This window comes from Thermobia domestica, chromosome 10, assembly GCF_964235325.1.
Source record: "Thermobia domestica chromosome 10, izTheDome1.hap1.1, whole genome shotgun sequence".
NCBI classification, from domain to species: domain Eukaryota; kingdom Metazoa; phylum Arthropoda; class Insecta; order Zygentoma; family Lepismatidae; genus Thermobia; species Thermobia domestica.
The window spans coordinates 208,571,472-208,632,419 of NC_137463.1; the positions used below are offsets into that span (position 1 = coordinate 208,571,472).

Below are 60,948 nucleotides of genomic sequence, written 5' to 3' on the forward strand. Positions count from 1 at the left end.
TACACTTCGCGTTCTTTGTATAACTTCCTGCTCTCGTTGACTTGAGGTCAGATTATTCGAATTCCTCATCGATACTCTCTGACTATGTGGTCTGAGGTATGGGCTAATATCTCCGCTCCGGTATTACCTTCATATATACAGGTTATTCAAGTGGTGCATCAGTTGGTTTCTACGCGCGCTCGTTTATTTGAGCTGAATCGTGTTCCTGACCTTGGTTTGATCCCAGCTCGCGCGAAATGAGCTTTGTGGTGGACAAACACCATGTGCTTGGATTTTCTCGGAGTTCTCCTGTTTACTCCCACTTTCTTCATTCCACCATATAATCCATTTCTCAACCGTCCCCTTTAGCCTAATTAGCATAACCGTGGGACATAAAAACTTAAAGATTTCGAAAGATGATGAAGACAAAACAATATGAGTGAATTTTTACTTATAAATTTCAAGAATATGGTAGTTCAGTTGCAAGTAATTTTTACAGGATGTATCGTTCAAAGTAATCTAACGTACTTTCAGATTCAAGCCGATAAATTTACAGGTGCTGCACCTTCAAATTATCATGTTACCATTTGGGATAGTGCAACCTTAATTCATTCCCTGTTTCTATATTATGTTCAATTAACATTTGAAATCTAATTTAACCTTTCTGCATGATTTTTTTTTCTTTTAGCGAAAAAAAATAATCAGTATTGGAAATTCTCATATGGGAACTTGAAAAATGAATTAAAACTTGAATTTCAGATTTTTCACCTAACTCCGACGAGAAATAAGTAAGTGCCATATATGACACACTTATAACTCACAACGAACATGCCAGATGACACCAAAATCTCTTATTCATACACTTTAATATCTCACACAGCAGACAAAACAGTCATTTGGTGCCTTTGATAAATCACAAAAAATCTAAAGTTAAAAAAGGGTATGTGCCATATACGGCATGGTATGCGGTAAGGGGTTAATATATTTTTGGAGGCAATTTAAGGTTGAACTGACGAGATAGGGAATTATATAAAATGTTGTCTGGGGCTTTTACTATGAAATTTTCATAGAAACCAAGACACTGCAACACCGGGATTCTGGAATGAGACAGAGGTTCAATTGTGGGGTTTCCCAAGTATTGGTCAATGTTTTTGTGTCAATCTCAAATTAAACAAAATATTCTGGTACTGTAATTAACGAATCTATTTCAAACCTTGAAAATGTACACTCATGCCCAAAATTATTGTCGCATGTCTATAAATATGTTGTTGTACTAATATAATTTGATAACGAATTCGCCCGGTATTTCTTACAATGTTAGTATGTGTTTAATCGGCAAATTTCATGTTAAAAGAGCAGTAAATAAGAAAATAAAACGAAAATAAAATTTTCTTGTCCATTTAGCGACATTTTGTTTTACTCATTCTAATTTTCGTATTTAGAATTATTTTCCTTTGAAATTTACTACAAATATATATTTTCCGATTATACACATAGTATTAAAAGTACCCTGCAAAATCATTATTAAATTATACTCTTCCAAGAAGATAGTTATAGATATGCAACAATCATTTTAGACATAGGTGTACATAGGGATCTGTATGTAATCTCAGAAGTTACCGTTTGCCATGGTGGACCAGCAAATAAAATTACAGGAAGGTGGGACTATGAAGAAACTGATACCAGGATAGTGTTACATGTGCTGCATTCATTAAAAGAAGAGGTAAGAAGAATACCAGCACCAATCATATACTTTAACATCTTAAACGTTATAGAAGACTGTCAACTATTGGTATTTCGAAACAGAAAATAGGAGAAAAGTAATTGACGTAAAGAAAATCATAGGAGCACTGATACCACATGGAAATTATACCTTGTCACTATAGTATGCTCTCACTGGACACGACTCAGACTCCTCAATAAGAGAAAAATCTAAAAGTTGGGTTTCCAAAGCACAACAGATCAAAAAGAACATTGAATCACTGTTAAACCTGAACGATAAATCTTTCATTGTCCTTGATTTAGATGAGCTCGAATTAAAGGGTATTGAACTGTTTTTAATTAATCTGTATAAATGTCTTGAAGAAGACACCATCAACAGTTTCAGAAAAAAAAAAAGAATATGCTACAAAATCAAGATATAGAAAAATTACCTTCTATACAGATTACTCTCCCACATCGCAACAGGCGTTCTATTAATCAAACAAGTATTTGCGCATCTACAAACAAGAATAAAATCACTCATCCATTCCTTGCAAATAAACACCTGGTAATATGGGTCAACAATTTTAATGATGCTAACATCTGACAGGAGATGTTAAGTCTAGATACAAGAAAAAATGTTGAAATTTATATCAAATCATTGAATTATATTTCACCGTACAAGTGTTTATGTATAATTGAATGATTTGCCTTATTTACAATCAAATTTTTAAGTACCTATGCGCAGTTATAAAATGTAAGATTTAATTACTTACTGAGATTTTGAGGTAGGTAAATAGATTTTCTAAATAACCACGTAACAATTACCTTTGAGGAAATGCTTTTTCCTCAGACTCGTGCAAACACTAAAGTGGCCTTATTCTGATGTAAGTTTTCCTTTAACACAAAAATGTATCTATAACAGATAAAGAATATGTTTATTGGAAATATTATTATCCCAAAAATGACTCAACCTAATATTATTAACCTACATAACCAAATAAGTAAATACAAATAACTCAATACGTCGAGGTAAAGAAATTTTAACATTTACGATAACACTCACTTAATGATACTTGTGTAACATAACTATAAATTACAGCTACAAAACACCATATCATCTCTTACATAAAGTCACATAACCTCCACATAATAAATCACAGAGAAAATATTGATTAATAGAATATAGTAAGATTAACATGGCTTAGTATTACAATATTTCCATAACTCTTCATAATTGTTCTGCTATTTTAATTTAAAATTTGAAACGATTGTCAATAAATAGCGTTTCTCAAGTTTGGTTTTATGAATCTTAATTTTCAATGTGTATTTAAACTACAATTAATTTTGATAAGTTGCTTAATTTGCTTTACTTTCGAACAAAAATTATGGTTTCCCCTAAAGTTTTTTGGAAGCTGTATCCTTCCAGAAATTCTACTTAAAATTCTGCAGGTAGCAATATCAATGATATCACAACGCCAGGTCAACTTGATTGTCAGTTTACCGCCCCATCTATTGTTAGTGTACAGTGGATCACAGAAATTCTTGATATCCAAAGTCCGTGAGTTAGGCAATCCAACTAACGCCCGCTCCAAGATTAGTTACTCCTGGTAGAGTAGCTAGAACTGTAGCATGAAGTATGCAACACTTGTTAAAAGAACAAATCATAAAGAGTGTTTTTCTGCAAGAGTGAGGAGAAACACTGGCTGAAGAAATGACAAAAGGGAGTCTTTGGATACTTGCACTCAGAGTAAACAGCACAATACCAGAAAAAAACATACGGACACCAGAGACGCCGATTAGGAGATAACAGTCAGGGGAGTTAAATAATCTTATAACTAACTCAAACAAGGGATTATATACAAGCTAACTAATTCAAATGACTATACTTATATGCGTATCAAATAATATACGGATAAATTACGCAATATATGTAGTAGGTCATTTTTTTTAAATAAACACAAAGCCTTGTGCTGAGTTTTGAAATATTAACAGTAGTCCTACCTGCAAATCAATTCAAGTATGGATCGATCATTCGAGAGAAGAGCCCAGCCTCCAATGAAAATTTTGGGGGTTTAACATTGCATGAGCTCCTTGGTTCCGGCGCCACTGATTGATACGTAATACTTTGAAAGAAGTTATCCGGTTTCATTATTCGTTAAATGACTTTTAAGAATGCTAAATATTGGTATGCAGTAATTTATTTGTAAATATTAAAAATGCAAAATTCGATAAAACTCATACGAGTTGGAGAACTTATCCGTACTAAGCGAATTTCCCCTTAGGTTGCAAATACAACTGATGGTTCCTCATTTGTATAGTATTTCTGAAAATTTACACATTGAGACACAAGGAGAAAAGGGGATAGTATAGTGTAAATTAACAACATGTTAAAAATGCACGAAATTAACGGATATCAAATATAGAACCATTAACAGAATTAACTCTGTAACTCGTTTTCTCCATTCATTTTTTCCTTTATTTTCAGGATTACATCATCACTGGAGATTATCTTAGTTTAGCAGCATCCAACTGGAGCTTAGCCTTGTAAATGAAACATAGGAAAAAGTCTAAAGGGAGAGGGCGCGAATCGAACCCCGATTGGAAAATTAGAAAATCTCCACGTTGCCCATTCACCTAAAGCGTTACCTACTCTGAGTCGCCTAAATAAAGAGCCCTTTCTTGTCGCTCAAAACAGTAGCTTGTTTATAGTCAAATAGATTGACAAAACACAGGAATATGTAATTGAGTACTCGCAGGGCATTATATCAGTGTATTCACTAAATAATCAACATTGCAGATTTTTAGAAAAAAAATACAAAACTCCTTTACTTTGAATCAAATACGGCGCATATATTATGCAAGTAAACAGACTAAAGACGAATCACTTAATGCGTAGTAATCGTGGTTCAGTGGTCAAAGCGCTCGATCACTAATCTGAAGGTGCGGGAAGTTTTTTCAATATATAGAAACATTTTCTTAAATATAAAGTTCTGTTTTGAAGTGTTCGAAAAAATAAAAATCAACTCGTTTCGTCACATTTCAAACCTCAGTCACATTTATTCACAATGTCCATCATTTATATACGAAGACGCTAAAATGAGGTACGTTAACATTGTTTTAATGGCAACTGATTTCTGATTTGAATACCAACCTTAAACCACACGTACAAATGAAAAATATTTATGTTTCTGATACCTACTGCAATATATAAGTGTATGTGTAGAGAAAGAGAGATACTGTGTGTGTGAGAGACGGAGTGGGGTGGAAAGAGAGACAGAGATAGAGTATGTGAAGGAGATAAAAACAATATATGCTTGTATTTTTACTTACAATGTAGAAAGTTTTTATAATTCATAATTTTGAATTTTTATAAAGCGATTTGAACGCTTGAAGCGACTTAATGTTCATAAAGCTTCTTTTTCTTAAAGCTTTTATAGTTAATGTCGCAAATAGTCCGATGCTTTGTAATATGTGCCAAAGAAATAAATGCATGGTTTTTGCAAGATAGTATCGTCTACCCCTTGCTTCTATTGATGGTATAAAACTAACGTTGAGATGATGTTGAGTTTAACGTTCTTTTCAGCAGCGAGGCTATATAAGACGTTTGCCACTGATTAGCGTGGAATCCGAACCACACAAGCTCACACCGGGAATCGAACCGGGTCTCTTACGTCAAAGGTGCATACGCTAACCGCGTAACCAGGAAGGAACTCGGTATAAAAATAGAATACCATATATTACCCCATATTACTTCACCGACAGATATCTGTTTTATGATCAGTTAAAATAGTATTTATGGACATCGTAGCGAAAAATGTTTTTTCTTATTTCATGCGATATACGAAACATACAAAGAATAAGCCCAAAAACGAAACTAGGACAAGGATTCAATGTAAAATTCTTTGCTTCCCTCGAATAAATTGCTCAATGTATTACAAGTGCATATCTCGAGCATTTCCGTAGAACTACTAAAACGCGCTGGCCTTATAACTTTCCTGTGTGGTTTAGTGGTTAGCACGTGCGTCTGTTGTGTACGTGGTCCCGGGTTCGATATCCGATGGGAGAACTTTTGGAATTTTACATGTTCTCGATGTGTCTTTGTTCGTGTCCCTGTCGTTTAAGGTTACTGGAAATAACTGTAGAACGCGTATAACCGAGTAGGAACACAAGTTACTGACAAGGGGAAAGCAAACTTTGCTAAATGAACTTCCACGCTGCCTTTCGCGAGGTAGGAGTGCACATTTAGAGTGCCAATATTACAAACTGCAATAGCCAGGAAACCCGTATTAAAGTTTCTGACTCTCTGCATAAAGATACAACGCATTAAGTTGTCAAGTGGCAAAGAGAGGAATATCTGTACCTTATGCGCAAAAGATCCCTCGAGTCATTTTTCTTGTTGTAACTATTAAAGTAGCCATTTGTAACTACAAGTAAAATATTTATTCATCATATGTTTATAATGCATACAACAATAAAAATGTTCAAATCAATTGTATCCGTAAATATATTGAAAGTGGCGTAATTAGAGGGGTGGCTATCAGGCTCAAGCCCTCGAAATAAATTTCCTAAATACACAATTTCATTAAAATTTGTCGGCACCCAACTGGAAAAACGTAAGTGCTAATTCACGTGTTGTACATGGCCCCTCCACGAAACAAAATCCACCACCGTTTAAAATCCAAAATACGCCACCGTTTAAGATCCGAAGCGCCAAAAACATCTTTTACACAACGACTGTGGTAACCATAATATACCTTGTGATATCAATATACAGTGGCGTGTTTAGGATTTTGTTTCGGGGACGGGCTATGCACAACACATAAATAAGCACTTACATAAACAAAGAAGGGAACCAAAAAACTATGAAAATGTTGGTTGACAGGTCCGTGCTGTGTAGTCATACTGTTAGCGTATTGGCCTGCGGAATCAAAGATCCTAATTTCAATCGCTCGCAAAGTAACAATTTTATGTGTACTTTTTTACTCAAAAATAAGTTCATACATTTTAACTTCGATAAAAATAACGTATTTATCCGTAATTTATTGATTTGCAAGAAAATATAAATTGCAACAAAAATGGTTTGCTTTTGTTGTAAATAACCCTATGACCTCTAATCATAATAACCCTATTACTAAGCACCACTTCATAAAGCTAGTTTGAAAAACAATTATCGAAATTTGTATTGGTGTAACTTGAATAAAGTATTAATTGAAGTTAAAATGTATAAAATTTCTACTTGAAAAACAAATAAAGAGATTGCCTTGCGAGGGAATAGAACTCAAGACCTCCAAAGCAGAACTTCAGTACGCTAATCATCTGACCATAGACTACGGGACTAATAACATTTATTTTCATAACGTTTTCTTGCTTGCTTCTTTTGTGTGTCAATTCAAGAAAGGAATATATTTTATTGGGAATTTTCTAGAGGAGGAAGACCAATTGACTTACATGTAACACTTCCGAAGTGTAACACTCCGATTTTGATAAAATTTAACAGGTAGATACTACAAATAAAGGAATACTTTTTTACTTTCTATGGAGCAACGGTTTTAGGGAGCAAAAGTCCCCGCCCACCATGTCCATAAATACTATTTTAACAGATCATAAAACAGAAATCTGTCGGTGAAGTAATATGGGGTAATATGTGGTATTTTATTTTTATACCGAGTTAATTCGTGGCTAAGCGGTTAGGGTACGCACCTTTGACGTAAGAGACCCGGTTCAATTCCCGGTGTGAGCTCGTGTGGTTCGGATTCCACGCTAATCATAGGTAAGCGTCTCATATAGCCTCGCTGCTGAAAAGAACGTTAAACTCAACATCAACTCAACGTTAGTTTTATACCATCAATAGAAGCAAGGGGTAGACGATACTATCTTGCAAAAACCATGCATTTATTTCTTTGGCACATATTACAAAGCATCGGACTATTTGCGACATTAATTATAAAAGCTTTAAGAAAAAGAAGCTTTATGAACATTAATTCACTTCAAGCGTTCAAATCGCTTTATAAAAATTCAAAATTATGAATTATAAAAACTTTCTACATTATAAAAACATCATAAAAACTACTATCGTCGAACCGCAAGGGACGAATCGGTTCTACTCCCTTACCTCCAAAGTCTGTGAAGAAAACTTTGTGTAATTCTCTAGTTTAATGATCAACAAGCCCAGACTCAAATATTAACATTACATGTGAGTTTAAAATCTGAGCAAGAGGTGAATTTAAATTTAATATAAAAGAACCGTATATACTGACTGCATTTTCCCTCATAACATGTATTTATCTCTTTTTCTCTTACAAAGTTGTTGCTTCATCTATCGCATGCCGTATCCAGACAACCTGAAAAATATTGAATCAGTCCTTTGAGAAACACCTCATGTCCAATTTTGGCCAAAATTGAGTTAGACATATTTAATTGTTGGTGAAGGCTAGACAAATCCAATACGCATAGAACAACTCATCTCCACTTAGTAACCATGGTGATGGCGCATTAGAAAATATCCATTCCTTTGAGAAACACCTCATCTCCTGGAAATGTGTTGTTTCTCAAATGACAAATGCTCCAGGGAACGCTAAACCAGGTCATATCATAAAGACTATTAACGACCACATAGCCTCTTTTCCCCAGAAAGGAGCCCATTACACCAGCAGGTCTTACAAATACTTGAACGCTAGCCTTAATGTAAGAATTATGTGGCAACTTTTCAAAGGAAAACATCCAGACTTGAGTGTTGATTACAAGTTTTATTTGAAAATATTTCATGAGCATTTTGTCCTAACTTTTGGGAGGCCTCAGATTGATTCTTGTTGTAAATGTGAGGAACTGTCTGTCAAAATAAGAAGTCCATTTTTAAATGATGTAGCTAAAAGAGTTTATGTTGCGGAACTCCTTATGCATAAAAGGAGGTCAAACAAGTTTTTCAAAGCCATTGAAAATATTAGACAAAAGTGTTTAACGGATGAAAAAGTAGGTGGGATCTGCATGGACTTTATGCAAAACCTTCAACTTCCTCAAATACCAGTTCAAGAAATATTTTACTTACAGCAGTTGACAGTGAATGTTTTTAATATTCATAATGATGCAACCTAATAAAGCCAAGTTTTATGTATATCATGAGGGCTTAGCTAAGAAGGGGCCGAACGAAATTTGTTCATTTTTAGTTGATTATATCAATGAAGTTCTTGATGCTGGTGTTAGGCATCTTCATGTTTTTTCCGATGGTGCACCTGGACAAAACAAAAACACCGTGGTTGTGCGGTTTTTCTTGCCCTAATAGAAACTGGCCAATTAGACAGTATTCATCACTATTTTCCTATTCGAGCTCATTCGTACCTTCCGTGTGACCGCGACTTTAGTGGAATCAAACGAAAAATTAAAACTGACAGTTTTTACACAGCAAAACAGTATGCTGAACTTATGCTGCACTGTGCTACTATTCAGGACAAGTTCCTGGTCGAAATAATAGAAAGTGAAAAGTAAAGGATTTTAAATCATGGTGTGGTAAATTTTATAAAAAAAATGTTGTATCTACGGAGACTCAAGCAAGGAACATCCCAAAGGAAAACAAAATAAAATTCAACATTTCAACTTTTATGGAGTTTCATTGCTCTAATAAACATGTAGGCCAAGTTAAAGTAAAAACTTTATTGGTGGACTCAATGAACAAATTTTGACTTGAGTAAACCGGGAACTGGTTTACCAGAGCTTTCAAAAATCAGTGCCTACCCGCAAAAATGTGTACCTATCAGTATCAACAAAATCAATGACCTCAAGAAAGTCGAAACCTATATACCTGCAGATATTGTTGGTGAATTTTATTCAAAAATTTATGACTGGCCAACTATCGATATGGATGACATTGAACTGTTTTAAGAAACAATGTTTGGAAAATGTGTATATATTATTTGAAAAATAAAATACTGATTTTTATTAATAATTTGAATTGTTTTACCTTTATTTCATATCTGATAACATATCGTTTAGTCAGTCATTTGAGAAACAACACATCTCCAACAACATTTATAATTTTTTTTTAAATATCAAAGGGTCATTTCACATCACCTCATCCATACCCCTGCACCCGACCATCTCAGAATTGAATGAAAATTGGTAGACTAATAGATTGTTGGATCCTGATTCCAACGAGCCCAACCGTTTTGAAATCTGTCCACTGGTTCAAAAGTTATTAGCTTTTGAAATATAAGCTTAAACTGCAAAAAAGCAGTCGCGAATCGCGTTTTTTGCTTCAAGGTCATAGAGGAAAATGGGTATAACTTCCTTTGTAATAAAGATAAAGCCATGATTTTTTTTATTTTGAACTCATGTAATTTACTTTCAGGTAAAAAAAAAGATTGAGTTGTAATTCCTTCAATGGAATTTATTATGAGTGCTAATGCACAAGAAAAGGAGAGTTGAAAAAGACTAACGTTTTTTAATCTTTAAGTTCCCATAACTCATGAGCCCCACTTCCAATTTTTATGATTTTTTTTAAAGATAGCTGACAACATGTACAATAATCTCAATGAAAAAAATTGATGGGATCTCTAAAGAAACACACAGAAAAAAATAAAAACTGAAAATTCCTTATTTTTTATAATGAGATGAATATAGGCCTAGTTAATTAACGTAAAATAGGCCTAAATACCACATTCCTTGTTAATAATGCATTAAAAATAGTACTAAATGTTCTTAGCAATGTCCACTACTTACACATCACACTGCAAGAAACTTGTAACAGAAACACATAAATATTGCTAATAAAAAACATGTTTAAAGTGTAGGCTACTTACACTCTAATGCCTTTGCACATATTCTGCCCATTTTTTGATGGGATCTCTAAAGGAACACACAGAAAAAAATAAAATTCTCTAAATTCAGAATTCCAATCAGAGAAAAGCCAATAGCATACAAAATCCTTACAATTTTTGCTACCAAAACAGTATGTTTGCAATGTGTGTGAAGAAAATGTTAGAAGATGTCTTAAAGAGGTTCCATTAGGAGAACTGTTCTCCAGGAATAGGTCCCAAATAAAGAAATATAGTGTTAGAAATTAAGCTAATGGGATGTAAATCAGTGCTACACCACCAGTATTATTAATTCATTATTTAAAGCACAACTATTTTAAAAATTCATATTCAGTAAATTCATCATCATCATCATAGGTATTCTGCCTTTATTACCGCAGCTGTGAAGCTTCCATGCTCCACGGTCCTCCGCTAACCTCTTCGTCTTCGCGTATGATCTTTCGGTTTTAATATCATCCATTAATTGTAGTCTCCTTCGCCCCCTCCCTCTCTTTCCCGCCACCATACCTTCTAGGACGTCCCTCATAATACAATCTCTTCTTAGGCAATGTCCCATCCAGTTTCTCTTCCTCTTCCTAATACTATCTAAAAGTGTTCTTTTCTCACCCACCCTCTCATTCGTTTTCCGCTCGATCCAACTAATTCTTTCCATTCTTCTCCACACCCACATTTCGAAGGCTTCCAGTCGATTTTCGTCACTACGTAATGTCCACGTTTCCGCCCCATACAGTACAACACTCCACACGAAGCACTTTATGAGTCTTTTTCTCAACTCTTTATTCAAGGTCCCACAAAACAGACTTTTCTTTCTTTTAAAGGCTTCTTTCGCCATTCCTATCCTTGCTTTTATTTCACGTTCGCGCTTCATGTTATTACTAAGAATACTACCCAGATATCGAAAACTATTCACTTGTTCTATTTTCTTCCCTCCTACTTTTGTATTTGACACAGACCCCTTCGTTCCAATCACCATGGTTTTTGTCTTTCTAACATTTATTTTCATCCCATATTACGCTACACACTCTACACACATGCGTTACTTATTACAAAGAAGACGAAAGTCTCAAACACAAGAATATCTCCATTCTCAGCGATGATTTGGAACATGATGTTCCAATGGTCTTCGAGACACAACGGCTACTCTCAGTGTATATCAGAAACGAACTTCCAAAAGTGGTGGAAGTTGAGTAGTATTTCACAGACGGTTGTGCGGGTCAGTAGAAGAACTGCAAATCGTCTTGAATCTGTGCCATCATGAGGAAGACTTTAATTTGAAAGCAAAGTGGTCATTCTTCGCAACAAGCCATGGCAAATCGCCTTGCAATGGCATTGGAGGAACTATCAAGTGCTCTGTCACAAAAGCAAGTCTACAAAGGACTGTAAGTGGACATATCATGAATACAGCAGCCATGTATGAATACTGTCGAGATCACATAAAAGGTGTTCTGTTTTATTACGTAGCAAAAGAAGATATGCCTCCCATTCGAGAAAAAATGAAGAAGAGATTCACGGCAGCATGAACAATTCCTGGCACTAGAAGTCTGCACTATTTTCAACACATTTCAGAGATGAAGATAGGTGCTAAAATGTTAAACAGTGATGAGAATTTCAGTGTTACATCCAGTTTTACATTGTCAGTAGACCTTCCTATGCCAACAGTGTCAGTGAATAGCTATTGCGCATGTGTTTATATGGGTAATTGGTTTATTGGAATCATAACAAAAGTTCAGGAAGCTGATGGAAATGATGATGTCCTGTTCATGCACCCTCATGGGCCATCTCCTTCTTTTTAGTGGCCATCAAATACGGACGCATGGCCTGTACCTTTCACCAACATATTAACACCTGTGGATATCACTACCATTACAGGAAGAACATATAAGCTGTCAGATACTTCCAGTAAATTAGTGGCAAAAAATGGGCAGAATATGTGCAAAGGCATTTGAGTGTAAGTAGCCTACACTTTAAACATTTTTTTTAACAATATTTGTGTGTTTCTGTTATACGTTTCTTGCAGTGTGATGTGTAAGTAGTGGACATTGCTAAGAACATTTAGTACTATTTTTAATGCATTATTAACAAGGAATGTGGTATTTAGGCCTATTTTACGTTAATTAACTAGGCCTATATTCATCTCATTATAAAAAAATAAGGAATTTTCAGTTTTTATTTTTTTCTGTGTGTTTCTTTAGAGATCCCATCAATTTTTTTCATTGAGATTATTGTACATGTTGTCAGCTATCTTTTAAAAAAAATTCATAAAAATTGGAAGTGAGGCTCATGAGTTATGGGAACTTAAAGATTAAAAAACGTTAGTCTTTTTCAACTCTCCTTTTCTTGTGCATTAGCACTCATAATAAATTCCATTGGAGGAATTACAACTCAATCTTTTTTTTTTTACCTGAAAGTAAATTATATGAGTTCAAAATAAAAAAAATCATGGCTCTATCTTTATTACAAAGGAAGTTATACCCATTTTCCTCTATGACCTTGAAGCAAAAAACGCGATTCGCGACTGCTTTTTTGCAGTTTAAGCTTAAATTTCAAAAGCTAATAACTTTTGATCCAGTGGACGGATTTCAAAACCGTTGGGCTCGTTGGAATCAGCATCCAACAATGTATCAGTCTACCAATTTTCACTCAATTCTGAGATGGTCGGGTGCAGAATGCCTGTTTCTGTAGATGATTTGATATGGAATGACCCCAAAATAAAAATAATAAAATTTTATTTTGTTAGAATTAGCTTACCAAACCCCTGTAGAAACATATAAAAATATTCAAAAAATATATGATGTTAAGTTATGTAAAAACTTTTTTTTTTTTTTAGATTTCCCGAAAGTTTACTTTTTTGGATATGGGGTGTTTCTCAAATGACCGATTCTGTTGTTTCGTAACTAATACTATGAGACAGATAACTGAAAAATGTAACCAAAACAAACTTATACGATATTTCGTATTAACAAATTGCCAGAACACGTCATAAAATGCAGTAGACTTGTGATGATCCGGAATGTTCGGGATTAGGAATTAGGATTTAGATTTCTGGGCTATCGGTATCTATAGCCATTTAGCCCGAGACGTATGAGGGAAGACTCCCTCGGTGAGCACATCTGGGGAAAGGGAAGGAAGGAAAGAAGCGGCCTGGGACCTATAAATTAGGGACCACCCCAGCATTTGCTTGGTGTGATGTGGAAAACTTAGGAAAACCTCATTCAGGATGACCTGAAAAACTTTGTACACTTTTTCGACCGAGTGCCCTCACCGGGAAACGAATCCGGGACTGCTCGCAACGAAGACGAGAGCGATAGCGTAGGCGTAGGAGAAAAGTTAAATAGACGGCATGAACACATACGAGCCGGACTTGAGGTGATTAGCATAGTAATATATCATGGATATGGTCAAGTACGTTGGTGGAGAGTAGAAAGCCAAGGGGCAACGGCCCCACACCTTCCTGAACGGATCTTTCAATGCATAGTTTTGTACTGGACTTGCTCTGCCTTGGTCCCCGCACTGTCAGCATTCAAATGCAGTCCGTCATTCCTGCACTGTACAATCAAATCACCAGCACTAATCAATTGTCATACAAATAGAATAAATCAAAACGATAGTCAACCTAGGAGATGATACTTTCTTATTAGTCGTTATCACAGCTATGTACAAGTGCACAGTTGTGATATTTATCTGCAAAGTAGTGTGCTTTTTTAATGCTTTGCAGTGCATTCATACAGAGGCGTATATTTTTGTCTTACTTTTATGTCATCATAATCATAATCAACCGTTGTCGATCCACACCTGGATGTGTGTCTCTGCAATAATTCTCAACATCCGTCTATCATGGGCAGTACATTATGTTGCACTACATTTCTTTCTCGATCATTCTCATTCATGTTCAATTTATACTTCCAACCAGGCACGTCGCAAGTCAGGAGTTTAGGAGGAGGGAGGATCCTAGCAATGTTAAAGGGATACACAGACATTATCTCGTGCGACAAACATGAAAATTAATGCCTACATGTATACAACAGTCTATACTAGGGATGGGCAAACCGGTTTTAATAAAAACCGGAAACTGATTTCTAGAAAAACCGAAATCCGAAATCAAATTCGGTTTTGGAGAAAATCGGTTTGGTGTTCCCCCGAAACCGAGTTCGGTTTTCTCCAAAACCGGTTCTTTTTTCCACCGAAACCGGTTCTTTTTCACCAAAACCGGTTTCTGTTTTCTCCAAAAACCAATTCGTTTTTCACCAAAACCGGTTTCTGTTTTCTCCAAAAACCAATTCGTTTTTCACCGAAACCGGTTCCGGTTTTCTTCAAAAGCTGTTCGGTTTTCACCGAACTGATTTCGATGAAAACTTTTGTAGAACACACGAAACTATTTCTGTGGAAACGGAATCGGTTTCCAGACAACCTCGAAACACTATTCTGGTCAGAAATAGAAGACATTTTGAAAAAACGGAACCGGTTTTTAAGAAAACCGAATCGCTTTTGAAGAAAACCGATAACCGGCTTCGTTGAAAACCGAACAGGCTTTGAAGAAACCAAAATCGATTTTGGAGAAAACCGAAACCGGTTTCGGTGAAAAACCGGACCGGTTTTCCTAAAAAACGAAAACCGGTTTTTGTGCCCACCACTAGTGTATACACATCGGACGTTACGAGGGCAGGAGGTCCGAACCCTACAGACAATCCCTTCCATAGCTCTCTTTCTTCCATTTCTGCTTCACGGTGTCGACTAGAGGCTGTCTATAGTTTGTAATTGATTACTTGACCATGCATTATTGCTGTACTATTCCCCTGACGTCTTGCTTCTCCGTTTTCCTCAATTATATTACTTGCGTTTACCCTTACAATTACAATTTTTACTTGCGCTTACCCTTACCCTCCTCTGTCGTTACATGCTACGCCTCTGCACTCAGTTGTCAGAGTATTATGTACAGCACATGTATAGCTGTAATAACGACTAATAAGAAAGTATCGTCTGCTAGGCTGACTATCGTTTTGATTTATTCTATTTGTATGACTTAATTGATTAGTGCTGGCGATTTGATGCTCAATATCTTACATATTCTACAGTACTACTAGATTAAAAGTAACGTAAAGTTATAAAAACTTGTGTTTTGTAATGACGGGACGACACAACAATTTCAATTCTAATTCTACGTGGTAATATCAATTATATAAATTAAACAAAAAAAGGGATGGTCAATTCCGGGATTCATACTTCCACATTTTTTATAGAGGTGTTGGTGAGTACTTAAAATTATATGCACGTAACCAAACTTCCTCTATAAAAAATGTTGCGTAAGTACCTTAAGATTCTGAAACATGTACTTATGGATAGTGTACATATTAGTGCCCAAGTGAAGTCTTCACCCGACTACGGTAGATCCCATTGTTTTGGAGCTATGGGCCTTTAAAGTTCTTTTTTTTTTCTTACGTTTTCGGCAGCCTATAACTCCGAAAGGAAGCATTTGTGCACCTAGGTTGGTCTATACTTTTTGCCTTATCTTGGTATCAGAATCAGAAATCCCCTCCCAAATGTTTCAGTGTTGTTTTTGAAACACCCTGTATATATCAACCTCGTTAATTCTCTTCTACCTTCAAGCTAACAATTGTGGTACCTTTCACTCCATAAATTGACTAAATGTTTAAGGTCAATTTTGGATACTCTTTCAAATGTCAAGAGTAGGATTTCGTTATTATTATCTCAGAAATCAATTCAGTTTTCATTTTGAAACTTACCAGACTTCGTAGACAAATAAAAACAATCAGAAAAAACACTAAATTTTTTCTCCATATTTATTTAGATTTCCAGACTGTAGAAAAGAAATATGTTGGTGCTCGCTAAAACGTATGTTTGCTCTTACTGATAATATTATGGCGTCAATTACGTCCTTTTGTCACCTGAAAAATTGTTATTTTTTTATTGCGTACCCGTTGTTATGCTTATCGTAGATCATCAAAGCGATCTGGAAAATATTGTTTTGCAAAATAATACAGTCAAGAATATAAGACGAACAAAGCATATCGAGTAGTACGTACTCATTCATTGGTTGCAACACACCAGAATTATCAGATAAAAAAATACAGAGTAAATAATAACAACAAAAAACTTCAAACAAAATCATTAAGTTCGAAAACAATTACCTAACTTAACAAGGTAGTAAGAGCAGAAAAATAACATGCAGTGTTGCCAGACACGAGAAGCAAAATTACACACACCTTCCGTGCAAATTGCACAATTTTACACACAAGCTGTAAGACAGTGCACACAGCATTACACAATACATAACTACCTATCTATATGTATATTATGTCTAATGACGTACATATCTATACGTACACTCATTTCCAAAATGATTGTCGCATATCTATAAAAGGCTTGTTGAGCGAATATATTTGGATAATGATATCACAGGGTACATTTAACACTCTTACTATGTGTATAATCAGCAGACAGGTATGTGGTAAATTTCATGTCAAAAGATCTGTAAATAAGAACAATATAACGAAAAAAAACTTTTCTTGTCCATTTAGCAACACTTTGATGTACTCATTCTAATTTTCGTATTTATATTTTTTCTATGAAATTTAGCACATATATACATGTCCCGATTATACACATAGTATCAGTACTAGAAGTGCCTTGAGAGTTTATTATCCAATTATATTCGCACAACACGACCGTTATAGATATGCGACAATCATTCAGCGTTTCAGGATTCAGCGTATTATTATTATTATTATTATTATTATTATTATTATTATTATTATTATTATTATTATTATTATTGTAAAACCGTCACCTTCCCGCCCATTGTCACTTTACTTTCAACCATGCGCGCCGACTACGTGGGTGCTCCAGGGCTCCGGAACCCACATAAATAATCTTATGGATGCGGTGCACCCACAAGATTTTTAGCTTGAACCCGGGTTTGAACCAGTTTCTCTTGCGTTTAAATCAGTCTTGTTACCGACTGAGCTAGGGCAGCCCCAATTTATCCTTATAGTACCGATATATTTTACTTTCTCACAACACAGGCCCTTATGACAATGTTCATAAAATATTTTAACTAAAAGTAAATCAATCAAACATCGAGACTTCCCTGAAAACATATAGGCTTATATGAGCCGCCATTGATATGCACCCACATAAATCTTGGAAAGTCTGCGCCTTTGCTTTTAACGTACTTTATGTTTTTAATTGGACATCGGTCCTCTGTCGTTCATCTGTTTGCAAAATGGCATTTTCTTCACAAGTGGTCATGACACCTGCCTCTAAAAAACAAGAAGTGAGGTATCAAGGAAGCAAGATAGGTTTTATCATACTGTAGAGAAAATAACAAGAGATTAACAATAATAACAAATAAGTTGTTATTTTATCTGTGGTTTTATTGCGCTGGCTTGGAGTCAGGCGTTGGAGCTCGTAGTTTTTAGAAGGCAATTTTCAGGAAAAAAAAGGTGGAAATAATGAATATTTGAATGAAAAGAACTTCGTAAAAATCATCAATGATCAAAATTTTTAATTGTGTCAAATTACACACAAAATGCACACAGATTGGCATTACACACAAAATGCACAAACAGGCCAGAATTGCACAATTTTGTGCAATTACACACACATTGGCAACGCTGATAACATGTTTACTGAAAAAATATAAGCAATACTCGTTTGAGAACAATAGTAGGAAAAGATATACCTACTTCCGTTGTAATTAGCCTATATTGATCTATCAAGAGCTGTCATTAATGATTAGTGTTTTGGTTTTAAAATCGAAGATCTCGAGTTCACATCTTGTGTTGTTTATAGATCTTCCAGAGTTTGTCATTATCCATATGTAAATGGTAAATAGTAGTATTTAAATCTATTCCATGTATAATCTTTATCCAGAAACTTCTTATTTTTTCATGATAAATGTTATTTTGCATACGAGGAGCACACTGAAAGTCGTTAGGAACTGCTTTCATAACCGTAATCTTTAGTTCTAAGTGAAACCAAGTATCATTTCAATCTACTGACCTTTGTTTCTTTCTTTCCAGATGTTGAAGCTGTTTGTTGCTAGCATGTGACCAAAGGCAGGATTTCCAAAATGGCGATCAGCGATGTTTCATTTCGACAGCGTGATGTAATTGAATTACTTGATAAAGAGTGCAATTCTGTTTCTGAAATTCATCGCAGACTGCAGCGTGCCTATGGAGATGTGTACATGGGTGCCAGTAGTGTTAGGAGGTAGGTGAAACATTTTAAGGATGGAAACGCGAGCATCGAAGATGAGCCTCGCAGCGAGCGCCCTCGAACTGCCTCCACGGAACACAAGGTAAGGGTTGATGAGCTGATTAGGGGAGATAGGCGGGTGAATGAAATTGCTGCAAAACTTGGTGTGGTGCCAGAAATGATTCACAGCTTAGATTGTGGGAAGGTTGTGCCGTTGGATCCCACGTTTATTAACCGAGGACCACAAACGTCTGAGAGTAACCAATGCCCAAACCCTTCTTCAGAAATATGGACATGAAGGTGATGACTTCTTGACGACTATTGTGACTTGAAATGAAAGCTAGTTCCATCATTAGAAACCTGAAACAAAACGACAAAATATGGAATGGCACCACTTGAATTCGCTACCAAAGAAGAAAGCGTAGATAGTGCAATAGGTAGGGAAAGTTATGGGAAGCGTCTTCTGGGATGCACAGGGTAGCATTCTGGTTGATTTTCTTGAGCCTGGACAAACCATAAATTCTGCCCACTACATCCACACACTATTTGCAGCTCCTTGCGCGATAAACGTCCTGGAAAGAAGATCGTCCTTCAACATGATAATGCGCGTTCGCATATTGTACGTGCCACTATGGAGCAGATCAGGGAATTTGGATGGAAAACACTTCCACATCCTCCGTACAGCCCAGACATGGCACCCATCGAATACCATCATTTCGGTTTTGTGAAGGAACAGATGCAAAGCCATCGCTACGAGATACTGGAGGATATTCGGCAAGCAGTGCGACAGTCTCTACGGGCAGCTGGAACGGAATTCTATCACAAGGAAAAACGATGGGGAAAATGTGTGCGAAAAAACTGAGACTATGTGGAAAAGTGAAAGAAAGATCTGTAGATTGAGAAGATATATTTGGTTTCACTTACAAATCAAGATTACGGTTGTGAAAAAATGTTGCTCACCATGTTCAGTATGCCCCTCGTAATAACATGTAAGATGATTCCACATATCTTGATCTTCGTTGAACGATGAACTCGTATTCCTTTGATAATTTATCTAGATACTTTATGTGTTTCTGCAATTACCAATATATACTATAGTAAAATTGATTGCAGCAAAGAAATATCTTCATAGGATCCTGTTCCTGTCACATCAATCTAGGCAGGATTTATCGTACTTATCTTCCATTCATTGTGACTTACATTACACTTTCAGCTCTTTCGCGGGTACTTAAAAGTATTTTCACCCATGATCTTCTCAACTAGAATTCTATCAACGCTGTTTATTTCTCACGTAAGAACTTGTTACTCCCATATTAGACTCCTCTGCCTTATTGAGCTCCTCCGTGGCTAAGCGGTTAGCGTACGCGCCGTTGGCGCGGGAGACCCAGGTTCGATTCCCGCTGGGAGCTCATGTGGTTCGGATTCCACGTTAATCAGTAGGTCCACGTCTCATATAGCCTCGCTGCTGAACGGGACGATAAACTCAAAATTAACTCAACTCCTCTGCCTTATTGTAAAGTACCCAAAATCTTTACATGTATTTTTAAATTTATTTTTGGTTACTATAAAATAAGGAAGTGGATACATAGTGGATCCGAGCGGGATGTAGCTGGGGGGGGGGCCGCAAGGTGAACAATAGTGCAAGGCTATTAAGACAACAATGTTCCTAACCACTGAAACAAAAGCACTGTATTATCACTCGCCCACCCACTTACATTTTAACAATAAAGTAGCGGAATATATCAGTGTATTATAAACGAAATAATGACACAACATAAGTTTGCAAACGTAGCCAAACGTTTACTATGTATTCCCTTTAAGTTACAAAACAAAGTGTTTGATATGATTCATATGTCACCATTAACCTCTGCCCATCAAGGTCAAACGAGAACATATAACTATGCATTGCATAGAATTTATTTTCCACACATGAAAACGTTCATTAGAAACAAGGTTAGAAGTTGCCCATCCTGTTTATTAAATAAGAGAGTCACTAAACCTCCAAAAATGTTACCACAGACATATGCTCAATCACCGCCTTTTTCTACTATCCAAATCGATCAGGTAGGCCCTTTCCCAATGTCTGAAAAGCATAACAAATACATTCTCATCACATGTGATCTTTGTACTAGGTATATTGTAACAGATGCTTTAATAGACTTAACACCAGAATCAATTGCTGACTCGTTATATCGGAAAGTATTTCTCAAGTATGGTCTGCCAGAGAAAATTTTTTTCGACAGACTTCCCGGACACCGTAGTAAAATAATGGTCGAACATTCAGAAAGGTTGGGAACCACATTGAATTTCATAGCTGTCAATCAGCACGAATCTTTAGGTTTGGTGGAGAAAACAGCAGACACTATTCAGCAAGCGTTACGACACTATGTATCGTCTAAAGGACACACATGGGACTTATTTTTACCAGCACTCACCTTATCGTTAAACATTGTTACAAACGTAATAACAAAATTTAGCAATTTCTTTTTGCTACATGCTTATCAGCCAAGGTCAATGTTGGAAAATGAATTTCAGACTCCAGTGCAAAACATCGAAAATGCAGATCGCATTGAAGTTTTGAAAACGATAAGAGAAGAGGCTTATCAAAATATGATCAAGAATTATCAAAAGCAACTTGAGAAGTTTCTTCAAGAAAACAAACAAACAGAATTCCAGATGGGGGACGTTGTCTTAGTGAAGGACCATCAGAAAAAGAAAGGGATCACAGAAGTGTTCAGTCACAAATATAACAAGAAAGCTACAGTTGTAGGTTTCACTAACAGTGCGAACAAAATCGTCATAGAATATCAAAATAAGAAGAGTAACTCCAAACGTGATGAAGTGGACATCAGATCTTTTAAGAAGATTTCATCAGTAAGAGAAGAAGACGCTGTGACATAAACATCCATTAGCCTGGAAAGTAGGCAATTTGCTTCACAACACATGGGACGAAGAAAATTCTCCAAGATTTACATCTATGGAAACAATTCAACATATACAACTAAGAAACATGATGAATGATGTGATCAGCACCAAAGGACAAGCGAAGACGCTAGATGACACCCATAGACGCCGGTGGACACAGAGACGCCCAAAGAAGAAACAAGTTTCTACTATCAACTTAAGATGTTCCCACGCCGAAACTTTGAGTGTCAACCAGATCTTCAATCAAGGAAAGATGACGACCAATAGAAGCGAAATCAAGAACCATTGGACGAATATCGAGATGGTACATGTGAAAAGAAGAGGATCATATGTTAGTCTAGAATAGGGATATTAGGTCACTCTGGTGAAGGCCTTTCGTATTGATTTCTTTTCTTCACTCAGCAATTGCGAATAGACTGCGCGATAACATTCTCTTTTCTTCGGACACAGTGAGTGTAAGTGCCTTACGGTTTTATTTTTCGAACACAAAGGAATCAATACCCTTATTTTTCTTTCCTGGGACTATTCTATTTCTTTGATAAGCTAGTTAGGCCGAAAACTTTCTTATTTCGCGATATAGGAAGTTAGACAAGTTACTATTTATAGACATTCAACAAACTTAGAGTGACTGCATTTAAACAAATCTTAAAAGAATTTTTTTGAATATTTATTCATATTATTTTTAATTAGTCGTTATTATATATATTAAAGTATACTACGAACATACATTGCTTTAGCCTAAATTTTTTTTCTCCTTTTGCTGCAGGTCCACAAATATGAATTTTCTAATTTTAATAACCATCGTGACAGTACAGCATACACTAGCACAACAAGACCCCTTGACACAGAAATCGCAATTCACCATTGGATAGCATTAGCACAGCGGGGACTTAGCATTCACGTCTCCCAATATATCTATCAACCGTTGCGCATTCACTTTGATTTACAGTTCGACACGGTCAAAAAGAATTCATGCACGCGATTCCACCAATATTTAGAATCTACTAAAGAAACAGATACCGAATTTAGACAAAAGATATTAAATTTAATCCCTTGTCATTTTATTATTTCGGAAAATAATTCTGTTACTTGCCAGTCTAAAAGAAACAAACGATTTTTATTTGCTTCATTACTAGGACTAGGAAGCTTAGCCCTTTCTTCCTATAACGCTTATCAATTACATCGTCTAAATCACGTAGTAGATAACCTTGAACGTCATGACAAAATCATGGAATTCGAACTTCAACAAATGAAAACCAATTTTAATAAAGCTCTTTTAATTCACCATGACGTCATTCTCGCCATTCAAGGATCTTTTGAATCTTTGAAACTGGCAGTGACCACACAATATTGTAATTTTCATACCCACGAAGCAAGTCTAATGGCTTTTATGACTACATACCAGCTTCATGAGGGAATTCTTCAAACTTTTGCAGATGTTTATCAAAATATTCTTTCTTTTCGCATACTACATACGGACCATGCAAAGCAAAATTGAACAGCATAGTCTATTGAAATATACTATTTTCAAACAGGACCTAGCTTTATTGTATTCGACTACTCCTACGACACTTCTAGAATATAATATGGATTTGCAAGTTCTAACAGTACTTTTAAAAATACCCCTTATTTTACCTACGGATGTACGCCCCTTATTCCAGATTTCAAATCTAGGGTATTTACATCAGGACAAACATATTAAATTAGAACTACCAGAAATGGCCTATTTGAATGAAAAACAACTTTATCCTCTTTCTCATGAAAAATGCATTTGGAAAAGCTATTTCTTCCTATGTGATACACCTCAAATATCAACTACACCAGTTTCTAGATGTATAACTGATCTGGTGTATAGAAACACGACGCAATCATGTACCGTAAAAGCATCTCAAACAAACTCCAAATTTACTTATCTATACACCCCAGTAGGTATTTTGTTTTCAGCATTAACAACTGTTCATGTTGTCTCTAGAAATGTCCAAACACCGGTTTATTGAAATTATTCAGACGATCAACACAAAGCTTATTTCTTATCTTACAATGCGTTCGTTTCAGTGATAGCAAATCAAATAATCTTAGATAGTAGACATACCGTAGAAGTTACATATCATCACATAGAGTTACCTATAAATCTTTCATTTTCACAATGGGATGTAGGAAACCAATTTTACTTGGATAAATTACAGAATCTTTCTTCTCAACTATCGAATTTGATAGTGAACCCTACTATTCCAATATGGGCTCACTTTGATACTCAAATTACTTATAGCATTGGGATTATTTTTATACTAGTAGGATTTGTATTACTAATTCTTATTGTAGCTCTAGTTATTAAAATGTACAAACTGAATAAGATAGTAACTGAACTAAATAATCATATTCACAGGTCTGAAAATGATTAAAGAAATAAACAATGAAATCAATTATTAAGTTATTGAAACGTGAGTAGGCTTTGAATACAAATTTTTCGAAGCAAATTTTCAAGTAGAGTCTATTTCACAGCAAGATTAACTAGGCAACAGGTATGCAAAGCATCCTTCAAAGAAACTAGTTAATTTTAAAAAAGAAATAAATAAATATATGGTTATTATTAGAATTATGCTAAGCATATTTCAAATAAGAATAACCGAGTAACAACTTCATTTTCTGAATCTTTTTTTTTTTTCTCTTTTGCCTTTCTAGGTACGCTCCACAATGCAATCATATACTTTCGTCATCCCTATAATTACTATTTTAATAACCATTTTAATAATTTTGTCATTTATAATATACAAATTATTCAAAATTAAATCAACCCTAAATAACGTTTCAAATTCGCATATTCGATCTGTCAAATATGTTTCTTCAGAAACAGATTCACACATAACCCCAGATTGTTCTTCGATACATCTCTATGATGATACATTAAATGAATATCCAACAATTAAGCCTTCTACGCCTACTATAGTTCTTAATGTTAATGGTATGTCAATGATTTCTTCTAACTTCATGTTATTCAAACATTAAAAAGGGACTCATTTCACAACTTCTAAGTAATGGTGCAGACTTAACAGTTGTGCTTGTCCTAATATCTGTAAATAAATGAAGACTACAGGGGAAAAGGGAGGTAAGTCAGTTGTTTATGATTTTACACAATTGACCTTTTTTCCACTGGCTTACCTACTTCTTCCCCTGTAGGCGAAGTCTTTAGCATTAAATTTCTTAGTGACTAATTTTCTTTTTACCGTGAGATTTAGTGCATGCAAACTACACCTTTCAGGCTACATTATTCTGCTGTTAACTAATTTTCGACCATATCTAGACTTACCTCCTTTTTCCCCTGTAGTCTTCAAATGTATTTACTACACGCATAAACAAAAACACTCAATGATCACGAATACACAACAACATATCAAAATCATCAACAAAAGAACAGCAGCAGCAGTAGCAGTTTCCCATAGATGCCTTATCTTCACTGTCAGATATCAACAATGGATCACGTGGACTGAGCCGAAGAACAGGATCCTGAGGAATCTATACTTTCAGAGGATTAAATACTACTACCAGTTATCGAAGTGAGGACTTCAGTGATAATGAAAAATACATATGATAGAATACATACCTCCAAGTAACATGTATTCCGGTATAGCAAGGAACAGATGACGAAAAACACAAACTCACACATAACTAGTGAAATAAACTGAGTGTTTTGTTTCATTCAGAGTGCGAAGTGTTTTGTGACAATGTTTTTTTTCTTTCTTTCTTACAGACAGGATGCAGTGACATTAACCTACATTTATTGTAATATTACCTTGTCAGCAGAATACTCATGTGATACAAACAACATATATTCATATTATTGGTGACGGACAATGCTGGTGGTGGAACTTATATACATACATACGAGTCAAAAGAAAACTTTACATATACAGAGTGTTCGAAGATTAATGGACGAATTTAATTATTATTTTCTTTTCATGCTTATACAGGTGGACAGTAATCCATTTCTTTCTTCTTTTGGCACATAGAATCGTGCTCAAAATTTCGAGGCAGGGGTAATGTAAAGTACTCAAAATCTTTACATGTATTTTTTAATTTATTTTTGTTTACTATAAAATAAGGAAGTGATATTCAAACTGCTTAGAAAAAAATAAAAACAGATAACGTCGGCATCACACCACAATTATAGGAAGTTTTCCTATACGGAAATAAGTAAGTAAGAGATTGCAGAAAGAGACCTGAGCTAAGCTCTTCGCCACAACCAGGAAGCACCTGAATCCCGGAAAGGGGTTGTGCTGGTTGAGGACGGAGTGTACACTCGGGGAGTTGTAATTAGGATTGGATAGTGGAAGGACATCATTTGGAGTTGAACTGAGCTGAACTACCTGTGAGTACTGCATCTATTTGCGATGTTAGATAACCATGATAGTTAAGTTTCTATGCCATTACGATGTAGTAGAATTTCTATAATTCAGACCATTTCGAGTCCTAATAGCTTGTGGTGTGATGTCGAAAATATCCAAAAGTAATTGATTATTTCATTTCTTATCCTTAGGTGATTAGTTAAGTTCATCCTTGAGTTGTCTAAATACACGGTGTTAAAAATTTCAAATGAGCTACGCTCTACCCCCAAGTATAAAAGTTTCTTAAATACTAATTCATTCCAGTTAGAAATTTGTAGCACACGTTATTATTATGGATAGCATATTAACATATGCGTTGCATGTAACATTCTTACTTTTCCTTTCGATCGTTCTTAGCTTATATTTACAACAAATATTTCTCTCAAATTTATTTGTCAATTTATGTTATCAGGTTGGGGATCAACTTTCACATCCGTACAATGCAACAAGGTTTTTTTTTACATTCTTCAATTTAATCAACACGGATTACGTATGATGTTCAGCTTAATACTCCATTTTGCATTAAGACTGTGTAAAATTCTAACTTATTTTATTATATAAAGTAATTAGGTCGTTTACATTAGTTACTGGCATAATGCGAAAAATATAAACATTTAGTTTCTAAACAAAATCTGTCTGATATACAAAACAAATAAAGTTACTAAAGAAGCACAATAATATGAAAAGAGATCTTTGTCTCATATGTTTATCATCTCTCAATTCAAAGTGAGAGGTGATTTTTAATATAATGAAAAAACAAGAAGTACACAACATTCTGTAGGACGCAAAATTCAAGCAACACTTCCAGTGATTGTGTTTATCCATGTTTCATCGTTTTTCACACACGACATCATAAATATGGTTTCAATGTCATTCTGCAATATATTCGCCAGCAAAAAATGTCAAAAATTTGTCTGTATTTATGCTGTATTTAACTTCTCATAAACACAGCCGCTAACGTGTTAAAACAGCGCTCGTCACACGCAATATCAATGGGTGGATACAGTGCAGTCAGCCTATTAAGTCGGAAATCATGAGTGACAGACAAGAACCCACAAGAACCCCAAGAACTTAATGCATCTGCAACTACTTTCGACAAAAGTTTCCATGCATTGTCAAATTATTCTTAAGTTGTGATATTTACTAGCTGAATCTGCGCTGTCTTCTCAGCACATCTTTCTGTTATGACCATAAATCTCCTTCCCACTATGCATGTCTCCTTACTCACACAAATCAATATAATAGGAGACTCACAAAAGAAGTGAATTGCTATGTATAGATGTTTGGACTGAGTTTTAGCAAATTTGTAGAAATAACACGATATGAAGTGGAAATATTTTTCTAATAAATCCATATTCGTCCGAGTACGTCTCATTGCGTCTCTTGAAGTCTTTGAAGTTGCCAGCATGCAATAGGATTGCCATTCAGATTAAAGCAAAGCGCCTGCAATGTCCGTTAACCCGCCATACGTAACTTCTCTACTGGTTGCCTAACACCGTGGTTTTGGCCTGCAACAATGTTAATCTTATGGGCTCAAAACGGTTCCTAAAATATTGAATAGAACAATAAAGACAGTTTTTGAAAGTTTGAAAGAAAACTGGACAATCTACACAAAATTTGGAATCGACCAGTGAAAATGGCACGTTTCTAGTACTTGTGATTTTAAAGATTTCATTGTCGAAAGGATTGCGGACAAACATATAAAGTTAGTATTTTAATATATAGATTGTAAAACATGAAACTAATTATTATTATTGAATTAGTTCTATTTCACACTCTCTCATATCTTAGATTATATTATTGGAATTACGTAATAACTTCTTCATGTATTATTTTCATATTCCATTTAAAAAATAAACATGAACCGAGTTCAAACAAAAACAATGAAACATAAAAATAATAAACTTGTATTAAAACAAAAAATAAGAGCAATAAAGCATTTAAAAGCTAAAAATAGGCCATTACTTGTTTCTGTAATTTTAAAATACGTTCCAAATCAAATTAACATCCCATAAAAATTAGCGTCCAAACTGATTTTATATCTGACATTAAATTGTTTGGCTTAGTGTAGACTTCAAGAAAATAAAGGTAATAATTATAAATCATTATCTTCTTTTTAACCTCTTTTGTATTGTTGTTTTATACGTTATAACATTTTTTAAAGTGCGGGACAAAATTAAACGATCGAAAATGCCATTAAAACTTATGACGATGTTGGTCGTTTATTTTTGTCCCGTACTTTATTAATTTCTGTTTATTAGCACATTTTGCTGAAGTAGATTAATATTAAAAAGAAACGTTCTGTTTCCTTTCTGATTTTTTAGTGAGTTTATAGAGACTGTTGTTTTTCTTTTTACTGTGCATAATTTTTACCTCAGTTTATGACCCCAGTAGTTTAGTTAGATATCCAAACTAAGATAAGGCAATAGCTTCCTATAAAAGTGAGTTGATGTCTAAAACATGTGTGAAAAATTGTATCTTTTAAATCGACCGTTACGGACTTATATATATAAGCCCCACCAGCTGTTGATGAGTTAGATAATCTAGCTCACAGGCTTGTTATCATGACTGATAAAATTTATATAGAAAGTCCAAGAATGTACACTACTAACACTAAAAAAATGAATAGCCAAAATCGATACATTTATGTTGAAATTATGTGTAAACATGCATACAATAAACTTGGATAGTTATGATAATAGCATAACTTTGATGTGTTATTCCCATAAAAGTCGTTTTCTAATACAACGAGTAATATGTAGACAATGGTAGGAGTGTACAATGTTAAGTGTTGTATGAGGATATATAGAAGTAAAAATACTACAAAATTGACTATAAATAATCCGGTGAAGATAAAAAATTGAGTAATAGTAAGATTTTCTATATAAAACGATAGAGTAATTATGAGTTTAATTAAACATACTGTTGTTGAATTAAAAAACTTATGTAAAGAAAAGGGAATCAAAAGATATTCCCGATTAAGAAAAGCAGAACTGATAGACCTTCTTAAACAATATGATGATGAACAGATTAGAAATATATTCCCATTTAAACAAGAAGTAATTGAAGAACCAAGAATCAAAGTTGAATCAATACCAATCGATGTAAAACGTCAGAACATTGCATGAAAATCAAGATGAGAAACATGGAGATTTACAACAGATTATAAGTCACAAGATCCACTTGAACAATATATTACTACAACATCTAAAGCCATATTAAACAGATTACGAATTAGCTTAAGTAAACATAGTTCATTGAAAGCTAATCATTGAAAGCTAGTTGTACATATAAAAAAGGTGAAGAAATTCAAAACTTCTATTTTAACACTGAAAACCAAGAAATATATCAATCAAGTAATTTAAAAGAAGAAATAACTAAGATGAAACAAAGATTAAGAACAAGAATGGATGAGTTCCAAGCTAGAGGTTCTGGCTGGGCTCTTATAAACATTAACTTTTTACAACTAGCAACCGTCAAATATACACCATATAGAGGATCAACATACATAGAATTACCTAAACAAATTCAAAACAAAAAGGCAGTAATTAATGTAAAGAAAGAAGATGAAAAATGTTTCTTATATTCATTATACAGAGCCTTATATCCTACAAATTCACATCCTGAGCGAGTACCAAAAGATAATGAACTTTTGTTAAACTTAGAATCTAAATTTAAAAATATTCATTTTCCTGTAAAACTAAGCGATATTCCAAAAGCTGAAAAATTACTTGATATTTCTATAAATGTTTATGCATATGATAAAGACTATTCAATCTATATACTACATCACACACAAAACAAGCAAGAAAATCATGTCAATTTATTATATATAAAAGAACAAAATGAAGATCAAGTTAAAACACACTATTGTTGGATTAAGGATTTAAGCAGACTAGTATGTGCACAGTTAACTAAATGGAGAGCTCGAAAATATTTATGTGACAGATGTTTGTTATACTTTTACTCACAAGACGCTTTAAATAAACATGAGCAAGATTGTTCGTTAAATGAGCCAGTAAAAATAATAATGCCCGAAGAAGGTAAATGTGTTGAATTTAAAAACTACCAAAACACAATGAAAATGCCATTTGTGATTTATGCTGATTTTGAATGTTTGTTACATAAAGTTATGGGTTGTGAAGAATGTTATCCAGATAATGAATCATATACAAAAAATATCAACAACATAAGCCATCTGGATTGTGTTATTATGTAGTAAACAGCGATGGAAGTAAAACTAACCCTGTTTTATATAGAGGTAAAAACGCTGCTAAGAAATTTATAAAACTGTTAACAAAAGAAGCTAAACACATATCGAACATATACAAACAAAATAACGAATTACCATTAACAAAAAGTCAGAGAAAAGAATTCAATGAATCTGAATGTTGTTATTACTGTAAGCAGGAGTATACTAAAGAAAATTATAAAGTTAAGCATCATGATCATATAACAAGAAAATTTGTGGCATCTCTATGTAATAACTGCAATTTAAAAGTTAAAGTACCAAAGTTTGTACCAGTGATTATACATAACTTGACAGGATATGACTCACACTTGTTTATAAAAGAGCTTGGATGTAATAAAGAAGAAATAGATCTAATACCCAATAATGAAGAAAGATACATATCATTCAGTAAAAGGGTTGGAACTATTAAATTGAAATTTGTAGATTCATTTAGATTTATGGCTTCTAGTTTAGATAAATTGTCATCGAACTTGAAACCTGAGCAAATGATACATATCCAACACTTTTATCCTAATCAAGAACAGTTTCAACTTGTAATAAGAAAAGGTGTTTACCCATATGATTATGTTAACAATTGGGATAGGTTTAGAGAAAAAATTACCGCTAAAGGAAGCATTCTTCAACAAGCTTATGAACACACATATAAGTGATGAAGATTATGAACATGCAAAGAAAGTATGGGAAACATTTGACATTAAGAATCTCGGACAATACCATGATTTATATTTGAAAACAGATGTATTATTGTTAGCAGATGTGTTTGAGAACTTTAGAGAAACATGTCTTAAAGCTTATGATCTTGATCCTGCTTGGTATATGGCGGCACCAGGTTTAGCTTGGGATGCAATGTTAAAGATGACAAATATAAAATTAGAATTGTTGTGGGATTATGATGTTGTATTAGTGGTAGAGAAAGGTATAAGAGGTGGGATTAGTCAATGTTCAAAAAGATATGTAAAAGCAAACAATAAGTATATGGAAGATTACGATAAGAATAAAGAAGATTCTTACTTAATGTATGTAGATGCCAATAACTTGTATGGGTGGGCAATGAGTCAATATTTACCGTATAAGGGATTTAGATGGTTAAGCGAAGATGAGATAAGAGAAATAGATTTTACAAGTATAACTGATAATTCTGATACTGGTTACATATTAGAAGTTGATCTTGAATATCCTAAAGAATTACATGACTATCACAAAGACTATCCACTAGCTCCTCAAAACATATATCCGCCTGGTTCAAAACAATCAAAGCTATTAACAACTTTATACGATAAGGAAAAATATGTAATTCACTATCGAAACCTAAAACAATGTCTTTCACTTGGATTGAAACTTAACAAGATACATCGAGTAATAGAGTTCGAACAATCAGATTGGTTAAATAAATATATTGATTTAAACAAACAAATGAGAACGAAAGCAACAAATGATTTTGAAAAAGACTTCTATAAGCTCATGAATAATTCAGTATTTGGGAAAACTATGGAAAATATTAGAAAGAGAGTTAATATTAAACTTGTAAGTGATGAGAAAAATACGAGAAGCTTGTAGCAAAACCAAATTATAAGAGTACTACAGTTTTTACGGAAAATTTAGTAGCAGTTTACATGAACAAGGTTAAAGTGAAATTTAACAAACCGATTTATGTTGGTATGTCAATTCTAGATTTGTCAAAATATTTAATGTATGATTTTCATTATAATGTGATGAAACCAAAATATCAAGACGAAATAGAAGTATGTTATACAGATACCGATAGTTATATATACCATATTCAAACAGAAGATGTGTACGAGGACATGAAAAATTATATTGATTACTTCGATACGAGCGATTACTCTAAATATAAGATACCACAGGTTAATAAGAAAATACTTGGTAAGATGAAGGATGAGATTAAAGGTACAATCATAGAAGAGTTTGTGGGTTTAAGAAGTAAGATGTACAGTATAAAAGCACCTCAAATAGATTTAACAGATAAAGACTTTAAAGGTAAGTTCGATAAAGAAAAGTGTTGTAAAAAAGCTAAAGGTGTTAAGAAGAGTGTTGTGTATAAAGAACTTACATTTAACGAATATAAGGACTGTTTGATTAGCCAAAGAGAATATTATAAAAAGATGAATTTAATTAGAAGTTATAAACATGATTTGTACAGTATAGAAGTGAATAAGTTAGCTTTAAGTTGTGTAGATGATAAAAGATGTGTTTTAAAGAATGGGATAGATACGCTACCATGGGGGCATTATAAGATAGAAGAAAAATAAAATATATACAATTCATTTATATAATAAATGCCTAAACAAAACATAATAAAATTAGACTACTTTCGATATTATTGCACAACATGTAAATCAATTGCAAAGCAAACTAAAAAAGAATGTACAAGTGACTTCTGTAGCTTTGGAAGATGTAGTAGATGTGTAGATTATGGATATGATTATATTTGTAAATGCGTATAATAACTTAGTTGTACTTTTAGATGTAAGTTTTTAGATGTAAGTTTTTATTGTTTTAAATGTCATAAAAGCCTATGCAATCTCACTTTGGGCTATGCAACTTAGTATAGTTTCTTGGGTCCTTCTGTGTTGACCAAAAATATATATGAAATGTGTTAGTTTGGAGTTTTGGCCCAGAAGTGAGGTTCGCTATCTACTTATATGTACTTCTGATGTTAAGTAATTTCGGTCCTTGTACTTCAAAAACTAATTGTTACTCAGCCTCATCTTTCAGTAGCATAACTCTGGCCCTATTCTTTCCCGTCTTCTAACTGAAATACATCCAAGCTCTATAAAGGTTTTTCCACTACTTTTTTCATTAAAGTAAAATAACTTTTTTTAAACCTGTAGTAGCTTTTGAGAAGCATCCGTCGCCATCGTCAGAAGTTTGTTTCTGAACTTCGCTTTTATCCTCTGTCAATTGCTTCTCCCTGTTAAACGATAATTTACCAGTAGTTTCGCTTGAAGCTGAAGAATGTGGTTTTAATCCACCCAAGCAAAGGTCCCTGTTGCTTTGATTTAAACATTTTAAAGGCAAATTAGGATGCCGACATGCGTACATACAATAGCAACTTAACTAGCAATTACAGCGCACTGTTCGCTGAAGACGCTCTGCCAACACATTCTAAACTTGTTGCCAGAACGCTGTGCACTATTGAGCCTTAAGGTCTCAAAAATAATCCCTAAGTTCTACTTTAAAAAAGTAGAAAACACTGTATGATAGCAAGTAACTTATGACAGACTTAAGAAGTCACTCCAATATACCCAAACATAGGAAACAATAAATATACAAAATAGAAAGGATTATTGTAGGAAATCAGAAAATCGAGGTTAATGTGGGTGCGGTTGCACCCTGTGACGCCGCCTATGATTTCAATTGATAACTTACATCTCGAATTACCATCATCAGTAAATAATAACAATAAGCAATTATCTATATATGATGTGTGGGATAGATTTTTCAAAACAAGCAATTGAATTTACAATCTGTAATAAAGCACAATAGAAAATTTGCAGCAATACCTCTATAAGATGGCATCTAACCAGACACTAATCCCCCAGGAAGAGAAATATTTTCATAAATATTTACTTAAAACAATGTTTAAGCCAAAAACCATTAGCAGTTATCTCTGGGGAACATCTCAACATATAACTGCTAACACAGGAAGATCCCACAAGTTGTCGCTTAAATATGATTGCCACATAGTACATCTGATAGAGCATCATGAGAAATGAAATTGATCAAAATTTAAGGTGCTATGGACTAGAAGGATAGGAGCTACGAATAAAAGTTCAATATACAAAAAATAATATCATGGAATGATGTAGGCCTACGTTTCAAGTAAATATCTTGAACCCTGTTACAGCAACCAAAACAAAAGTTGCACAATATAATGAGAACAAAATGCTCCATCGAAAACCACAAACAGTGTTGCCATAGGTGAAGCAGTGTTGCCAACTCACCATAAAATATTTGTTTGAAATAGCACCATATACAAAAAAAAAACTAACTCTATAACCTATGGAACCCAGAGGTCCAATGCCGCGTTCACAAAGTCTCTCCACTGACTTCTATCCCTAGCCAATTGGATCCAGTTTCTACTTTGTGTTCCTATTTCTGCGAGATCCATCTTAATATTGTCCTCCCATCTGCACCTTGGTCTTCCTAATGGTCGTTTTCCGATAGGTCTTCCAGTCTAGACTAAGAAAGTGTTTCTATTTTCTTCCATTCTAGCTATATGACCTGCCCACCTAAGCCTCCTAGACTTCACGACCCTAACAATGCTTGGTAAACAGTATAAATTAATGTAGTTCGTCGTTATGAAGTTTCCGCCATTCCCCATTTCTGTTCCTCTTGGGTCCGAATGTTCATCTCACGATCTTGTTCTCAAATATTTTCAGTTTATGTTTTTTCCTCAGAGTAAGCGACAATTATTCGCAGCCATACAGAACAACAGGCATGATTATCGTTTTATATATTTTAAGCTTCAAATTCCTGTACAGAATTCGCGATGACAAGAGATTTTGAACCGAATAGTAACACGAATTCCCTGCTTTTAGTCGACATTTAATTTCTTCGTCAATATGATTTTCGTCTCTTAATATTGATTCTAGATATTTTAAACTATTCACTTTATCAAAAGAATTATTTAATACTTTAACGCATCCATAATTTGCCGTGTTATGGTCACGACGCACTTCCATGTATTTAGTTTTCTCTGCATTTACTTCTAAATCCATGTCCCTGCAAGCGTTTAATAAGATCTCTGCATTTCTTTCTATTGTTCTCCTATCATCCCCTATTAAATTTACATCATCAGCATATGCTATAACCTGGTGAATACAGTTCAACTCTAGGTCCTGGTTGCTATCTTTGATTTTCCTTATAGCGTATTCTAGAACAAAGTTAAATATTAATAGAAACAACGCATCTCCTTGTTTCAGGCTATTCTCGACGTGAAAGCTCGTGGACAAAAAGTTTCTTACCCGGACTTTACTTTGGAATTCATTTAAACATATCTTATTTAATATAATTAGCTTTCTCGGTATTCCAAGTTCTGTAAGAACGTTGTATAATGTTTCTCTCCTAACCGAGTCGTACGCCTTTCTAAAAATCAATAAATAGTTGATGTACCGGGGTATTGTATTCCCAATTTTTTTCGAGTATTTGCCGAATGGTAAATATTTGGTCGATAGTTTATCGATTTCGTCTAAATCCGCACCGATAATCTCCAATAATTTCATCTGCGTATGGGGTCAATCTTGCTAATAGAATATTTGGAAGGATTTTATAGGATGTTGACAGAAGAGAAGTACCTTGATAATTATTACAGTCAGTTTTGTCACCTTTCTTGTGAATTGGAACAATGCACCTTGTACAAGTGTGCACAAATTTAAAATACACTATTATTACTAAACATAATAGTGAAGTGTAGTGGTACAGTGAAATATATATATATTCGTAAATGAAAATTTAAGCCTAAAACACACGAAATGGAAAACATATCATCAGCTAGTTGGTGATTAGTTGAAATGAAGTTATGAAAATAAAGTGAAATTTTTGAGTTTTACGTCCCACGTTATGCCGGCTAGGCTAAAGGAGACGGTGATGATGAGAAATGAATGAAATGGTGGAATTAAGAAAATGGGAGGAAACGGGAGAACCCCGAGAAAACCCACGCACTCGGTGTTTGCCGACCACAAAGTTCACTTAGCGGGAGCAAGTTTTGAACCCGGGAATATGAAGTTATGAACTTTGATCTGATCGAAAAACTAACATTATTGGCGACGATTTACGTGCTATTAACATGAAAAATTTTAGCGATAGAATCATATCGATATCTAGATACTCATAGATACGCATCGTGGGTCAAAATTTATGGATGTAATTAAAAATTTTTGTCGCATAATTATTTCTAAAACTTTTAGATAATTTGGCACCTCACCATAATGTATCTCAGCTAGACATAATTTGGGACACTGGAAATGTTCTTAAAATTTCGGATGTTTCGCCTTATTCGAGATACATGATAACCTTATTCATATCAAAATTTTAATTGGGATTACCATAGATTATGAGAAAGTAAAGATGACATCGACAGCATTGTTGGTATATCGGCAGTTTGGATGTGGTCAAGCAAAATGGTGGTGATAGTAACGTCTGTTTGCATGGAGCAAATGATAATTATAGGAATAAGTTAATGACATAGCAGCTATTTTAGAATTTCTGGGACATATTGATTGAGTCTTTCTTCATTGGTCATTCCATTCTTGATTGGAGAATCGGTTGGCATTACTCAAACAACTCCATTTACTCAGTCTGAATTAATATAAGCGTTTTTCAACTGTTGGACGAGGAGAACTTATTCGTTACATAATTCCTATGTCGAAAAGGCTAAAATTATATTGGTTTTCGATAATAATAATATCGAAGGGACTTTAGATTTTACGGTCGCCAGAACTGTATGAGTTCTGGAAGCTATGTGCTATGTGAACCATCAAATTTATCACAATAAACCACTCTGTATCGCTATATTTAAATAAAATGTTTTCCAAAAGATTTATGTAGTTCCTGGGCACATGTAGACAAAAACTCTCAATAATATGGTGCATCGTTTACAGTGTTACTTAGACGCCAAATATTTTTGTTTCATATGCATTTTATGAAGTAATCTCCTTTTTCTTACATTAAAATATGCCTATGTGAAATTTCGTTACAAAACACAATGGTTCCGATCGCTAAAATACGAATAGCTTAAACCCTCTAAAATGAACATCCAATTTGGAGACTTTTAAGACCCTAAGAAACTAGAACGACATCTCTTGTATCTTAGAAACGACGCTCTTGAGTACCAGATGCATGTACGTGGTTTGTCAAAATTTATTTCAATCTGGACGCTGAACTTGCATCGGGATCTCGCTCAGAACGCAAGTGAATGGATTTTTGAGTCGCACTCCATTTCCTGGTGTTTGTAGTTATTTTAATTCTTTTCTTAGAGTTAACGACTGAAAGTAAGTGAATTTCAACTATGTAAATAAAATGCAATAAAATTTGATTCCTAATAAATTATTCGATCACTTATAACAGTTTCCAGTTTAAATTACAAAATTAAAATTTGCAAAACTTAAAAAAAAAAATCTCACGAAATCCCACTCTCAAATGACTTGTTTCGACTTTTTAAAACGTTCTTTATTAATGTAAAACATACAAAAAAGTGCTTCAGGGTTGTTCAATTTTGTTTGCTCCAAATTTTCTGCGCCAATGCAATAATTCGCTTTCAGGTGAGCATTGTATGCTTTGTTTTGGATTATGTAAAACAAGTGAAAATATTCAATAGAAAGTAGTAGAAATTATTTTGTCCTTAGTTTATTTAAAATTCGCAATCAATGATCTCGGAAAACCCTTAATACTAATTTTCGTGAAATAGATTTTTTTTAACTTTTAAAGACCGTTATATTGAATCTGTCCTTTTATTTTTACAAAAAAGTAATAAGAGATTTGAAACGAGCGACTTTGAAACCGTCAGCCAAATAAGTTCTTATTGAAAAATATTTCTTCATACTAAGTATGCCGTATTTGATCCACCATTTTGTTGTTTCAAAATATAATATAAAATTCGAAATCAGCGATCTCCAAAATTCATATAAACTTAATTTTTGAAACACTCCAATCTCATTTCTGGTAATTGGATCCACCATGTGACATCATTACTATTGCACATTCAAGTTATTAAGAAAATGAACGTGTGATACATCCTGTATTATTCGCCAGCTTACTGTCAGTAACAGGTTGAGATTTTAAAACAAGATAATAAAGCACACAATTATAATAGTCACTGTGAAAATTTAATTTTTTATTTATTCATGTCCATTGAAACAAAAGATTTTAAGCTACAGCTTACAAATACTTCATTTGCAAATTTGTTAACCAAATGCGGGATAAGAGCAGTATTGGCTGTCTTTTGTATTATCCTTAATCCATTGCAAGAACATATCAACTCTTGTATAAAGACCTGGAAGGAAGGAAAAATAAGTGTTTAATGGAAAGATTCTTTTGCATAATTTATGAAACTATTTGCAGTATACAACTTAATTTTTAGTAAATGTTGTAACCTTAGATTCCAATAGCTGTTATGGTATTACACGTACAATTACTAACTATATATATACGGTTTAATTTTCTCTATAAGTTTCAGTGTATCTTGATATGGCAACATTGTCTATAAAGTCGTAATCTGTAAGAAACGAGAAAGTTTTTCTTCGATGAACGAACTTATTGGGAAAGGAACGAGAACATATTCGTCGATATTTTTGTCGAAAAACAAGGAAGTGCTTTAGCCTAAATGACTGGCTTACCAAGAAAGAAATAAAAAGTGCTATTAAGGTAAGAAAAGGAAACTATTTGTCAAAATTTGTTTCAAATCTGAGCAAGTGTATCCGTCTAAATCACTGCACTAAGAAAAATCCGTTCTTCGGACAGCGGTATATTGTACAAATATACGGAATCGTCTTTTTTTACTACAGAAATCAGTACGGAGCATACGTTATCCGTACGGTATATAGGCACTGCTCTTAGATGTTACATCATGCCGTTCCAGGATGTCTAATATCTAACAGTCTTCCTTATATTGCATATGTATACTTATGTTATATTCGTCAGCTATACTTTATATACGTCTATTTGTATGTGAGATCCTGACCACCTGTATTGTTTCATACGGAAAGTACGTATAAGTGGAACACTTATACAGAAAGTATTATAAAACATGGTTTTTCAGTTATACATTTGCTGTACGTTAAGTCCCAAAACTACAGGAATTACAAATATAACATACAATTTTACATACGCCACATACGTGTGGCTTACTGAAAAAGAATGGAAAGGGAAAATGATTATTGCTTTCGAAGTATTAACTGGCCTACTTTAAACTTTATTTACCTAATGACTGAATGATTCAGAGCTCCAGCTAAGGATTATTATTAACCTTAAAGTTTTTTCCGTAGTTTCTATTGTTTTCAACTTTTGTTTTGTTTGAGTGTTGTCATGCAACACCATTGAATGCAATACCATTGAGTTGAACATCATTTCAAAGTCTGAATTCAGTATTTGCAAATTGAAACACTGAGTATGACGACATTTTTCTCTGATGGTATAATTTACAAAATTGCTTCAAGTTTTGTTTCGTGGTGAACATTTTGAATTTGAATTATCTAAGATTAATCCCCATACACCAAGATAGAAGTTAAAGCTTTTTCGGGCGACATATTGTCTCTCTGCCATACAACAGTAGCCTTCTGCAGATACTGTCAATTAGAATTTATGACCTCTCTTGAATATTCATTCACAAATTCAAACATTGATGGCAGCAGACTTTTAGACAAAATAAGAAATTTGTAGTTCCATTTTGCACTTCCTTTGGAATGTAAATTATCTGATCTGCAAAGTGCGCTGTAGAAAGAAGTAGTTTACAACCGAGCTATGTATAGTTTGTGCTTGCAGTAGATCAATTTAAACTTTGAATCTAAATATTTTCTGACGGACAGCAGGTGACTCCTGACAAGGATGTGACTCCTGACAAGGATGTTGTAGAAGTGCATAGAGACATTCTTTTTTATCACCATTTCTTGAATACGACAACAAACATCATCATAATTCGCCAAAGTTGGCAAGAATTAGAGAGAGAATTGCTCCGTTTTAGACCTAAATCATTTATATATCCGGCCAAATTGCCTTTTTCTAATGCACCAAAGAAGATCGAATAGTTTCTCATCACTTTGGATTAAGAGAAATTTTGAAAACATGCATACGAAACAAATTTGAAGTGTTCTTTGTTAAATACTAAATAACAGTAAGATCTAGAAACTTCACAATGGTGTACCAGTTGGGTTATTACTCCACAGTTACTAAAATATATGTAGGACAAGCTTCCAACTTCCGATATACGTGATAGAGTTTCATGTTTTTCTTTTAATATATTATTACACTACTTATTAAACTGTATGTAAATCTCAAACTTTGCCCTCCCCGTCCGTCCAAACTTGTCAATTACCCTCCCCGTCCTTTCCAAATGACGTCCTTGCCTTGCTAATACAAAACACATTCCGTAGCAAGAGTATTTAATAAACAGCTAATTTTTTGTTTAATAATTTCTGGATTGTTTTCCATCACATAATACTTTACCTGGATAATCGGGTCGAGCACAACCAACACCAGAGGAAACAACTCCAATCAAGTCGTAGTTTCTGTTATCAGCCACCAGAGGACCGCCACTATCGCCCTGCAAAAAGAACAATAATATACGATCAATTTTCGTAAAACTACTTTTTCAACCCATAAGCGTTATTGAAAATATATTAATGAATCTTAGTACGTATCGTAAAACTCGACTGTTAGCGTAAATGAGTAGCGTAACAACCGCGGATAGGCAAATAATCTGCAAAATGGCCAAACAAAATATGCAAATGAATAAGAAAAGGCTTACCCAGAACTTTTGTTCAGATTAAGGGGCCTACGCATATAATTTAGACTTAGTACAAGGGTTCTCAACTTTTTCACTAGCATATTATCATAAGTCATACGTACCACCCAACAGGGGCTCGCGTACAACAGTTTAGAAAATATGCCTTAATAAACAGTAGTTTTCTGTGGCCAAAAGTTTGTTGGTTTACTTTCTCTCTCACACACACACACAAATTGGTCAACTCTTTTCGATTTTTCGTATTAAAACATCTCTTCTTTGTTTGTAATTGAAGATTTTTTAAAAAGAAGTGATGCATCATTACATGAAAAGAAGAAAGAAAAGGAAGACCGCAGATAATACACAAAGCAGATATTCCGTTCTAATCGAGAGTTTATTGTATATACAAAACCGTTTAGAAATAGGATTTAGTAAACAACCTGATAATCAAATTTTCATAACTAGTTATTGCTATTATTTTAGTGAGACAAATATCTACAAATATTATTTACTACAGAATCCTTTGGAATTGGCAGTGTGGCACTAAATTCCTTTAATTTCTATTATATACTTTGTTACTTCAATCCCGTGGATACGTAAGTCCATGATTAAACAAGACGTAGCCATTGGAAATTCCCAAATAAAGTAAATAAATCGTAATGTAGCTATTCTCTTTAATTTTTGGTGTTCATCATTTTGACAAAACTGTCAGCCAATGTTCTCATAATATTTCTTTAAATTAAGTATGCTAATGTTACTTTCGTTACTCGTGGAAATCAATTGTTATGAACCAAGAAGGTAGCTATTTAGCTAACGAAAAGCTGAATAAAAATATTTTTCTTCGTTAATAACTAAACTAAAAAAAACTAACAATGGTCATGGCAGTAGCAGAAAGAACCCTTACTTGGATGAATTTCTAATTGCTCTTTTTATACTACGTAGTAATTTGAGGATGCTGAATCCAATGAAACTATTTTTAAGCATATCCCTCCATGGGATACTACGCTTAGATGAATTTCTAATTGTGCTCTTTATACTGAATAAAATGAAACTATTCCTAAGCATATCTCTCCATGAGATACTACGCTTGGATGAATTTCTAATTGTGCTTTTTATACTAATTTGAAGATTCTCAATCCAATGGAACTATCTTGAAACATACGGGACCATGGGATTCTCAGACAAGTTATCTCAAATTTGGGATATAATTATCCTAACTTTGAAGTATTTTTTCTCGTAATCTCATGCATAGATATGTTTGGAAATAGTTTAATTGGTTTCATCATTTTTCAGTTTTGTATAAAGAGCGTAATTAAAAATGTATCGAAGCATGGACACTTTTTACCAGTATCATGATCGATAGTTCTTTTAATGGTGGAGAAACTAGGTGGAACTTTGATTTCAAATGTCCTTGTAAGTTTAAACCACCAGATTCAGAAAGAACACTTACATTTTATATGATGGAATTAACGATAGGGAAAATTGTTTGATATATACTCTGCTATAATACCACAATAGCAGTATTGCCATTCCAACATAAAGTTTTAATTTATCAAGATTGTTCCGTTTCATCTCTATATGTTAACTTACAATACCACATGTATTACTCATTAAAAAAAAAGAAACTAAGGACGATACTGTGTTACAAATAAAAAATTTTGGCAGCTCTCCAACCGAGCTGAGGCAGACTGGTCTACACATCCAGAGTACCTAATTTCTAATGCTATGACAATGATACGCCGTATTTCGAATAAAAATAAAACAGTTACTGGGGATTAAACATTTGGCTTTTTCAAAAGATTTTATTTCGAAAACAATCCGTAGATAAATTTCAAATCCAGTAACGTAGATAGTTTTCAACCTACGTAAATACCACAATGCCGTTCACAGTATGGGTAGATATGGATATTCTGCTTAAAATTTCCGGGTCAATTTTATAATTATTAATATTGCTTTTACTTGCTTCTATATAATTAATTAAGAACAATTTCTAGCAGTTGTAAATACAAGTTCTTGTAATTACCTCATTTTAAACACTGTTGCAAACTTGGTACGTTTTAAGATACCAAATTGCTGTAAACGACATTACAATTTTTAAGTTGTTTGAAAAGCATCTACGTCATTGTATATGATACTTATTTAAGTACTTTTTTTTAAATAAGGCCTATTGAAAAAAGCCAAATGCTATGATTCAAACCATGTTTTACGTACTAAAAGGGGCCAACAGTGGTCCGTGGTTGCCGATTGTCCGTACGTTCTGACACTGTCAAGTTTCCTAGTTTTAAATACACTCATCCCTCGTTTTACAGATCTAGATATAACTGATTTCGGTAGCGATGAACAAAATTTAGAGCAGCCGATTCAGTTTCAACGTCCTGATTTTAAAATAAAAATCTTGAATTTACTGTATTACAGTGTACATTTTTTACTATTTTACACTGTACGATTGGATAGTGTGCTTGATTAAATGTACAGTAGAGTTACGTAACGAAAGAGAGATGAATAATACAGTACCTGTACTGTACTTTTAATCAAGCACACTATCCAATAAGATAGTGTAAAATAGTAAAAATATACACTGTAATACAGTAAATTCAAGATTTTTACTTTAAAGTCAATACGTCAAAACTGAATCGGCTGCTCTAGATTTTATCCATCGCTTCCGAAATAAGTTATATCTAGTTCTATAAAACCGAGGGATAAATTTATTTAAAACTTTATTTATTCGAAATATATCATTATCATAGTATCTGATACTAAAGTACGTTGAATGTTCATTGTCCTGCTACTACTGATGTACAGGTCTTCAAAATTTGTTAGGATTAGGATTAAAAATTAGATTTCTGGGCTTTCGGTATCTATGACCATGTTAGCCCGTCACGTATGAAGAATGATGTCCCTCCGGGATCACACTGCCCGAGGAATTCGGGAGGAAGAAAGGAATGAAGAAGGAAGGAAGCGACCTGATAGCTTTATGTGAGGTACCATCCCGGCATTTGCTTGATTTGAATGAGAGAAAACTAGGAAAACCTCACTTAGGATGGCTCTCCTGAAAATAGTATTTTTTGCACATTTTAGCTCGAATGTCCCCACCGGGAATTGCACCTGTAACCGCTCATATCCTTTCAAAATTTGTTTGTGAAAACATATTTGCAGTACTAAAGAGTCCTTAAAGTTTGTAATATTGAATGAGAAGTGTGGCATTGTAAGTTTTCGTTTGATATGTAGATTACAAATGTAATACAAGAACCTGACGTGATACAAGTTGAAAATATAACTTTATGTCAAGTTTTCAATACTGTAAATTTCGCAGTATTGCAAGTAAAGTAATACAATACATGGTATTGCAGGTAATGTGACGCAATGTAATACAAGTATAGTTCATAATTGTATTGTACAAAATTTGAGCGTTTTTAATCTATTGATTTGAAAGTTAAAAGATAAAAGATCTACTGCAACTCTTTCTGTATACTGCATCTTACCTGACACGAATCTTTCCCTTCATCACTTGCGCAAATAATTTTCGGTAATTCTCGACCATATTGCCTCTCACAGTTTCGTTTGTTCTTAACCTGGACTCTCACTTGTTGAAGTACAGTTGCAGACTCTCCCTGGAGAAACAAAATGTCAGCCAAACTTATTTTCTCTTCGTATATTGTGAATTTATCATTAAATTATGCTCAATTTATTTGTCTAATCAGTGACATTCTTAAATATATCAGTCCCGAACTAACTACAAGTTAGTCTGAGTGGACCCAATGTTCTGAAACAATAAATAAATAAAATATACATGATATTGTATCCACTAATATCATAACACAATTAAAGGATGGAGAAAACTGGTAACAACTATATTAGAAAATAAAGTCAAAACGTATGCACAACGGAAATTAATCTAGTATATAGTGTACAATTATTATCGGCGCACAGTGGAGTATTTGACTCTAAAACCCGGACAAAAGTCGAAAAAATAAAATTTGAAAAACACATGAAATAAACTTCATTTCTTGTTCTTCGATAATTGGCAGAACTTGTAAACATAAATTTCATTATTAAAATATGAAATAAACGTATATAATAATTGATTAAGTCACTCAACTTTTCTGACCATGCAAATTTAAATTAGTGTGGCCGCGCGTACAGTTTTTGAGGTATTGATTTTAGTAATTGTGTTAAGGTCATTATCAACAAAAACTGCATTGTTTTAAAGGGCATTAATAGAAGTTTTAATTTTATGATATGTTAACATTTTAGCTCTAAGTCTTGGTGGTTTAATATGTGAAATGTCAAGTGCTTTTTGCAAGAAAAAATTATAAAGTTTACAAGTTAAGAAGTGTTTTTTGTTTATGTTCTAATTCTAGTTGATCAGTGATTCTTTTTGCATTTAAAAGTTCAATCTTTTATTAACTTAGTCCAAGAATAAAATTTTGTCCGATATTGCCCCATGAAAATTTAAAAAAAAAATATTTATAAATTATATCTAATTCGTTTTTTACGTGAATTCAGAAGGCCTTACAGCAGTTCCCTGACATAGACCTATGACTTTAATCTTTAGTTAATTGAGTTTATACAGAAAAGTACGTAGAGTTAATTTATTCCAAGTAGGGTTTCATGCAATTAATTCTATAATAAATGACATTTACTGGAACTTAGTTAAAGAGACGCAGAAAAGAAATTCAAACCAGTTTCAGAGAAGAGATGGGTTGGTTAGTAGACATCCCTAAGCAAAGCCATGGCAATACGAACGATGAGAACACTTCAAGGAGCTTTTTTGCTGACCATGAAACTGCTGTCCGAGAAACTGGTATGGATTTAAACTTGATAAAAAAAAAATCAAGATTATTCTGTAGGCAATTTCTAGTGGCCATGAAATAGACATGGAGAAATTTCAGAACTTCCCTACTGCCACTGTAGAACTTTATGTGAAACTATATAATTGGTACCCGATGACTCCAGCCCTACATAAAGTTTTAATTCATGGCCCAGCAATCATAAAACATGCTATTTTGAATATTGAGCAACTCTGAGAGGAAGCAGCTGAGGCTAGAAACAAACATGTTTGACTTAGAGAACGCAGTTCAGCAATAATAGCAGTTGTCTTCAATGAGCGACATCCTAATCGCGTCCTCCAGCCAAAAGGATAATTTTGATTCTTTTCTCTCGAGTTAACATCCCATTCTACTTACAAGAAAAAAATAGAGATACCCAGTTTCCGTTCATACAATGCTCCCCACCTAACAAAATTTAAGTCTGAAAGATAACATAGCCTATCCTAAATTCATTTACAACTTCAAAACTGTTGGAGATTTTGAAAAAAAAAATAACTTTACCGTTGGATTTCTCTTCGAACGGGAATGTTGTTTAATATGTCACATAACCATGTTGCTATTTAAAATAAACAAGTTGATTCCAATATGGCGGCCCCAAGATGGCGGGCGACAACCTTAAAACACGTCATAATGTTTCTCCATACCACCAACATTGATCCCAATTAACTTTGGATCAACTGCATTTAGTTTTTGGCCACACCCTGTACAGTATATCTAAAAAAGTATATTACTGTTTCTATTTTATATTTATGTTACCTTTTTATCAATTATTTGATGTAGCAAATGTTAATTCATAGCAAAACAGAATTTTCTCTTAAAATGTTTCAAAGTATTTACCATAGACAGTTTAAAAATTTAAAAAAAATAATTAATACACAAGATAATATAATTTCCCTGATTTTTCTGACTGTTCAAAACTGCAGGACCAAGTTTTGGCTATAATGTATCTTTAAAACTGTCGTGAAACACAAATTAATTTATCGATTATTTTATGATACTAGGTGGTAAATATTTTTGTCTGGACTTCAAGACTAAATACTGCACTGTGCGGCGTGTCATGAAAATAATGAACACGAAATGACAATGCATATGGATTCAATGTTGGAGACGGCGAAAGAATGCTTTATGCCACCTAATACCATGTGTGTAATCGTGCATGCTTCAAGATGTTTTGATATCTTAAACTCGGTGTTCTGTTCTATTGTGTGCACAAAGTGGGCAAGATCTTTCTCTTACAAATGAAGAAACTAGCCCGAAGCTGTTGAATCCACTGACCGAGATTAACAAGTTAAATCACCGAAGTGATAGTTTCGATTGGGAAACAATTCTCGGAGTAGAAAATGAAATGAAGTCTTTGAGTTTTACGTCCCACGATTATGTCGGTTAGGCTACAGGAGACGGTGATTATGAGAAATGAATGAAATGGTGTAATGAAGAAAGTGGGAGAACCACGAGAAAACCCGCGCACACGGTGTTTGTCAACCACAAAGTTCACTTGGCGGGAGCAGGGTTTGAACCCGGTACCTCATGCACCACAGGTGAACGCTCTACCACTGAACCACCGCGGCCCCAATTCTCAGAGTAGAGTCAAGCTTGTGCGTGTAGTTACACCTTCTTGGAATCGAGTGGCGTACTACCTAATTGTTGTGCCTTATGTAATGGTAGGAGGAAATTTTGTGTTTCCTTTCGGAAAACTTAAGAGCAATATTCTTTGGCCATCGTTATTTCACATGAATGTATTGAAAACACAGAAGTGTAGCCAGGGGATGCAAATGGAAGTACGGGTCCTCAAATGTAGTTCATCTATTAAATGTCTATTAAAGCTGTTTAATACGGCGAATGAAGAATGTTTATAATAGATTAGGAAAGAAAAATAGTTTTTAAATGATAAACCACGTCACGTTAAAAATGATTCAAATCACTTAACTTAGTCATCCACTTTGTAGTCTCGTTTCTCAAACTGGATGCCCATAGTTGGGAATTTATTACTACATTATTTATCTAGGTGTAACAATGGCTGAGTTTGATCTTACTTTTTCTTAGTTTTTTGAACCATTACACTCATATAAATGAGTCAAACAAATGGACTTTCATAAATAGGATCCATTTTCTTCAATAATAATAATAATAATAATAATAATAATAATAATAATAATAATAATAATAATAATAATAATAATAATAATAATAATAATAATACGTTTGTATGTGTGTAATATGTAAGGCTAGTTTTAGACGGAAGCATTTATCGTAGCAGATGTGCTGCCAAAAATCTCCTATAATATTATATAGCATCAAAAGTATAAGGTGCTTTTACACGGTAGCATTTTGATAAGCATCTTGTCGTTACGTAGCAAACAAATCACTGGAGAAGAGCAAAATTATGGCTCTGAAACTCAAAACAGAGATTTCAGTAGCTATTTCTCCTAAAGCTCTTTGTCGCATACGCTTATTATGATACAAAGAACTTTTAAATCTGTACAAATGAGAATGTTCCTCATATTTTTCAATCAGCATAATAATAGCATTCCTACTCCAACTCATTTTTCTTTACTACAATTCAATTTCCCACACAAAACAAGGAGCGTGGATATTTGGCGCAAAATCTTTCGCTTCCTTTTAACATACCACGGCCGGCACTGCAATCAGACCAGAAATGCTGGGGAAAATGCTACGAAATAGAGCAGGTTCTATCGACAAGAAATGCCATAGGATATGCCATGGCATGGGAAATGCTATAGCATTTGCTACTTTACACGGTAGGATATCGATAATATGATTTTTGCTACGAGAAATGTTACGATAAATGCTTCCGTCTAAAACTAGCCTAACAACTACTCTCACAAATTTAATTCATTTCCGCTTATCATTTTTGTTTTCTGAAAAGACATAAGTATGCCAGCTGGCAATTATGCCATAATATCTTACGTCAATTGTTACCGTCAAGTTTGGTAACTAACAATGAAATTAGTTATCAAACTTGTTTCCGTACATCAGACGTGAAATAACTATAATTATGCAACAATAGAAACGAACATACAGTATGTAGACGAGCTGTTGGTATGATATGTTTCACAATAGGCAAATTACAGTTTAAAGAATGTTATTTTACCTCCAGTAATACTGTTGTAATACTTGTTTGTAACCAACTTTTGTATTTCATCTGCCCTATAAAATGAAGTATAAAATTACTCACGTCTTCCTTAAGGTTGCCCCATCCCGTAACCCAAGCGTATTGTCCTGTATAATCCTTCACAGACTGCGGAAGACAAACTGGGCAAACTTCTTCTGAATACGTGATCCGACTTGTTACTTTCAGCAACGCAATATCGTAGTCCTTTGTGGTTGTATTGTAGCTGGAAGAAAATGAACAAGACAATTGATTTTATTATTATTATTATTATTATTATTATTATTATTATTATTATTATTATTATTATTATTATTATTATTATTATTATTATTATTATTATTATTATTATTATTATTTTAAGAAATCGAGTTCGTAATTGATAATTATATGACCTTATGTACAGGAATTGTCTTTCCCCAACTTGTCGGGCATGGAAGTATTTCGTACATCCAGTAACTAACTATAGCAAAATACCAACGTTATATATAGCAAGATTTATATTTCTGTTACTTTATTTAATGTCACATTAAAACACTTTCAAACATATTTCATCTATTCATTTTAAGTAAAATAATTGTAATAGATATTTTCAAAATACAATAGTTAAACAAAGTATAATTATACTCTCATACAGACAAATCATATTGATATGGTAGTTGCAACCTGTTGATGCTATCTAACCATTAAGTTATACATAATACATATTTCTAGTAACATATTTCTACAATGTACGCTATAAAGTTTCATTTTTTAAAATGTGAATCTATACACTTATGAATATTAAATTATTTTAAGTGTTTTTATTTGTGTGGTTATTCTTTCATAGGACATACTGGTGGCGTACACTGGATTTCATCAAGAGGGGGGCTCAAGCTCCCAAGTTCATAACTTCATAGGACTTTTTATATATATACCTGTATATTAATCTGGTAAATGTAAATGTAAACTTTGATACCTTGTTGACGGAGGGTTAAACAGGAAACTTCCTCTGCGTACGCTACTGGGACATACAGTTTAACATAAACACACACTTTTGAACATAAAACGGAGATTTCTATGTTGATTTCACTATCAGAGTTGATCAAAGTAAAACTTAAGAAGTAACATATTAAAATGTACCTAAATGCTTAAATAATTAAGTGATATTCGTTGTAATTAATTTCATAAAACTTTATGTACTACGATAAATATATTAAAAAGCTTCATTTCCTGTATTTTGTGTTTTCAAGAGTATAGTAACGCATTCTGATGTGTTCCCTAAGACATTTCCACTGCACATATTATGTAGAAGGAAATTAGTTTATTTTTGAAATCTAAAATCTGTTTTGTGAGTAGTGTGATTTATTGCTTCGTTTTATTAAAAAATTATATCCGTTTTACAGGTAGGATTACAAATGATAGACTTTGAAAAAAGAAAGAAGAAGACAATTTTAAATTTCACTTAAAGATGTATCTATATATCAGTAGTATTCTTTTCTTTCTTTTTCTTTTCTTTTTTTCTTTTTTTTTTGCGTGCCTCCTAACAACACTTTTTCATTTAAGCGTGTACCTCCATATTTAAGCTATCCCTGATTCAAATTATAGCTAACTATATCAAAAATAAATTATAGAATTTATTAGTTAATAAAGAAATAACTAATAATAGCTACTCTGTAATACTGTAGTTATTTGCTATCATGGATATGATCCTAAGGTTGGTGAGTCGTTGTTTCCTGTTAAGTTTCTGAGGTTTTTTTTTTTTTTTTAAAAAAAAAAGATCTTTAGTTTGCTAAAACTACTTTCCTTGCTTTATACTGAAAATAAATATTTGTCTAGTTTTGCGCCGAGGGCAAAAGTCCTGTTTGCCTCCCTAGTTACGTCACTGCGTGATACGGACTTTTTGTCTTGTTTTCGCTTGTAGAATTACTTCCTGAAGTTCGTTCACTTAGTTCTGAAACACTCTGTATATGAAATATTCTAGTTTTAATTTAAATATACTTCAACATTATAAAATCTATAAGAAAGTACTATGAACGCATGTGAAAGTACTTACGCCTCATGTATCATTACTTTCTCTATGTCGTATTTGATAGCGCTCCGGTCGCGGTAGCTTTTATGTGCACCAAGGTATAATTCCATCATCGAAGGATCGTCGTCCCTGAAACGATTTTCAGCTAATTAATATCATAACAATTGATAATTGTTAGTAATATAGTTAAAGTAATATAGTTATTCATTCATCTGTAAAGAACTTTTGAATTTCCTAAATATCGTCAATAACTGTTCACCATTTCTTGCCGAAATAATGTTTTCAGAGGCAATTCCTATATGAATGATTAGTCAAAATACTATGTTACAATAGAAAGAAAGAACACACATGGAAAATGAAATTAAATTCTATATTTTACTTCTGACGATTATGTTCTTTAGGCTAAAGGAGAATGATATTGGTGGAATGAGGATGTGAGAGAAGATGGTAGAAACCCGAGAATCCTCGAAGACTATGTTCTCCGCCACAAATTCGATTAGCGTAGGATCGATTCAGAGACCCAATACACAAAACAAAAAGCACAGTTTACATGGCCAGGTAAACTCATGCGCTCTCTATGCGCATAATAATGGGTGCGATTCAAGTAGAGTACCGAACCTCAAATGAAACTCTGAATAGCTGTGCGGATTCATTTTAATCAGGAACTCCCTTCTCATGTAGCTCTTTGCTGAATAGGGACGCTAATTTAAATTAGTCTAATATAACCCAAGCTACAGGTCATAATTGGAGAAATGGAGAAGTAAACATCAGCTATATTAACGGAGGAAGTACAATGGCGCATTGGTTAATTCTTTCAATTCATTAACTACAGAAGGTACATGCCATGTTTTTGGTTTGGTCTTTTTTGTTACATATTTCCAATAGTACTTGATCATCGGATTACCAATCACTCAGGCCGAAATGTTTCTATTAATCACTGCTGAATTTTAGGATTTAGATTTCTGGGCTTTCGGCAGCTATGACCATTTAGCTCGTCACGTACGAGGGATGACGTCCTTAGTGAGCACACTATCCGGGTAAATAGAAGGAAGAAAGGATTGGGGAAGGAAGAAAGTGTCCTTGAGAACTTTGAGAACAAAATGGACTTTGTACTTCAATGACAAAATTGCAAATTTATATTGCGAGTTTTCAAGCTGAAGGGTTTTGTTTGGGGTGTCCCCAATCAGATTGTAATAAACCATAAATATTACAGTGTGATAGTATGAGTCGCTTACACGCAGCTCCCAAGGTAAAGATTGATGTGAGTTATATTTGGTTCACGAGGTTCCTAGCTTAAAACTAGCATCCGTTAAATTAAACTCACATGGCATTTAATGTGTTAAAGTAGAGCTTGAGAATCTTTGGTACTGTCCAATATTACGTAACGCTATTTTTTTAAACAATACTTGCCCCTTCCTTCCCCTTGTCACACTCCGAACCCCTTCCCCCTAGGGTGGACGGTTCCTGGAAACGTAAACCGTGGTTTCGGTTTGTTACTTAAACCGGTTTGGAACGGTTAACGTAAACCGAACCGAACCGTTCTCAAACCGGACCGTTTCCTATAATATAGCTAATACATGTTCACCTCTACTTTTTCGTTGCAAGAATTAATTTAATAACACCAAAAGTTGCTGAAGATATTTTATTTTACCCATTTTATACAAAAGCAACGTCTGGCCGGAGACAACGTATCAAAAGAGGCGCGAGAAAAATCAGGTATGTGCACTGCTCTGTATTTGATTTCACCATACAGGTCGTAAACCATTGACCACCCAGTCATTTCAGGATGAGTTTAATTTTCATTCTAAACGAAGCTTCCCTTGGAATAACATCCACCCTTCAAGTAATTGTCCCCCCTTCCAGGGTATCTATCCTAAATCTGCATATGCTGTAAAGTTGTCTTCCAACTGATATTAAGAGTTTTATTTCAATTTCCAAAGCATCAGTAAAAGTACCCACACAGTATAAACCCTCAATTATTTCAGGAATATCGAAATAATTTTACATCTGAATAAAGTTATACCGAAAACATAACATTACAGACTTATTGTAATCTCAGGTTCCTAATAACGCAAACTGCATTTCCATCGATTTCGAATATTGAACTGAAACTGAACAAAATAGTCCACAAACAGGCTCCAACAGTTCTTAAGCCGAACCAAACCATTCTACAAACCGAACCGAACTGTTCCCAAACCGAACCGAAACGGTTTGAAGTCCAAACCGACTGATTCGGTTTAAGCTACAAACCGAACCGAAACCGGTTAACCGGTTGTAGGAACACCACTACTCCCCCTTTCTCACGTAACATTTTTTGATTCTGTTTTTCACTAATTTTGCTTATTTTAGGGATTATTACAATTAAAAAACTATTCTCAATGGTAGACTTTTTAACTACAAAATGCTTGTATTACCGTAAAAAATATTTTAACCTAAAGTTTATATAGTTTAACATCCTTTTAAGTCACCGATGATTGGCAAGGAGGAAATTCTGCCGGAATATGCAGGTGAAATAAGATCTAAAGAATTGACATCGACCTCTTTTTTTGAGATCCAGTATGCTTCATGCATTTGAAGTTCGCCAGTGGCGGCGATGCAAAGAAGTTCTCTTCGTCGTCGACCACAGATTAGAAGTGGCTGCACACGTGAAGGAGCAGAGACATCTCGTTTGTGAACTAGCTTTTGGACGTTGCACTTCAGTTTACCCCGTTTCAAATTGTTCTTGTCCTAAATCAGTGCCAGAATGAGAATAACCTCGATTTCTCCAAAAGTATTCAAATCCAAAAGTTTAAAAAATCAGTATGAGATGAATATCCGACGAATTAGGTTCATAGTATCTTATTTTGTTCTCCAAATCGTGGATCGTTCCTTCGCGGAAACTAACATTCTCAGAAATAGTGGTACGAGTAATAACGAGAGGGCATTTTCAAGAAAAACGTATGCCATAAATGCAATGCTGGGATAGCCACAAAACGGAGTTTTATTGTGGGAGACCCGGTTTCGATTCCCGGTGAGATTTCATGTGGTTCGTATTCCACGTTAATCAGTAGGGGAAGGGAGGGTAAGTTGACGATAGTAAGCTTCTATGCATGTTTTGTCAGCCTTATGTTGATGAAATGTTTCGATTTTATGTTCACGACAATTGTTAGACTTTCGTTTTACTCTGTTAATTGTTTAATGGTTTTAAATTCAAAAGTTACGATGATATTTCACTTTTATTGACCCCATATCATTTTCGTCATCTTACCCTCCTATGCGGGTAAGATGACTTCCATAGGTGGGTAAGATGACGAGACAAAAAGCGAGAACTGAACTGGACTGATTATTGTATTTCAAACGCAGTATTTTGCAGAATACACAAATAATAACATGAATAGAAGAATATGAACACAAGCGCAATGTGATTTCAAGGACAAAAGTCACAGATGTATGCTTTGAATTTTGCTTCTGTTACAGACAATTCAGTACAAGCAACATGGGCATAATTCTGACACACATTACAAGCGAACCACGTTTCATTTTTACCATATTCATTACATACTACACACACTCCTTCCCCCAAAACATCGGAATCGTCGTCTTCGTCCATGTAAGTCACTGATATAGAAGAGTCAGAGGAGTCGACTGAATACATGTCTTTGTATACTACGGAGATTTGTCTTTTCACTTCCGTGTTCCTTTTTTCTGGGTACGCATATCTTCTTTTGTCTTCTTTTTGGCTTATTTCCCGGCTTTCCTTTCTTTCAGAGTTCTTTTGACAGGACTGCTGGTGATAAGCAACAAAGGCAGCTTCTTTCGCTGTTTCCTTCCTTCGTTAACTGCTTTAGGAAGAAGGGGTAGACCATTGTATGATTTCGCATTTGAGGGTCCAGGGTCTGCATGAGATGGTCCGGGTTCAAAAATGGAAGAATCGGGTTCTGCAAATGTTGATGCAGGTTCAGAGTGTATTTGGTTAGATTGCGCAAAGGAAGGAGACAATTTTGGAATAGAAGGTTTAAGTACTGATACAGATGATGCAGATGCTGAGTTAGACATTGTAGTTGTTGAATGTTCCGTGGCATTTATTTCAGTTGGTGTGGTCGCTGTAACTTCAGGAACATATTGGTTTTCGGTTGTCAATGATGGTTCGAAATCAGAATCACTGAAAATCTGAAAATTTAATGGCACTAACCCTGTAGCACGGAAACCCTTTACTGCGTGACTGATCGTGGCCACCCTACTATATGCCACATTGAATGGCAGCAACATTCTTTATGCTGATTCTCTCACCTGGAGGAGCCATCAAGTAGTCATCACAAGCACGGCTATATGCAGTTTTCAATGGACCATACAGAGCAACATCCAAAGGCTGCATCCGGTGGCTTGTGTGCGGAGGAAATCCTAAGAGGCTAATATGATTTTCTCTGCACACGTTAACTGCCTGTAAGGTTATATGGGATGGGACTCATTCCAGATACCAGCAGAGCCAGGAGGATCATTGTTCAAAAAGTGTTCCTGCATACGCACCTTGGGAAAAATAAAGAATGGTGAGACGTAGTTGCCAACAGCACCAAAACGACAACCCACACTTACATTCACACCTCTTTCAGCAGAAGAAACTTTAATTACTCTTCGATTTCCTTTTGAACTTAATACGTTTGGAGTTTTCGTGGGTACAGTTGAACAGCCCGTTTCATCCTGTTTAAAAATCCTGATGAGATTCAAAGTGTTTCTCATTTAAAACATCTTTATAGACATTAAAGAATGATTCAACATTTGTTTTGTTGAAAGCAGCTAGCCTCCCTGCAGATGTAGTTCCGCCTTTTCGCAGAGGAGTAATGAAATTTATTCATAAAGGTCTTGATGAAGTCCTTGCTGGCCTTCTTCTTTTCTTGGTTGAATCGGTGAGGAATCTTCATATTCTCAACATAGTCATAAACCATTCTTCCAAATTGCTCCCTTGTTAGGCTCACGCAGCTCGTGCAAGATGACGAATTCGCCATCTTGTCCGCCTATTTGATTCGTCATCTACGCGAAACAGCCATTTTTATTGCAAAAGAGACAAATCTGTGATCAAGTTATTTCTGAGTTACATTGAGCTATTGATGTAATTAATATACTACATTGTTTCGAAAAAACAAAATCATGTCCTGGGGACTTACCACAATAGCTTCAGACGTTTATTTTCTGACAACGGAATTTTACAACGAACCGACGTGCAAACAGTCAAACCACTCCTGGTCAACTGGAACACGGCCGATCGGAATAGTTTTCTATCTCCCAACACGTGTGGCACTAGTGCCTTCCGAACCGCATGAAGGCTGTGTTGCCATATCACTTCAGTATCTGAAATTGACAATTCGTCATCTTAAACACCTCGTCAAACTTACCCTCCTTTCCCTATGTCCACGTCTCATATAGCCTTGCTGCTGAACGGGACGTTAAACTCAAAATCAACTCACCAATGGAGTTTTATTGTATTGTAACACCCGCAAGGTTCGTCACCAGCCATGGTAGTGTCTAGTAGCGTCTTCGAATCCCTTCTCATATGAGGTTAAAGTTCGCAATTTCCCAAAACAATAGAAATATTTATTTATAAAAAAGAAAAGAACTGAAGAAAATATTGTTTGAAAGCTGCATATGAACCTAAGAATAAAAATAAAAATTACAGGCAAAAAGAATACATGTGTTATGTAACGAAAACGTAAACCCCCTCTCCACCCCCTTGTCACACTTCGTAACGTGAGGCCGAATCCCCTCCCCATTTGCTGCGTTACGTAAAATGTGGACGACCCCTTTTGGATTTTATCGCAAGACGATATTGATAGAAAAACTGAAAGGAAGAGAGCGATTAACATTTACTGTTGGAAATTCGCTGCAACGGAATTCACTACCAGTGGACGCATGGGAACTTCTATTTCACAACACGGAAAAACACATTTGTACCTACATCTCTTCTGCGTTTCCGTATTGTAAACAAGAAGTTATGACCACTTGACAACTGTCAGCCTATATCCGTAATAGTTGCGAGTACCTCCACTTAGCAGCCCGTGATTTGTCCAATTCCCTGTGTTTGATACAAGAAACAGAGGATTGGGTTCCAGCAACTTCGAAGAAAAAGGAGAACGCTTAACAAACCACAAACGCACTTTAGAAATAGAGTTAAAAAAATAAAATTTGAATTACTGGTTAGTAGAATAAAATTCGAGTTCATTTTCACGAGAAGAAAGCGAGTGTTAATCTAGAATGCATTGCAGTGTTGCCAATTTGGGAGAAAAGTCCCTAAATCTAGGGGATTCAACTTTTAGGATGCGATCGACATTTTTGGTTATTTTTACACAACAATTTTGCCACTTACTTACAAATCTAGCTACTTTTCTGCTGCGAAGAGCCTGTCTTTCCATAATCAAGCACAATTAACTCTAATCAATTTAAATATGTGAGTGTTTTCCTTTTGTTTATTTGAATTAGCACAAGCGTCGACGAGGTAGGGAAGTTACATTGCATTTATCGCCAGAATTCCACACTGATTGCTGTTACCTCTTGCCCTCTAACGGAGATAAACACCAACATTTATTATTCATTAGTTTGCACAGCTACCATTTAGAGGCACCAATAATACATTACCGATAGCAAGCTGATTATCTGTAGAAACGTATGTAAAAGTAAAGTAGATGTAAGATTTTTTCTTTTGTAGACTTTTACTTTTGTTCGTTTTTCTGAACTGAGTTTCAATTTTGTTGAATTGAAATTGATCATAAAATCTATATATATAAAAGAGAACGTACAAAATCCTTTGTCCGCTCATCACGCTAATACGGCTGAACCAATTTCTTTCATTTTTGGGGGGTTATTAGGATTTGGACCCTAGATGGTTTTTATCATATCACTTTAATTTTTAATTACCAGTGTCTTGAGATAATTGACCATTCAAGTGTCCATAACGTACAAATTCTTTGTTATTAGTTCATCATAGGTAAAAATAAACGTATTTATATGCAACCCGCATGACCGTGTCACTCGGCGGGTTAACATAAATGACAGGCGATATACAGCGGAAAATAGCTTGAATCTTCTGTTTAAAATTTTTTAATTGATTTGCTTATTTTTACAGACACTTTTACAATATGCCAGCACCGGGATGACCGCAGCGAAGCGGGGCGGGTTAACATAAATGACAGGCGATATAATGTTAAGATTTACTGCAATCTTCTATGGTTTTTATCATATCACTTGAAAGCGAAAAAGTAAAAATTATCTAAGTAACAAAGTTTATTGCGTTCCGGGGTGACCGCAGCGAAGCGGGGTGAACGCTGCTAGTAATATATATTGTGAAGTTATTGTTATTATTAATATATATATAAATGTGAAGTTATTGTTAGTTACCTAGATCTTTTCAATTACGTTTTCGCATATACGTTTTTGTAGCGTAGATAGAATTATGAATTTAACTGATCACATATCTAATATGAGAAAGAGAGAGAGAGAGAGAGAGAGAAAAAAGATGCTATTTTACCAATAATTTTTTAGCAACTTTTCACCCAAAATTGGAGTTATTTCATTTTCCATTTAGTGACTCTTTGTGTCAACTTGTTGGCAACATGATGCGTTGGTTTATTTTCTAATCTTGCTAAAAATTTTAGTAACTAAATGTTAGTACGTTATTTTATTCAAGTGTACGTGGAGAATGTACTAGTGTCTTGTTTCTAAAACACCCCGTTTATGAAATGGAACGTACGTAATTATTAAAATATGTTTCACACCTTACAGTATATAATACATTTGAACTACGTTGAACAATAAGTAGAATTTTTGTGTAGGAAAATCTTTTAAACTTACGTTGAACAGCAATTGCTCCCTATCTTCGATGGTAAATGGATATTGAATCAGTATTAATGAGTAAATACTTAATAAGTTAAAAAAAAAAAGAAGAAGTAGATATATTTAAGTAACACTCAGAAACACAGAGCACATCCACATGTCCAACATCTGCTTCTACAAACCACTAATTAATTTAACCTACATTAAGCAAAAAAAAAAATGTTTATAAATAAAACGTGGTATCATGGTATTTCCTTAAAGATAGCTTGACTGTATTAGGAATATGCCTGGAACAATTACTTACGTATCTTCGACACAATGGGCAGCTGTGACAATATATCTATCATTGATGACAGAACCTCCACAAAGAAAATAAGATGACTTGTCCTCGTCGGCCCAAGTGATTAACTGAGCTTGCCAACACCATTTATGCTCAGGGGCTTCCTCTCCATTTACAATGCGGTTAGTACTGCGTGTGCCACAAACTGAAATACAAAACACCAATAAACATATATGTATATATGTTTCAACAAATGTAGACCTAAATTTTAATATATTTTTCTACTAGCTTAGAGAAATGGAGTTATCGGAAATATTTAAAAGGTATGTAACAGATGAAGAATAATTGCATTTTAAATGTTGAAATATATATATATATATATATATATATATATATATATATATATAGAGAGAGAGAGAGAGAGAGAGAGAGAGAGAGAGAGAGAAAGAGAGAAAGAGAGAGAGAGAGAGAGAGAGAGGAATTGAGCCTGAGAAAAAAAGTGGCACGCATAGTGTAGTCGCTAACGCTCTCGCCTTTAGTGCGAGCGGTCCTGGGTTCAATTTTCGGTGGGGACATTCGGTCGGAAAAGTATAAGAGCTTTTTCAGGTCAGCAATCCTGAATGGGGTTTACCTGTATTTTCCTTATTCACACTAGGCAAATACCGGGATGCTTCCTAACATATACGTCCCAGGCGCTTCCTTCCTTCTTAAATCCTTTCTTCTTTCCCTTTCTTCGAAGCCGGTACTGATCTTCAATAAGTTATTACAACAACATATTGCCAGACATTCCGTCGTCATCTCTAGACTCCTTGCATTTGGTATCAACTGCAGAATAGTAACATCGGACCAGCCATGAGTCCACTTGCTATGGCTAAATCTGAGAGAAGCGATCTACTATCCTCATGAATACCAAAGCAGACTTTGTTCTTAGAAGGAAAGGTCATATAGATGAAGTTCCTATAAAGTTCATGTTTTCTTACATGAAAATCCCCTTCATTATTCGCCGGACGGTATTACAATTGTGGCCAAAGTGTACTTCAGAGAAAATAATACGTCCAAGCCCTTAATTTTCTGAAGACCATGAAAGACCGCAAACTGCTTATGTTTCATTCTAACGGAATTTTAACGTCTATGAAAGCAAGCTTTAGAATTTAAGCAAATGGAAGCAATTCAAAGATGCTGCAAACCAATGATAGTGTTACCTTTTGAATGCATACAATATACCGTTGTTTCAATCTTCAAATTGATTGAAACTGAAATATCTGCAGTTTCATAAAAGCAAAAATGGCTAGAGAAGTGGCTTGTTTAAACTTTAGAAAAAAGGTGCCGGTATTACATACAGCCAGATATTACTGGTTTAAAAAAAATGATAGTGAGGCTATGATAAAGGCCGTTCTAAATGATGTTGCTATTCAAAGTTCTGAAGTATTAGAAGCATACCCTCATTGTGCAAGTTAAAATTGTTTTCGAACATGAAATAAATCAATACCTGTGGTAAGTTTGAAACTTTCTTGGTTCGACTTTCTGTATGGAGTTTCCGCTCGTGCTCGCCATAGCAAGATAAGCTCTAACTTTATTAGAAACTTAAAGTGTGTAGAACACTATGAATACTCACCACAAAGTCCAGAGTCTTGCATGACATCATTCGATGATTGAGGTTCAGCTCCTTCCAGAGGCGGCGGTCTTTGATTTTGCATTGTATTCCACAGATATTGGTAGTACCACCATTGTGGAAAGGGGTTCCAAGATTGTTTTGGTTCAATTTCCACAGGAAAAGAATCTTCTTCTCCTTCAGGTTCGTATGGAATCGGCACTCGTTCACATGCTACAGCAACTAACAGCACACTGAAGACAATTTTTAACCCAAGCATAATGGCTGGCGTTTCGAAGAGAGCAAGTCAGAAAATTTTTTCTTGCAAAATTTGGGTTGGAAATGAAGGTGAGACTTCTTCTTTATATACCTCATGCACTCTTCTTACAACATGATTTATAAGCAGATGTTTCGAATTCATTTAGCTATCAAAATTATTGTTCAAAATCAACACATCATGGCTAGACAATAATTTGTTTATTTTCTAAACATTATTCATAGTTATGTCTTTTGTAAGAATTCAATAAACACAATATTGACATGTTAGTAACTTATTAGCATTTGTAAACTACTGGCCTTCTTTGT

General features: G+C 34.4%; 1 protein-coding gene across 1 annotated transcript; it reads right to left on the reverse strand.

Annotated features, from left to right (window-relative positions):
• Window positions 1-38,088: 38,088 nt before the first annotated feature.
• On the reverse strand, window positions 38,089-60,689 carry LOC145662159 (trypsin-1-like). Its single transcript, XM_081727494.1, has 7 exons — window positions 60,388-60,689; window positions 58,797-58,977; window positions 50,717-50,821; window positions 48,748-48,907; window positions 44,205-44,333; window positions 40,446-40,542; window positions 38,089-38,277 (listed from the first exon to the last, which is right to left on the reverse strand). The coding sequence occupies exons 1-7, from the start codon at window positions 60,641-60,643 to the stop codon at window positions 38,189-38,191; spliced, it is 1,017 nt and encodes a 338-aa protein (XP_081583620.1). The 5' UTR covers window positions 60,644-60,689; the 3' UTR covers window positions 38,089-38,188.
• Between the last annotated feature and the right edge of the window lie 259 nt (window positions 60,690-60,948).

Excerpts from the sequence above, each read along its gene's own strand:
- LOC145662159 (XM_081727494.1), bottom strand. The coding sequence starts at position 60,643 with ATGCTTGGGTTAAAAATTGTCTTCAGTGTGCTGTTAGTTGCTGTAGCA. Across the intron at positions 58,978-60,387 it reads GCAAGACTCTGGACTTTGTG|TTTGTGGCACACGCAGTACT; the intron begins GTGAGTATTCAT and ends TTTGTATTTCAG. Across the intron at positions 40,543-44,204 it reads AAGGGAAAGATTCGTGTCAG|GGCGATAGTGGCGGTCCTCT; the intron begins GTAAGATGCAGT and ends TTCTTTTTGCAG.